This window comes from Arachis ipaensis, chromosome B10 (genome assembly GCF_059453495.1).
Source record: "Arachis ipaensis isolate K30076 ecotype BB chromosome B10, ASM5945349v1, whole genome shotgun sequence".
NCBI lineage: Eukaryota > Viridiplantae > Streptophyta > Magnoliopsida > Fabales > Fabaceae > Arachis > Arachis ipaensis.
Genome location: NC_142435.1, coordinates 9,884,080 through 9,952,870, shown reverse-complemented (window position 1 = coordinate 9,952,870; position 68,791 = coordinate 9,884,080). Strand labels below are relative to the sequence as shown.

Below are 68,791 nucleotides of genomic sequence, written 5' to 3'. Positions count from 1 at the left end.
CCCAGTGATCATGGAACTAACAAGAGTAACAGGGCCCCCTAGACTATTCAGAAGTTTAGACGCCTGGTTTACGCATGAGGGATTTCTGAGAATGGTGAAGGATGAGTGGCGAAGCCTCGAAGAAGCACAGTTCCCGTGCAAGCTGAGGGCTCTAGCAATACAACTGCGGCAATGGCACAAGGATAACTTCCGGGACATGGATAAGAGACTCATGAGGTTTGAGGAGGAGCTCACCAAGCTAGACAATTCAGTCAGTGATGGAGTTTATGATGGTACAACGGAGGCTAGAAGGAAGGCGCTTGTGAGCTTTTGTTCAAAATGGTATATTAGAAAGGAAATGCACTGGAAACAGATGTCTCGGTCTAAGCATGCTGCAAACATGGATAGGAATACCAGATACTTTCATAACATTGCTTCGGCCAGAAGACGGAATAACAGGATTGATGCTCTGATGTTACATGGAAGACTTGTGCGGAATCAGGCGAGAATAAAAGGTACGATTAGAGGGTTCTACAAGGATTTATATCGACAGGAATATGTTCCGAGGATTGGAATCAGAGATGGGTTAGTAAAGTGTATCCATAGGGATGAGGCTAAAGCTTTAGAAGTGATGCCGACGGATGAGGAAATTAAGGAGGCTGTGTGGGACTGCGAATCTTCCAAGGCCCCAGGGAGTGATGGGTTTAACATGAACTTCATAAAGAAATGCTGGGATGACATTGGGCCGGAATTCACTGCTGCGGTAATGGGGTTCTTTCAAAGTGCGAAATTGCCAAAGGATGTCAATGTAACGTGGGTGACACTAGCTCCAAAGTTTGAAGGTGCAAAGGAGGTGAAGGATTTTAGGCCGATTAGTATGGTGGGGTGTGTGTACAAAGTGATTTCGAAAGTGTTGGTGCACAGGATGCGATCTGTGATGTCGGGACTGGTTGGAGAGACTCAGACTGCGTTTATAAAGGGAAGGAAAATTCATAATGGTGCACTCATAGCCTGCGAGACGGTTCATTGGCTGAAGACTCGGAAAAAGTCAGCAGTCATTATCAAACTGGATTTTCAGAAGGCCTATGACAGAGTGAGATGGGATTTTGTTGACATTGTGCTACAGAAAATGGGCTTCGGCCAAAAATGGAGGAGCTGGGTGAAGGAGTGTGTTACTACGGCCACCATGGCAGTCTTGGTAAACGGGGCACCTTCCAAGCCATTCAAGATGGAGAGGGGACTAAGACAAGGGGACCCACTTTCTCCATTGCTATTCGTATTAGTTGTAGATGTGTTGCATAGGATGTTGGGGGAGGCTGTGAGGAATGGCTGCATTGCTCCACTGCTGGTAGGGGGAGATCTTATTGAACTGTCGCACCTACAATTTGCAGATGACACTATTTTATTCTGCCCGCCGGAGACTGAAACAATTGTAAACTATAAGAGACTGTTACGGTGCTTTGAGTTGATGTCTGGGCTGAGCATTAACTTTGATAAATCGAATCTGATATCGGTGAACTGTGAGCAAGGATGGATTGATCAGGCATGTGGACTGCTGGGATGCCAACAAGCTTCTCTACCGGTTAGATACTTGGGAGTTTCTCTAGGTGCGAATCCGCGCTTGGTGAAGACTTGGAAACCAATCATTGATAAGGTGGAACAGAAGCTGAGTTTGTGGAAAGCCAAGGTTTTGAATAAATCAGGTAAGCTGGTCCTTATCAAATCGGTGCTGAATAGTCTCCCCATCTACTACCTTAGTCTATACAAGATGCCAAAGGCGGTAGCGGACAAGCTGATTGCTTTACAACGGAACTTTATGTGGTGCAAGGAGAACAGGAACTATGGTATACCTATGGTAAAGTGGGAGATAGTTCAGGCTCCAAAAAAGGTTGGGGGATTGGGGGTTGGTGATGCAGTGCTGAGAAACACAGCGCTTCTGTTTAAGTGGTGGTGGAGGTTTTCAAAGGAGGATTGCCCGCTGTGGAAGAAGATTGTGTGTTCGTGTAATAAGTTGAACCCGGATGTCATGTTAGCAACTCAGCCTTTACCAGTAAAGGGTGGCCCTTGGAAGGACATATATCAGCTGAATATAAAAGAACTGCGGATTCGTGATAAAGTGGTAAGTGGACTGGCAATGGAAGTAGGCAATGGTATGCAAACTCGATTTTGGGAAGATAACTGGGTTCAAGGTGGTACTCTGAAAGGAAGTTATCCGAGACTCTACTCTATTTCCAGTCAGCAAGGACTTGTCATCGGGGAGTGTGGTTTTTGGGATGGGCTTGATTGGATTTGGAATTTTCAATGGAGGAGGGCGCTGTTCCAATGGGAGCTGGAGCTTGTCAATCAACTGCATGAGAGGTTAAGGCCAGTGAGGTTGTCATCAGGTAGGGAGGACAATGTGGTGTGGAAGTTTGAAAATAAAGGTATTTTCTCTACTAGTTCTGTGATCCAGGCTATACAAGCGGAGACATTATCAGCTGATATAACGAGTTATAGCTTCACGAGTTCCATTTGGAAAGGTTTCGTCCCTCCGAGAATTGAGCTCTTTGGGTGGTTTGTGCTTGTGGGTAGAGTTAACACCAAGGAGCGGCTGACTAAACTAGGAGTCAACATTCTGGGGGATAGTATGTGTGTACTGTGTACCAAGGAATTAGAATCTGTTGAGCATTTATTCCTTAGGTGTGAGGTAACATGGCAGGTGTGGTGCAAGTGGCTGAGGTTACTAGGAAGGGAGTGGGTGATTCCCGGAATTGTTAAAGAAATGTTTGAGAGTTGGCATGGAATGCATAATAGACAACAGGGGAAGAAGATGTAGATGTCAGTGTTCTTTGCAGTGATTTGGAACATCTGGTTGGAACGGAATGCACGAATCTTCAAGAATGCAAGAGCAAGCCTGGAGGTCATACACACAAGGACGTTGATGAGCTACACGGAATGGAGTGGTGGTGATCCTGGGGGAGGATGAGAGTACTGGGGATAGTAGGAGTTGGTTTATTTGTTGGTAGCTGGTTATGTGTCTTCTTCTTTCTTTTATTTGCTCCACTTTAATGTGTTGAGCTTCCTTTGTTTCAAAAAAAAACCATACTGGTTCGAATTATATAAATATAGCATCTGGCGCATTACTGAAACGATTTTCAGTTTGGCTTATATACGTCAATTCTAGATGGCATTGGCTTATAATGGTTTTTTACCCTTTTTTTAGTTGCTTTCCATAATCATTGCAATTTTATTTTCTTCTATTTTTTACCAAATTTTGATTAAGCTTTTTGTATATAATGGCGGTAAATAATTTTTATAAGTTGATTTAATTATCAACATTTAAATCATACAATTTTTCTTTATAAGCAGTCAAAATATATTACGTAAATGTACTAATCAATATAAAGAATTAAAATAGTAAAATAATTACTTTTTGTTAGAAATATAGTAGTTAAAATAGAGTTGGAAGTGACTCGATCAAATCAATTTGTTAATTAGTTTAAACAATAGTTTGATAAGATGAACTTATAAATTTGCAAGTCAAACTTAAGTTTAAGTATGAATTTATATATTAAATAAATAATTTGTTAGGTAAATAACAGAAATTGTGTATAACGTGAATAATGAGTTGTACTCTCGACTCACAGAAGGTAAAAAAAATTACCGTCTATTACAAATTATTCTCTCAAAAATTTTACTTTTACCTTTTACACTTTAATCATTCACATTCTAACTCTTTGACTGCCGCATACTCTCTTCCCAAACCTTCATTGTGCCGTTGGCCCTCCTTCACCAACCAACCTCAGTATCGCCGAGCTTCTTCTCCATCAAGTCGTCGGTTTAGAATGAAAATAACCATTTATATATCTAGTAAAATGAACATCCAACAAATTTCACTATATCTATTTAAATCCAATCCAAATTAAATAAACATCCACTTTAGAATAAAAATAACCATCTGCATATCTAATAAAATGAACAACAATTCGCCTAGTTAAACTAAAGAATAAAAGTCACACCCGGAAAAAGGGAAGAGGAAGAGGAGGAGGAGGAGGAGAACCACAGCGGCAGAAGGAGGATAGCAATGAGACAGCAGCAGCGCCGCTCAAGAATCGCGAGGCAGCAGCGGCGGCACTCGTGGAATGTGAGACAACTGCAGTGGCGCATGAAGAACGTGCGCGATGGCGTCACTCTCGCGGCAGCATCCGGTAGCGGCAACTTAGACGACGGGATGAATGGATTGATGGCTCCATCGATGGTTCACTCTCCAGCAGATTTTTACTGGAAATTACAACGCCTCAGAACGACAAACCGACACAATGCAACAGCAACTCCACGAGAGGGTAGCGCGACACCGCAACAATGCCGCCAGGGAAGAGTTGCGTGAAAATAACAGCAGCGGCACAAGAAAGCAGCAACAGCGCAATATAGCTTCAACAATTGGCGAGGGCGCACTGCCGGGGGGAGGGGGTGTCAAGCTAAACGGTGATGTGAGTGGCGGAAGAGAAAAATGGTTGAGATTGAATAGAAACGTGATATGACGGTATGTTGGGAAGAAGTTATGTTGCCAAATCCTAATAATTCAAAGATAAAGTCTTTGGGACCAGCAGTTTTATTAAAATCTGACCAGCACTTAACCAGTAAAAGGAAAGTAAACAATCCTATACTATTAGATATAATTTCACACAATTAAAAACACTAATAATAACTAATTAATAGCTACAAATTACAAAATTTGCTAGTCTCCTAGCACTTCTCTAATTCAAATTTAAGAATTAATTATTCTAATTAATTAAAAATCTGATTTTACAACTAATTTAAAATTAATTAATTTTTTAGGTGGTTTTTATGTTATTTAGTTTTTCTATCGTCTCTCTTTACTTTCTCTTAAACAAATTGAATTTAAGCTAAAATAAATTTAACTCATCATTAGCTCTTGAATTTATTTGATTATATATATATATATATATATATATATATATATATATATATATATATATATAATCAAATATATATATATATATATTAAATTTATAATAATAATATATAATTTATAAATATACGTATAATTTTATATATAATTTTAACGGAAGATATAAATTAGAATTGATAGAAAAATAAAAATATAATTGATAATTTTTTATATATAAATTATAATTTATTTATATAAAGTTGTAGATTATTTTTATGTAATCTAAGTCAATTCATGAGTTTTTAGTTAACCGAACTTTATCTTTACAAATGGACTTAGAATTTGAATTTATTTTAACTCAACTCGTCTCGACTCACTTTTAACATTAAGTCAAAATTGTAATATATTATTAGATAACCGTACAAATATTTTTTAATTATTGAGTCCTAGTAAAATTAAATATTTTAAGATTAATAATTAATAAGTGTTGAATAATAATTTAAGAGTAAATAGTAAAAATCGTTCCTGAAAGATACCGATCTCCATTTTAATTCTCGAAAGATAAAGTTAATCGAAATCGTCCCTGAAAGATACATGATTGGTCACGTTAGTCTTTCCGTCAGTTGAATGATGACGTGGGGGTTAATGTCACGTGTCACAAGATGATTGGTTGACGTGTCAGCTCAGTGACACCTGGCATGCCACGTGGCACTTGACATGTAAAAAAAGTATTTATAATCAAAATAGTCCTTGAAAGTTCAGACGTAAGTCATTTTTATCCCTAAAATTTTAAAAATTAATCAAATTAGTCCTTATATAATTTTTTTTATTTTTCTTGATATATTAAATTTAAAATATTTTTTGATACTACCAATTTTAATAGAAATGTAATTGACAATAAAAAAATTAATAATTGTATGTTTTCTTCTTAAAAATTTTTTCAATAAAATTATCTCTCTCCTTTAATTCTTGTCAAAATCTCTCTTATTCTTTTCTATTCTAAAACCTTTTTCTTACATTATTACATTTTGCTTGAGCATATAACTTTGTTTAGGTTAACAAATACCTACATTTCAATTTTGAGTATATATATATATATATATTCCAGCAAAATGTAATAATGTAAGAAAAATGTTTTAGAATAGAAAAGAATAAGAGAGATTTTGACAAGAATTAAAGGAGAGAGATAATTTTATTGAAAAATTTTTAAAAAGAAAAGATACAATTACCAATTTTTTATTGTCAATTACATTTCTACTAAAATTAGTAGTATCAAAAAATATTTTAAATTTAATATTATCAAGAAAAAATAAAAAAATTATATAAGGACTAATTTGATTAATTTTTAAAATTTTAGGAATGAAAATGACTTAGTCTGAACTTTCAAGGACTATTTTGATTATAAATAACTTTTTTACATGTCAAGTGCCACGTGGCATGCCACGTGTCACTGAGTTGACACGTCAACCAATCATCTTGTGACACGTGGCATTAGCCCCTCACGTCACCATTCAACTGACGGAAGGACTAATGTGACCAATCGTGTATCTTTCGAGGACGATTTCGATTAACTTTATCTTTCGATGACCAAAATGAAGATCGAGTATCTTTCAGGAACGATTTTGGCTATTTACTCAATAATTTAAACATAAAAAACGAATAATGACTTCTTTATGAATAAGCCAACGAACTATAACTCAAATGATATAGTCTTTTTATCTCATTTAAAAGTTTCATATTCGAATCTCACTCCTAAATCCTAACTTTTAAAAAAAAAAATTCTTTTATAAAAAATGAATATATTCTACTTTAGTTAAAATAAATAAATAAATAAAAGAAAATAAAATTGTTTCCACCCTTAAGCGAAACAGAATTGGAAGCATTTTATTACACGACGATGATTTTATAGTTACTTAGATGAAAATAACTTCTATTAGATTATAATTATAATTTTTACTTTTAGAATTGTCTATAAATAAAAATTTTAGGATTAGAAAAATAGGTTGAAACTATTTGATAAATAATTTAAATATTCTAATACTATACTAACAAACACAGATACACAGAAAAAACTAAATATTCATTCAACTTATATTTTCCTTTTTACTTTGATTTTAATCTCTAATTTCAAAATACAGTTAAATGTATATATTTATATTTCAATTTTTTTTCAAACGCTCCTTCTTCTATTTCTTATTCTTGAATTTCTATTGATATATCCATCCACAATATGTGATAGTCAATCATTGTCATGACAAATTAAAAAAAAAAATAGCAAAACACATGGAATTATTTGTCTTGAATTGTTTCTTGTATATATTTCTTATGCTTAAAATAAAATAATTATTTCTTATGTCGATTATGTGATGAATAATAATTTAAACAATAAAATTAATTAAATATATAGTTGCAAAATATTTTATAAATTCATCAAAATTAGACTCAACATTTTTGAGATGGATAATTTTAGAGAGAAACAAATACTATAAATGGATGCACATTTGCACAGTTTGTTGACCAAAATGGTGAAGAGAAAGAATTTAATGGGTCTTTGATGAAACCCCAACAAATTGGGCTCAATTGTGAATTAAACCCAAAAAGACTATACAAATCCAACTCCAAAATCAGTATAGAAATGAAGCATTTCGCCCCAAAAGAAAATCCAAGGCAAAATTTCTTAAATGTATAGCCATTTTCACCACAATAACTGATAAGTACATTAATACCAAAAAAAAAAAAAAAAAAAAAAACCTGATAAGTACACAACTAGGATTATACTTATAGGTTTGGTTTGTTAACATTTTTTTAAAAAGTGTTTTTACTTTTTAAAAGCACAAATAATATAATTTTTTTGTTAAATAAAAAAATCATGTATTTATGTTTGTAGTTTAAAAAAATTAGAAATACTTTTAAAAGTATTTAAAAAAGTATTTTTTAATGTAAATATGTATTTATAAAATTAAAAAGTCTAATATAATATCATTCTCATATATTAACAAATATTTAAATTTATTTTTTTATTTATGTCTATTGTAATCTTTTTAAATTTTAAAATTAATTTTACTAAATACATTTATTGTTGCTTATGTTTATTGAAAATAATTTTTTATTTGATTTACTAAATATAAGTACTACTATTTTTAAAAAAAAATAAGTTATAAATATCAGCTTTGATAAATTATTTTTGGAAAATAAAAAAATTTAACGAACCAACTCTAAATTTATATAAAGCCACTTATCAGTTTCAGTATCCCTTTTTAACTATGAGTATCTTATGTTCTAAGGAGTATATTGAGTTAAACTCTAAAATAGCTCTTGAGATTGGTTTGTACACTAAAATCGTTTTTAAGATTTCAATTGCACCAATTATATTTTTGAGATTGGCAAAAGTGCAACACGTTAGTCCCTGACCTATTTTTCATTAACGACGTAGGTTATTAGTGACACGTGTCACTCCATGATTTGGCAAAGTGTAATGGTATGATGATGTGTTGACAAGTGCCATGTGACATGCTAACGTGGATGGTTGTGCCACGTGTCACAATACTATTTGGCCATGTGTATATTTGTGCGATGTATCGCAACAGTATTCGTTCATATGTCATCAATTATGTCATCATTGTAGATGCACCAAATTAGTCATTCACTTTGCATTAAGTGACTCGTTTTAGTCTTTGAAATTGAATGTCAAGAACCAAACTAGTCCCTTCACCAGTTTTTTTCTCATTTTTTTTTAAATTTAAGATTTTCAACATCTTGGATGCACTAATTTCAATTCTATTTTTTTACATATCGTTTAAATACAAATGCTTTTATAAAAATTTTTAAGATTTTAGTTTTAATTATATAATTTTTTTCTATAATAATTTAACATTGGTAAATTTCGTAATATATAAGTATGTTATTATAAAAAAAGAATGATATGATTGATTAGACTCATTTTTTTTTATCAAAAAACATGTGTTTTTTAACAAGAAATCAAGAATTAAAATACACTTTTTTTTCAGTTTTATGAAATACACGTTTTCGTTGTGTGTAAATGAGCTAGACTGAAGGTATATTTCAAGCACTCTCACTACCATCTCCGACCTCTTCAATCTAGACGAAAGAGGTTGGAGATGATAGTGATGGTGCTTGAAATGTCTTCACGTTAACTCTAAGACGGCGGTTAGGGGTACCCGCAAGAGAAAAAATATTTTATAAAAGCACTTATATTTAAATAACATGTGAAAAAATAGAATTGAAATTAATGGATTCAAAGATATTGAAAATTTTGAATTTATAGAAAAAAAAAGGAGAAAACTCTAATGAAGAGACTAGTTTGGTACACGACATTCAATTTCAGGACTAAATTGAGTCACTTAATGCAAAGTGAGAGACTAATTTGGTGCATTTACAATGATGACATAATGGATGACACATGGACAAATACTGTTGTGACACGTGGCATAAACAAATGCGTGACTAAATAGCATTGTGACACGTGGCACAACTATCTACATCAGCATGCCACGTGTCATTAGTCAATACGTCATCACATCATTACATGTGGTCAAATCATAGAGTGACACGTATCACTAATAACCCACGTCATCAAGCCATGTCATCACGACGTTAATGAAAAATGGGTCAGGAACTAACGTGGTGTATTTTTGTCAATCTTAAGGACGTAATTGATATAATTGGAATTTCAAAGATAATTTTAATGCATGACACCAATTTTAAAAACTATTTTAGGTTTAACTCGGAAATATGCTCTAAGATATCACTAAAATATTAGAAATGAACAAAAATATTCAAATATTAATTTTGTTTATAACTAAATTTATAAATATTTAGTTTTTTTTATAAATATCGATAATAACTTATTCATAGTATAAAATTAATTTAACTCATTCAATAAGGAGACTAGGAGCTTGAAGAGCTACCAATCTTGTATGCTAATGTTGCGAGGATAAATCAATTAATGTGAATTTTAAATGTGTAATTTTTAAATTTTAAATTTTTTTATGTGCCAATTGTTGGTGCCAACCACTTTAAAATTTGTTATTTTGACGGATGCAATATACAATATAACTCAATTGGAACTCCTCCTATTAAAATTCTGAGACTAAATTAATTTGCCCAACTCCTAATAAAATTACTAACATTTGTAACGAACTAGTATACGGGTGTAAGAAAGTACATAGGATATATAATATGTTGAAAAAGAAAAGAAAAAGAGAAAAGAAAGGAAACCCCTATATAAAACATGTTTTTATTTTTTCTTTTGTATCTCTGCATATTTTGAATAAGTAGGAGAGTAATCACCTAGAATAAATGCTTAGGGTTTTGGTCTTTTGGTCTTTTGGATATCTAGAACCTTTAAAGCTGATGGGCGATGGCATAGCAACCTATCTAAAGTTTGAAGATATATATGCTTCTAGGTCCATATATGTCTTTTCTCCATTGTCTTTTTCTTGTTTTAGTAATTGGTATTATGCTTTTCCTTTTTATGTTTTGGTCGTGGTTTCCTTTTTTTTTTTGGTTTTCAAAAAAAAAAATCTCAACCCGCAGGTCATGACTAATTTGTAGTGGATTGTAACTGAATTCTATTTAAGAGTTTACCGCTAGACGATGAATTGCTGCATGCACAAGACAAGATTTAAATCCTTAAAACTTATTTAAACGGATTAATGAACTAACTACTATAATTATTAATAAAAAATGCTGGATCTGGCGCTTGATAAGCCCAAAATTTTTCATGGTTTAACCTAATTGATAAGAACGTTTTGTGCTCTTTTTTGTCTTGGACTAAAACGAAGTGGATCATAGTTGGAGACTTTACCTTATAACAAACACCACTTCTTAGTTGAAATCAAGGATTTAGTAATATTTATTTTTTCTCTTCTGATGAAAAAAATAAATTGAATGTCTTTGGAAAAAAAAAAAAAAAAACAAGGATTTATGTTCTTAGATAATCCTCCTACGAATTTAAACGGCCTGAAGAATCAAGATGTAAATAAAGATTTATATCCCTCTTCTTAGTTGTCTTTCTTTCTTTGGACCATGGCCCTGATGGCTTACCAAAAAAAAAATCACCACTTCTCTAAAAAAAAAACTAACTAACTTGAGTTAGTCGAATAATCAGTTTATTCGTCCGCTTAAATAAGTGTTAGGGTTGTTAATGAACTTTAACTCATATGACATATCTTCCCCTCCCCACCTCAAAGGTTTAGGGTTCAAATTCTAGAAATTGCAATTGAAGAAAAAATGTAGTAAAAATGTGAGGAGTGTGTGGGTGTGTTGTGTACCTAAGATTGATGGTTGTCCAATCCATTGGAGTATCTAGGATTGAGGGTTGTCCAATTCACTGACAAAAAAAAAATGTCAGGGTTCGAATTCTACAATCTTTAGCCTGTCGAGTTAAAGAATATCGTGGGCAACTAAAAAAAGAAATAATCTACTTAGTTGATAATGTTGAATTAAATTATTTATATATATTTTTTTACAAAAAAGTTATAATATGAATTACATATCTGATTCAGACTAAGTACAAATTTATATTATTCTAAAAAAATATTTATATGAATTACCACATAAACGAATAGTACGCAAATAGTGTCTTATTTTTTGGTGTCTAAACATGGAAAAAAACAAAGCAAACACTATCCTATATCCGAGCGGATGATTCACTGGAGATCAACACAAGGTTCAGAGCAAATAACATGATTAGAGTTGGTCTTGGCACCATATCTAGCCATCCAATCTGCAGCTCTATTTGCTTCTCGGGACACCCACTCAACGTGAACAAGCCAAAGACGAGATAAAAGCTCCTGAATCTTGTAAACCAAATCTGTTACTTCAGATAAATACCCACTTGTAAGCTCATGCATGATGTGCAGAATGTCAAGGTACTCCGTTTCACATATAATATCCCTCAAACCGCAATCCCAAGCTAAAATTAGCTCCCTCCAAGCAGCAAATAATTCACATATGAGGATAGACCAGGAAAAATGCTTCCAGAGCAGGCCAAGATCCAATCTCCCTTAGAATCTCTAATAATACACTCAAATTCCGCTAAATTTGAATCCAAATACAAGCTTGCATCACAATTAACTTTAAAAGTGTTGCCTCCCGGTGGTTTCCAACACAGACAATTTTGAAGAGACCTAAAAGCATTGTTTCAATTCTTGTAAACCTGTAAGTCCTTGGCGGTAATTCTAGCCAAGGCAACAACCTTGTGGTCTGTCCAAGGATTGTCAGTATTGAATATGTCATTGCACCTATGTCTCCATACCCACCAAAGCCCTGCACCAAAAGATGCCTCATTGTTAGCCAAGGCCTTTCGAAACCAGTCTTCAAGAGTAGTACCAGCCGTCGAGTCCAAGATACTAGGATCCAACATATGCCAAATTGCCTTTGATCATTCACAGTCTCTAAGGCAATGCTCCATAGTCTCCTGCGCCTTGTTACATCTCTTACACATATCTGAGGAAGCTAAATGCCACTTGAATCGAAAGGTCTCAGTTGGTAGAGTATCATGTAAGCCAAGCAACATAGTAAATTTGAATTTCTCCGGAATGTTTGTATTCCACAATCAGTTCCAGTTACTATTGGCATTCCAATTTAATGTTTTCTCTAATAACCATTTATAACCCTCCCTTGCACTATACTTTTTTGTTGCTGCAGGCCACCACTCCCACTGTGGCTCCAACTCAATCGAACTAGGATATCTCAAACCACAAATAAACTGTTTAATCTCATGCGGAATAGGCGTGGTAAGACTATCAACCTCCCAAGATACCCCTTTCCACAAGTCAGTCACTATGAAATTTGATTCAGAAATATGTACATAAGGAATAAAGTTGCAGAACTTACCAAAAAGAGTCCACTCATCACACCAAACTTATTTGTGGACATTCCTAATATTCCAATGAAATCCTTCCTTGAGATGCTCATAGGCACTAACAATGTTCTTCCAGGTAGCCGATGAAGAATTTCTACTATTTTCGTTCATACCAGATTGATTCCTGAGATATTTATGCTTCAGAACCTGCACCCATAACTTCTCACTATTATTTAGACAATCCCATACCAACTTTTCCAGAAGCTCCATGTTAGCATAGGAAGTATCCCTAATACCCAATCTTCCTGCCCTTTTTAGGAGTTATGGCGACCTCCCACCTGACTAGAGGTAGCCCTTTGCCGATCGCTTGGCCTTTCCACAAGAATTGTCTCATTAAGGAATCAATTTTATTACATGCATACTTCGGGAAAAGAGAAATTTGCATTTCATAAACCAGGATAGAGGCCATAATGGATTTAACAAGACAAAGCCTTCTGGCCTTATTTAGCAGGCATCCTTTCTAACTGGAGAGCTTCCTCGAAATTTTTTCAATAACCTCCTGAGCCGTCTTCCTGGAAGCTCTAACATGACCGATGTTAATTCCCAGGTATTTACCCAAATCATTGCAGAATCGGATGTGACTTATGAAGATTTACCTTCAAACTTGACGCTCTAGAAAACAAGTCTAGACAATGCATAACCTTTATTACTTGAGCTTTCGATGCCTTACAGAAAAGAAAAAGATCATCTGCAAACATCAAATGAGAAAGTCCTGGTCCGTTCCTAGAAACCACTACCGTGTTCCACAAACCTTGGAAAACTCTATGAGAGATAAAGCAAGCAAGCATTTCCATACATGGTACAAATAGATAAGGAGACATGGGATTTCCTTGCCTCAACCCTCTCTTTGGATTGAAATTTTGGAACCTGTTCCCATTTCACAAAACTGCCAACGAAGAGGTAGTCACACAATTCAATATAAGATTAATGGTAGCCTTTGAAAACCCAAACTGGACCAAAGTAGCTTCCAAAAAATGCCAGTCTACCCTGTCATAAGCTTTTTCCAAATCAATCTTGAACGCCATGGTCCCTTTTCGAGACTTCGTGTTCCTTATGAAGTGCATAATCTCCTGAGTAATGGTAATATTCTCTATGGTTCCTCTTCCTGAAATGAACCCTCCTTGCAAAAGACCAATGATCTCCAACAGAAAAGGTCTGAACCTGTTAACTAGAACCTTTGTGACAATTTTATAAATTACATTACATAAGCTAATAGACTGAAACTCCCGTAATAAATAGGGAACTTCCACTTTAGGAATTAGAACAATGAGAGTATCAAAAATAGCCGCATTCATTGGCTCACCCTCAAAGGCTCGCTTGACCAGTCCACACACATCATTGCTAAGAGAGTCCCAGAACTCTTTGTAGAAAATTGCTTGAAATCCATCTGGCCCTGGGGATTTAAATGAACTCATGGTCATCACAGCTCTTTTAACCTCTTCAGACGTCACTTGTTCCACTAGCTTTTGACAAGCCTAAGTACTAAGAGACGGGTAAGGAAAAGGCGCCATGGCGTCTAGGTCAATATCCTCCCTTGTAGAAAAGAGTTTTTGAAAGAAAGAATTTGCCGTCATTTCTAGAGTCGAAGTCTCCGTGGCCCAAGACCCATCCTCCAAAAACAACCTATGAATTTTGTTCCTCTTTCGCCTGATAACCGTCTGCAGATGAAAAAATTTTGTATTTCTGTCTCCACATCTCACCCATTGTTCTCTAGATTTTTGAACAAATAGTGTCTTATAATATTACTAATAAGTGGAAGTATATGGAGTCAATGAAATATCTGTACAATATATACAATAGAGGTTTAGGGATATCTGATTCAATATTAGAGATATAACCATTAGTGTTACCTTTTCCTATCAGCTTAAGCTTTTGGGATGAGTGGTTTCATGACACTGTATTAAAGTTCTAGATCCGAAAGGTTAAGAGTTCGATCCTTGGTGAATCCCGTAGTATGTTATTCTGGATACTATAAGTGATATTTATTTTTTAACTCATAGTCTATTGTACACATTGTACAAATATTTCATTGGCTCCCTAACGAGATTCTACTAAAAATATTGAAAAATTCAAGTACTATCTGATGGTTTCAGTGGCTAAGAGAAGGGGGGGTTGAATCTTAGCCCCTTTTTTGCTTGCTAACACTTGCTGGATTCAGAGGAGACTTTTCTGTTTTTAGCTCGTCCCTAGCCACGAGACATTTTCATTTTGTCTCGTCACTTGGCACGAGACATTTTTTGTTTTTGCTCCTGTGCAGTAGAAAACAGAAATGGAGTAGGAGAGGAAGAAAATTACACCAAGATATATCCTGGTTCGGCTGCTAAGTGCAGTGCAGCCTACATCCAGTCTCCATCACAACAATGATGGAATTTCACTATAATCAAACAGATTACAACTTGTAAAGTGCTAACCCAACTTACAAGGGGATTCCCACAGAATCATGAAACACAACATAGATGAACAAAGGAACTCTAAGACATCTATGGCTTTTTCTTTTAATTTTGCACTCTCTGCCTTTTTCCGCTCTATGGCTTTTTCATTACAAACCTCACTGTTTGCCTTTTACCATGAGACTCAAGACATGACAAAATTAAACAGAAAATTATAAAACTGAATACATTGAAGGAGAAGAGAAAACTGTTAGCTCAGGTAGCTCTGAGAACTCTGTGCCTTGCACTCTCAAATTTTCTCCCTTGCTTCAAACAGTGGCTGTCCACCCTTAATATAGAAGAGGGGAGCCTCCACTTATTGAAGCCAAAACTGAACCAACTTCTTCTTCCTTCAACAAAACCGGTTCGGCCACATAGAGAGAGAAGAGATAACCATGCATTAACCAACATGCAATTACCTCTAGTCCTTTCTTGATCATCACCCTTCATCAATCCGAGCTCTCCATCCTTGGCTTGCTTTCCAAGATGAAATTCTGGCCCTTGATGCTTCATGATGATGATGACTTCATCTGCTTCAATCTCTGCCTTCAACCATCACTTCGCCACTCTAGCTACTTCCTGTGGTGGTTGAGCAGAATCGAAGACAAGCCATGCTTCAAGAATCTCCTCCAGCTGGCCGAATCTTCTTCTTCCATTTTGAGCATGAAAGACTCAAGATAACCTCACCAAATCTAACCACATTTGGTGAATATCTTAGCCACAGCTCATTTTTATTTTAGTATGTTTTCTTGCCATCATTGTGATGGTCTTTAGGCTTGCTTTCTCTTCATCTCGGTAGCTTACTTTTGCTTCCATGGCTGCCAATATTTTCTGAGTAATGACCGAAGAGAGAAAGAGTTGTGAGAGAGAAGAAAGAGAATATGGACATTAACTAAAGTGGTTTGATAAAGCAAAGTAAATGTTTACTTCCCTTTACTGAGTAACGTGTAGCTTCAATAATGTCCATCAAATCAAAGTCACTCATGTTCTCTCTCATAGTTCCCATGCAACATATTGTAATTAAATGAATTTTGGAGTCCATCTAATGTTTGAATCCTTGGATCCGTTGAAAGCAATTTTGCTTTCTTCCTTCTTTGGTTTCGGATCATGCATGAGGAACTCTTATAAAATATGGGCTTGATTGCAACAATATTTGATCTTGGCCCATTAATAACATTTGCTTTCCTGATAAAATTTGAAGCATGCATAAAGCAAATGGAAAGCATGTAACCCACTTGGGCTTAGAGTAATCAAATTCATTTGGGCCCAAGTAACATTAAAACAGCCATTTTCATTATTTATTATCAAAATCAAGGCTGAATGTAAATTGGGCTAGCACCATTTTCTTTTTTTTTTTTTTTATTTCGGCCCAAGATTAAACCTGCAGCAAAATTATAACATCAATGTATTGAATAAAAATTCAGATTAGTTAATTTTGCAATTAATTAATTTTAATAATGTTTAGTCATCACAAATATTAATTTAGAGTTTTCCAAACTCATCAATCTCCCCCTTGATGACAAACATTATTAAAATTGAAATGGAAAGAAATTTGAAGATTGAGTAAAGTATATTCCCTTTGAATTTGAATTTCTCCCCCTTTCATATTGTCACATGGCTCCCCCTTAATATGTGCCATTTTTATCAAGGGATGCACTTAACCTGTAACAATTTAATCAAGCTTCAAGTAACAATGTTATTCAACATATTTTTATTTTGAAATGTTGAATGCTTGATTTATGAGCAGAGTGTGATGATAATCAAAACTCATTTGTTATCAATAAATTGATTATCTGCTCAAACTTACACATATCAACAGAACACAAACCAGTGTTGTTCAGAAAGTTTCCAAATATTTTCCAGTCCAGATATCAGAGCAATGTCATTCAAAATAAGGAAAATATTTTTGAAACACATATTAGCACATCAAAGCAGGGCAGATGTTAGATAACACAGTTTAAAGGAACTGCCAAAAATAAATTTTCAAACCAACAAGTTTGTCAAATATGAACCATCAGCCAGGCATCACAATAAAACATCATGCATCACAGTAAAACATTATTATAGACCGAATGCCAAATGCAGTTCATACAGCAGGAAATATAATAGAAACATGCATTCTTTGAATAAGGGTAATCATGAATTTTCAATTTGAAAATTTCAACCCTTATCCCCTATTTTTCCAGCCCCTGTTTCATTCCAATTTCAATTTTGGAATCTAAATCTCCTCCCCCTTTTGGCATCAAGGGGCATAAAGACCTGCAACAAGAGACATGAGCAATACATAATATTTATAACAAAGCAGTAATTGTTCAGAGTATCATACGGCAGGGAGTATCAAGTCATGCCTTTACAAAAAACAAAAGAAGGATTGAGCCTATTGTTGCCAATATCAAATAAAAGTAGAGAAATAGTCGCTAATCATCAGAAACATTGAACTCAGAACCAGAATCATCTTCATAATCTCCTGTTCCCATTTCATCATCAAAAGTTTGAATCATGAAACCGACCCTTTCATAGCACTTCTTCCAGGCTTTCTCATTTGCATATGCCAGTTTCCGGGCAGCCTTGTTTGACTTAAGCATCAATTTGGACATATTGCGGAATTCACTGAGAGCCTCCCTGATGGATGCCGTGACCTTTGAGGGTTCAGGGTGGCTTTCCAAATCGCTTAGAGAGGGTTCGGAGGCAACAGACTGCTTGCTTTTCTTGTTCGAAACTCCTCCTCCTTTAATCTGTGACACTTTGTTCTCAACAGATTCATTAGACAGATCAACCTTAAAATATTCAAATATACATGTAAGAAACATGCCATAAGGAAGATTAGCCTTTTTTGTGCTTCTTACTGCTTCCCACATATGACGTGTCATAATATAAGCAAATGAAATTGGAGTGGAAGTAATAAGAGCAAAGAGGATGATAGAATCAGAAACTGTTACTCTATGATGAGAACCACTTTGAGGAGTGATGATATGAGTGATGATACGGTGTAACAGAGAGTTCTCTGGGCCGAGGGATTTGTGAGTTGGGATTAATCCATAAAGCCCGGAGAAGTTGGCACAGATGTGTTGCATGACAGTTTGTTGAGTAACTCCCACTTGATCATCCCATTTATCAACCATATAAACCTTTGGTCCCTCATCTTCATACCCAAGAGCAGCACCAATGGTTTGAGGGGTGAGGGTTATGTAAACACGCTTGACGTAAGAGTGGATTGACTCACCAATCAAACGCATGTTTGCATAAAATTCTCGGACCAGCCCCGGGTATACCAATTTCTGAATGTGAGTCAGAGGAGTCCATTTCAGAGCATCAAACAGAGACGAAAAGTTTATTCCTTTGGTGGCAAGATTTGGAAGGTTCACCAAGTAAGAGGGGCAGAGATGGCGCTGCAGAAGAACTTCTTTGTGAAATTCATAGAATGCACATGAGTGGAAGCGAGAAGGATCAAAATGTGAATGAGTTTTGTGGAATTTGTTTTTGAACTCTAGAGATTCCAGATTGGGGGGTTCGCTTGTGTCATGCAGAGCAAAGGTTTTCTGTTTCTTTTGAGAGCTTTTTTGCATGAGGGGTAGATCTTTTTGGTGGTGATGGAGGTGGAGTAGTATGTGATTCTTCTTCATCTTCTTCAACACTTTGTTGCTTGTTCTTCCCTGTCTTGCCTCTCCCTGAAGTTTTCTGAGCAATAACCTTTCGGCGCATGGTTTCGGTTTTCTTGGAGGGAGGTGACTGAGTAGAGGATGAGGTAGAATGGAGATGGATATGTGTATGGGTTGGAGGTGATGAAAAAGGTGGGTTTTCTGGAATGGGGGTTCGGCTACTTCGCCTAACAGCGGTTTTCTTTTTCATGGTGGATGAATGATGGGTTGAATATGAAGGGGTGAGGGCCGAATGAGAGGAGGATGGAAGGAGGTTAGAGGTGCAATAAATGAGGATGGGAGAGAGAGAAGTTTAGGAAGTTAATGACCATAATGGCGCGGTTATTAACCAAAAGAAGGGAGTTTCAAAAGTTGAAAAAGGGAGTTTTCCTTGAATCAAGGGATTAGTTGGAAGGAAAAGATATGATTTGACAATATGTATCTTCCAACTAGATTTGAAAAGACAATCTAAGAGATTTTGTGATTTTATTTTTCAAGAAAGGAATAACTAACTAAACTGCCATGGTGGGGTCAGAATTTATTAGGTGGGGCCCAGAAGAATTTAAATCTGTGTTGCCTCTCCCTTGAACAGAGCTCCTTTATCAAGCTTGCGTTTTTATCTCGTCCAAACGTACGAGACAAAACTGAACAGAGTTAAAAAATTCACAAATTTTCAATGAAACTTAAATCAAACATTCCCAAACTTTTTCTCAAGGTACAGAATCTGTCTTCACAGAGTGGTTTTGTAAAAATATCAGCAATTTGGTCTTCAGATTTTACAAATTGAATATCAATAGTTTCCTTTTGCACATGTTCTCTAATGAAATGATATTTAATTTCAATGTGCTTTGTTCTTGAGTGCAGAACAGGATTTTTTGAAATATTTATTGCACTCATATTATCACAAAATAGGGGTATACTATTGATTTTTAATTTGTAATCTTCCAATTGTGTTTTTAACCAAATTAATTGAGTGCAACATGCAGATGCGGAAATATATTCTGCTTCAGCCGTGGATAAAGCCACTGTAGCTTGTTTCTTGCTTGACCACATGTTGAGTGAGCTTCCAAGGAAGCAACACATGCCGGACGTGCTTCTTCTATCCACTCTATCTCCCGCATAATCTGCATCACAAAACCCTACTGCACCAAATTCATCAGATTTAGGATACCACAAGCCATAATCACAAGTTCCCTTAATGTATCTAATGATGCGTTTAACAGCCGTAAGATGGGATTCTTTTGGGTGAGATTGAAATCTTGAACATACCCCCACACTTTGAACAATATCCGGTCTAGAGGAGGTAAGGTACATAAGTGAACCTATCATTCCTCTATACCTTGTTTCATCCACATCTTGGCCATCATCATCTTTTTCAAGTTTTGTATTAGGATGCATTGGAGTGCCCATTGCTTTGGAATTTTCTAGGCCAAATTTTTTAATAAGTTCTTTTGCATATTTTCCTTGGCAAATAAAAGTACCACTAGGAGTTTGTTTAATTTGGAGGCCAAGAAAGAAAGTAAGCTCTCCCATTAAACTCATTTCAAACTCACTAGTCATGAGTTTTCCAAACTCTTCACACAAGGAAATGTTGGCCGAACCAAATACAATGTCATCAACATAAACTTGAACAAGAAGTATATCATCATTAGATGCTTTAATGAATAAAGTAGTGTCGGTGGTACCCCTTTGAAATTCATTTTCCAACAAGAAGGCACTAAGCCTTTCATACCAAGCTCTTGGAGCTTGTCTAAGTCCATAAAGAGCCTTAGATAATTTAAAAACATGATTTGGAAACTCTTTATGTTCAAAACCGGGGGGTTGTGCTACATACACTTCTCTATCAATAAAGCCATTAAGGAAAGCACACTTAACATCCATTTGAAACATTTTGAAACCTTTATGGGCGGCATAGGCAAGAAGCAACCGAATTGCTTCCATTCTAGCTACCGGAGCAAAAGACTCATCAAAATCTATACCCTCTTCTTGATCGTAACCTTGGGCCACTAATCTAGCCTTGTTACGAACAACTTGTCCATCCTCACCAAGTTTATTTTTAAAGACCCACTTAGTACCCGTTACCTTCATACCATCCGAATAAGGTACTAATGTCCAAACCTCATTCTTGTCGAATTGAGCCAGCTCCTCTTGCATAGCCTTGACCCATGATGGATCTTCAAGAGCTTGTTTGACATTGTTGGGCTCCATTTGTGACAAGAGAGCAAAGTTGCTAGGTTTGGTTTGCCTTTTGGTGGATGATCTTGTTGTTACACCATGAGAGGGATCACCAATGATGAAATCATGAGGATAACCCCTCATAGATTTCCATTCTCTAGGCTTTCGGATGGTTGTAGTACTTTGATGATCTTCTGGTGGTCTCACTGTTTCAGTTGCTCGTGCCTGTTCAGGAGACAAAATGGAAATGTCTCCTCCAATCTGACGAGACAAAACCGGGCTGACAGATTCTTCACTTTGAACAGATTTGGGGTTTTCTTTACTTGTTTCAGCCTCTTCACAATCTGAATCAATATCCTTCACAATACTGGGAATTAAGTTAGAATCACAAAAAGTAACATGTATGGATTCCTCTATTGTCCTATGCTCCTTGAGATAAACTCTATAGGCCTTGCTTGTGGTGGAATATCCAACAAACATTCCTTCATAGGATTTTGGATCAAACTTTCCAAGGTTTTCTTTATTATTAAGCACAAAACATTTGCATCCAAAAACATGAAAATACTTAAGATTTGGAGGGGTTCCTTTCCATAACTCATAAGGTGTTTTCTTTAACCCTTTTCTAATGATTGTTCTATTCAAAATATAACATGCTGTGTTCACAGCTTCAGCCCATAAGAATTTAGGAATTTCACTTTCACATAACATAGCCCTAGTCATTTCTTGAAGGCTTCTATTCCTTCTTTCAACCACCCCATTTTGTTGGGGGGTTCTAGGGCATGAAAAATTATGAGAGATCCCTAAGTCATCACAGAATTTTTCAAAATCTTGATTTTCAAATTCTCTTCCATGATCGCTTCTTAAATGGGCAATTTTCAAATCCTTTTCATTTTGAATTTTCTTACAAAGGGTGGAAAAAGCATGAAAGGCATCATTCTTATGAGCAAGGAAAAGTACCCAACCAAATCTAGAGTAATCATCTACCACCACAAGACCATAATGTTTACCTCCTAAACTTTGAGTTCTAGTAGGACCAAAAAGATCAATATGTAACATTTCCAATGGCCGTTTGGTTGAGATTCCATCTTTTGATTTAAAAGAGGATTTTACTTGTTTGCCTAATTGACAAGCGTCACAAGTAAGATCCTTATCAAACTTGATGTTTGGGATTCCTCTAACCAAATTTCTTTTGACTAGCTTAGAAATTTGATACATGCTAGCATGTCCCAACTTTCTATGCCAAAGCCATTTTTCAGATTCAAAAGATGTGAAGCATGTTACATTTTGTTCCTTTAAATCCTCAAGAGTTAATCCCTACACATTGTTGCATCTTTTAGCTTCAAGAAGAACATTCCCAGTTTTTTCACACACAACTAAACAAACAGATTTCTTAAAAATAACTTCAAAATCCAAATCACAAAGTTGACTAACACTAAGCAAATTATGTTTCAAGCCATGTACAAGGAGAACATCATTTATACAAGAAGAAAAGTTTTTACCAACTTTCCCAACAGCCACAATTTTTCCTTTTGCATCATCACCGAAAGTGACAAGTCCTCCATCATAGTCATCAAGCTTTATGAAGAAGGTTGCCTTTCCGGTCATATGCCTAGAGCATCCGCTGTCCATATACCACACATTTTCCTTCCTTTTGGATGCTAGGCACACCTGATCTATGTGGTCTGCCATGAGACATGTTTGTGGCTTGGTCTCGGTTTCTTCATCATCATCATCAGAGTCATTCTCCAAGTCTTCCCATGTGGCCATCAATCCTTTCTTCTTTCCTCTTTTCGGCTTTTCCTCCTTTTTCAGCTTGGGACAATCAGATTTGAAATGCCCCATTTCCTTGCAATTATAGCAAGTTACCTTGCTAAGGTCTTTCTTTATTTTCCTTGTGCTGCTGCCTTTGCCTTTGAGCTTAGCCATTTTCCTGAATTTTTTTGCAAATAAAACAAACTCATTTTCAGAAGAGTTATCACTGGATTCATCATCCAGAGGGTTAGTCACAGAAGAAAATGCAATTCCTTTCTTTTTTGTATCTTTTTTCAAATAGGTATTTTCAAAAGTAAGAAGATTTCCTCTCAAATCATCAAGAGTCATAGAGTCTAAGCTACTGCTCTCAGAAATAATTAAGGCTTTAGTTTCCCACTCTTTTGTGAGACATCTCAACACTCTTCTCACTAGCACAGAATCAGAATGTGTAATTCCCAGAGCATCTAAGCCAACAATGATAGCATTGAACCGTTCGATCAGTTCATCAATGGACTCTCCTTCCTTCATTGCAAACATTTCATATTCTCTATTTAGCATATCTGTCCGAGTCTTCTTGACAATGGTGGTTCCTTCATGGGTGATTTGTAATTTGTCCCAGATTTCCTTTGCCGTTGTGCATCTTGATACCCGTCGGTACTCCTCAAAGCTGATAGCACAATTGAGCAGATTTATTGCCTTGGCATTTAACTCCACCTTCTTCCTATCTTCCTCGGTCCATCTTGCTTCTGGTTTGAGAGAAACAACTCTTTCTGCACTTGTGGTAGTTGGATATTGAGGCCCTTCGAGAATAATCTTCCAAAGTCTGTAATCCACTGCTTATACGAATATTTTCATCCTCTCCTTCCAATAGGTATAATTTTTCCCATTGAAAAGAGGGGGTCTGTTGCTTGATTATCCTTCAGTTAGATTATAAGACACCACATTTGCGCCACTGTTTTCTGCCATGAGGATCTTTACTCCAAGCTGCAAAGCTTGATCTCTTTGAGACCAAGCTCTGATACCAATTGATGGTTTCAGTGGCTAAGAGAAGGGGGGGTTGAATCTTAGCCCCTTTTTTGCTTGCTAACACTTGCTGGATTCAGAGGAGACTTTTCTGTTTTTAGCTCGTCCCTAGCCACGAGACATTTTCATTTTGTCTCGTCACTTGGCACGAGACATTTTTTGTTTTTGCTCCTGTGCAGTAGAAAACAGAAATGGAGTAGGAGAGGAAGAAAATTACACCAAGATATATCCTGGTTCGGCTGCTAAGTGCAGTGCAGCCTACATCCAGTCTCCATCACAACAATGATGGAATTTCACTATAATCAAACAGATTACAACTTGTAAAGTGCTAACCCAACTTACAAGGGGATTCCCACAGAATCATGAAACACAACATAGATGAACAAAGGAACTCTAAGACATCTATGGCTTTTTCTTTTAATTTTGCACTCTCTGCCTTTTTCCGCTCTATGGCTTTTTCATTACAAACCTCACTGTTTGCCTTTTACCATGAGACTCAAGACATGACAAAATTAAACAGAAAATTATAAAACTGAATACATTGAAGGAGAAGAGAAAACTGTTAGCTCAGGTAGCTCTGAGAACTCTGTGCCTTGCACTCTCAAATTTTCTCCCTTGCTTCAAACAGTGGCTGTCCACCCTTAATATAGAAGAGGGGAGCCTCCACTTATTGAAGCCAAAACTGAACCAACTTCTTCTTCCTTCAACAAAACCGGTTCGGCCACATAGAGAGAGAAGAGATAACCATGCATTAACCAACATGCAATTACCTCTAGTCCTTTCTTGATCATCACCCTTCATCAATCCGAGCTCTCCATCCTTGGCTTGCTTTCCAAGATGAAATTCTGGCCCTTGATGCTTCATGATGATGATGACTTCATCTGCTTCAATCTCTGCCTTCAACCATCACTTCGCCACTCTAGCTACTTCCTGTGGTGGTTGAGCAGAATCGAAGACAAGCCATGCTTCAAGAATCTCCTCCAGCTGGCCGAATCTTCTTCTTCCATTTTGAGCATGAAAGACTCAAGATAACCTCACCAAATCTAACCACATTTGGTGAATATCTTAGCCACAGCTCATTTTTATTTTAGTATGTTTTCTTGCCATCATTGTGATGGTCTTTAGGCTTGCTTTCTCTTCATCTCGGTAGCTTACTTTTGCTTCCATGGCTGCCAATATTTTCTGAGTAATGACCGAAGAGAGAAAGAGTTGTGAGAGAGAAGAAAGAGAATATGGACATTAACTAAAGTGGTTTGATAAAGCAAAGTAAATGTTTACTTCCTTTTACTGAGTAACGTGTAGCTTCAATAATGTCCATCAAATCAAAGTCACTCATGTTCTCTCTCATAGTTCCCATGCAACACATTGTAATTAAATGAATTTTGGAGTCCATCTAATGTTTGAATCCTTGGATCCGTTGAAAGCAATTTTGCTTTCTTCCTTCTTTGGTTTCGGATCATGCATGAGGAACTCTTATAAAATATGGGCTTGATTGCAACAATATTTGATCTTGACCCATTAATAACATTTGCTTTCCTGATAAAATTTGAAGCATGCATAAAGCAAATGGAAAGCATGTAACCCACTTGGGCTTAGAGTAATCAAATTCATTTGGGCCCAAGTAACATTAAAACAGCCATTTTCATTATTTATTATCAAAATCAAGGCTGAATGTAAATTGGGCTAGCACCATTTTCTTTTTTTTTTTTATTTCGGCCCAAGATTAAACCTGCAGCAAAATTATAACATCAATGTATTGAATAAAAATTCAGATTAGTTAATTTTACAATTAATTAATTTTAATAATGTTTAGTCATCACAAATATTAATTTAGAGTTTTCCAAACTCATCACTATCTTTGGTAAATAAAATTCAAAACAACAAAGTAGCAAACCTTATGCAATGTAATAGGCAGCATAAGAATCATCTTCTGGTCCAAAAACAATTATTTTCACAAAAATAATGACCAAGTATTATGTGTGACTATACTATACTCTAATATTTATTTATTTATTTTAATTTTTACTCTCTATTTTTTTTTTGTCAATACCAAAAGAATAATGGTGGTAAAGTGGGTCAGTTATTTATTTTAATTTCTGCCCATCTCATCCATTTACATAATATCTTGGTTTGGAATTGGCTGCTTTTTTGGTTGGATTTTAGGGATCTCTCTCTTTTTTCTTATTGCATTCTGCTTTCTTTACATCTAAGGGTTTAGGGTTGAAGATTCTTGTGGCAATGAACCACCTCCTCCCCTCCTCCTCCATTTTCTTTCTTTGGGATATTCTATATGCACCAACTTTAATTTCTTATCTCTTATTCTTTATGATTGAAAAAATTCTTCTTTTCTCTTCCAGTAACCACAACACTTTACACCCCTCCAAAAAAAAAAAAAAAAAAAAAAAACTTTTCTTCTCTATATATATATATATATATATATATATCTATAGGGTAGGTCATGCATATCACCACATATCCTAACTTGGGTGTTTCTTTATTGATTTCCTTTTTCGAATCATCTTCCATCTTCAAGGTCTCCCATTATATTATTATTATTGAGAGAGCTAATTATTTGGTTTTCTTTACTTGATATATGGAAAAAAATGTGTTGCATTGGATTAATGTTAATTTCATTAGATAAAAGTATATGATTTATTTATTTATTTTTCCCTTGTTGTTCTCGGATGAAACAAAAGTAATAATTAATTTTTGATTAAGAATGTCAAAACAGAAGATGGAAATAAAGAAGATAGAGAAGAATGCATCAAGGCAAGCAACCTTTAGTAAGAGGAAGAGAGGGATTTTCAAGAAGGCTAAGGAGCTTTCAACTCTTTGTGATGCTGACTTGGCTCTCATTGTCTTTTCTCCTTCCGGCAAGCTCTTCGATTTCGCTTCCTCAAGGTATTTATTTATTTATAATTTTATATATTATATCATTATGATTCATCATTAATAATATAATGTTTATCATATTTATTAGTAGATCTTCTCGTATTACTTTTCATGATGATAGTTTTCCTTTTCCCCTTTCTAGTAGTAATTTGATTTTTTTTCAATTTGTCAAGATTTTTTATATACACCATTACTAAGAGCTTCTAATTAACAAGAGTAATACACTTTCTAAATGTTTCTTAAGGAGAATAAAATGCTGTTGAGTTTGATTTTGATCATTTCTGTATTTGAAGGAGGAGTGTAGTGTGTGTTAAAATTCAAAATATGAGTATGAAAACACATTATTGTCATATTTTGAATCAAGTGAATAACAATAAAACTATTTTTATTGTTAAATTTATACGTTTAAATAGCCTTTTAAATAATTGGTTTAAAAATTATATTTTTTTACATCATGTTAGTATAAAACTCCAAACACATAGATATCCTCTATGTATGGTAATGGAAATATAGATACACACACATTCATTTTGACTTTTTTATTTGCTATTCATAACAATATTAAGTGACAAGTATCGATGATGAACATTCATTTTTCTTGGTCAATAAGCACCTCACATAAGGCTGCGTAGGATAATCTAAGACACTGAAAATAAAATATAAAAAATTTTATATTTTTATATTTTATTTGATAATAAATTAAAATAAATTATAAAAATTTAATTTATTTTTATTTTTTTATTTAAAAAATTTGAAACAAAAAATATAATAATAAAAAATTAATAAAAATAATAAAATTAATTTTATTTTTTATTAGTATCTCTATATTTTTTTTATTAAAATAAATACAAAATATACTAATTTAATATTTTTAAATATAATATTTTATTTATATTTTTTTTGTATTAAATATAATTTTGTGTCTATATTTCTGTTTCAATATCTGTAAACAAATATAGCCTAATAGACTTGGATTTAATTTACATATATAAGACTAGGAGGCTTAGTTAATGAAAATATATATAATAATACTTTAATTTAAACGTGAAATTAATTGATATGTATACCCTATATTATGTATTTAATTCCTAACTGTAATGAGTTGTGGAAAGAATTATATAAGGACGGAGTTGAGAAATGAATGCCTTTTGATGAGTTCAGACGAATCTTCAAACCGGAATCTGATACAAATACAAATAGTAGTAAGACTATCATATATAGAACGAACCATGGAAGCTCTTGATGATTAATTAATTGATTATATGTATATATGCATGGTTGGTTTAATTTGTGTGTGATAAAATTATTGGTGCTAGGTGTCAAAATTAGATAATACGTGTAAATTGTAGACCATGCTAGTTGTAATAATTCAATTGAGGATTGCATGTTCTTTGACAAGTGTCAACCCTCTTCATGCATAATGCATTACTCATTCACTCCCTCTTCTTCTCTCTGGTTATTGGTGGTGGGTGCGTCCCAACATTTCCATACATGCATGGTCTAGTTGTATATTATGACAATTTAAGTGCTATTATAATACTTTTATGAAATTTATTTATTAAAAATTAAAGAGTTTTTTCTTTTATATTTTCATAATAAGTTTAGTTATACACATATATACTTAATACATGTTGAATTCAGATAGATATTTTATTTGAATATAAAATAGAAAAAGTCTATGGATAAGTAATTTTTGTGTTTTGTGGCCAGCACTTAACCATAAAAAAAAAGTGAGTGATCTCCCACTATTAGATATAATCTCACACCATTAAAAACATTATTAATGACCAATTGATAGTTACAAAACACAAAAATTGCTGCCTCCTAACACTCCTCTATAAAATATTATGTTTACCAAAGTTTAGATAAGTACTACTGCATCATTTTTAGTCTTATAAAATTATAAAATTTGGGAAATACTTATATAATTTTAAATATAATATATTCAATGTGTTTTAAAGGTTTATTTTTATTTAAACTTTAGCAATGCATTAGATTATTTAAATATATAATTATGTCACGTTGCATTGAGGAGTTAATATTAATATATCAACGAATTTTAGGGGTCAGTATTTTTTATTAATTTTGACCAATATTTAATTAGCACAAGCGGCAAATTGTCTTCAACAAATAAATTATACTAATTTATGTATATAAATTTTAATAATGTATATAAATTTTAATAAGTATAAGTATAAATTATATTACCTTGTGTGTGTAAATTTTGGTATGTATATATATATATATATATATGCAAATTAAGCGTATGCTCATTGTAGTGTGCAGGAAGTAATTGAAAGATATCATATGCAAACAAGCATTTACAGATCACAAGACCAACAGTCTCATGAGTTTCAAGTAAGTAAGAGCATTTCTAATGAAGTGATTTTAATTTTTAGGGTATTATTTTTTGATATTTTTAAGAAATAAATTGATTTAAAATTAAAATTTATATTAAAATTGATTTATGAAATAAAATTAGTATCATTTTAGAGATACAATATTATTTTAATGAAAAACTAATAAAATTTTATTATTTGTATAATTATATTGATAAAATAATATAAAATTCTCTAATTGAACTAATACTAAGTATTAAAAAAAGTAAATTTTACTTTTAGTTTTAAATTTTTATTTATAATATATAGTTCTACAAATATTTTTATAAAATTCAAAATAAAATGAAATTAGAATTAGTATTAGAGATGATGCTCTAAGATTCTCCTTTTCCACTTTTCTCAAATGGAAACAACAGAACAAACTACAAAGGATTGGATTCCTATATGAAGTGATAAGGTTGATCAAATGAGAAATGAGATTTAATTATTTTGAAATTTAGTAGTATACTTTATACATAATGAAAGCTATAACTTATAACTGTTGTTATGATTATTATGTGTTTTATTTGAGAAGAAGATAAATAAATTTTTAATATTTTAATTCAAAGACAAAAAAAATTTTTACTAATAAAAATATAAAAATGTTATTCATTTATTTTTTAAAATACAAAATATTTAAGTTTTTTTTAAGGACTTATTTGTTTTTATGTATTTTAAACAAAAAGAGTTAGATTTTTCTAATGTTAAAATATAAGAGATATTTTTATATTTCTAATTGGTTAAAAATTTATTTGTCTTCAAATTAAAAGGTTAAAAATTTATTTATCATTTTTTTGTTTTATTTTCGCATGTTATAAATCTTTTCATTTTGAAGAAATTAAAACTAAAAAGAACAATTTATTTTTTTCTCTTATTTCGGTCATGTGTAATTAAATTTAAACTTTTAAGAGGTGTAATTTAATTCATTTTAAAAGTTTTGTATTCAATTATTTTATATCTTGTTAGAGAATGCATGTCTCACCAAATATTATATGCATATATATTTAGCTTGAGAAGGACACCTACTACCTGAAGTGCAAGGAACTAACAGATAAGACTATTGGACTCAGGTACAAACACATTGTGGCTATAGAATAAAGTTCTAAATTTAAGTAAAATATTTATCTAAGTCTATATAAATTATTATAACAATTTTTTAAATCACGTATTTCTTCTCTTTTTTCGTTTTTTTCAACTTCTCCTTCTCCTCTTTCTCATATTTTTTTTTCTAAATTTACGTAAGTTCTCCTCCTCCTTCTTCTCTTCCTCATCCTTTTTCTATTGTCATCATTAAATAATTTTGATTTATTTTTTAATTTATTTTATTTTATTTGTATGTTAATTTTGGTTCACTTAATACTATTGATAAGTATTATCAATTTTTTTATTCACAAATAAATTGAAATTAACACACAAATGAATCGAAATTAATTCACAAATAAACTAAAATAAACTAAAAAATAAACTGAAATTATTTAATGATAACACTAAAAAAAATTAAAATCAATAAAAATATTAATAAAATATTATTATTATTAGTGATTACAATAATAAAAGAGAAAAAGAAAAAGAAGAAGTAGAATCTGCGTACGACAAGGATTGTGATAAGATAAAAGGAAAGACAATTGGCTATATGATTGCATTATCCAAAATGAGGCCAAAAATGATAAAATACAATGTTGTAAAAGATTAATTAATTCCTCGTTTCACTTTAATTTTTTGCACTTTATTATATTTTTCAAATTTACTCCAATTATTATGTGCTCTATCGTAGCTCTTGTACCTTAATCTTTTTTATCTGAGCAACACTTATCTATTTTTTTTTTTTCAATTATAAATTCTTGACAGGCACTTGAATGGAGAGGAGCTGCAAGGAATGAAAATTCATGAACTACAGAAACTAGAGAAAGTGTTAGGAAAGGGTTTGGCTCGTGTTTCAAAAGAAAAGGTTTTTTCTCTGATCAATTTTGGATATCCATTTTTGCTTTAGATTTGGATTATATGCCTATATGTTACGTAACATTTAATCTTCATATTTTTTTTTTTCAGGATGAAAGAAATCTAAAAGATATTATTGAGATGAAGAAAAGGGTAAGGCTATATATATGTGTCTGAGTTTAATTAGTGACTTAACTTTTATCGTTAATATCAATCAATATTTTTTCAATATTTTTATTTTAAATTTTAAATAATAAATTTTAAATTATAAATACAAAATCTTATTATTTTAAACTCTATATCCTAACTCTAAATTCTCTAAAAAATATGATTAAACAAATAATTTTATAATAAAAAATTTATTAATATTACCCAAATAAAAATTGGTTCTACTATATTTATTCATAAAAAAAATTATGGAATTTAAGACCAATGCTTCTATATACATTGTGGTAGAAATTCACAAGTAATTGTTTTTATGTGAAATTGATAGATGAGAATTGTTAGTCTAACTATTTTCATTTATCAACTTCATATTATTACAAGAGTAAAGTATCGTTTTGTCCCCAATGTTTGGAGTAAGTCTCAAAGTTGTACCTAACGTTTTAATCGTTTTATTTAAGTCTCTAACGTTTTAAAATTTGCTCAATGTTGTCCTGCCGTTAGGGATCCGTTAACAGAATTGACGGCGGGACAAAATTGAGACGATTTTGAAACGTTAGGGACTTAAATAGAACGAAAACGTTGGGAACAAAAGCGATACATAGAAATAAATTTTAATTTTATCTTTCAATAATATCAATTTTTTAGTGTACATAGTATTCAATTATTTTTTAATCACATTTAAGTAAATTACACTTAATTGCATTACTTTCATTTTAAATAGATTTATTTTTTTTATAATTTTACACTTAAAGTTATAAGTTAATATAAAAATATAAAAAAATTTATTTAGAATGAAAGTAGTGTGATTAAGTATAATTTAATTAGATGAGATTAAAAAATAATTGAATATTATATACACTAAAAAATTAATATTATTGAAAGATAAAATTAAAATTTATTTTTATGTATCGTTTTTGTTCCCAATGTTTTCGTTCTATTTAAGTCCCTAATATTTCAAAATCGTCTTAATTTTGTCTTATCGTCAATTATGTTAATAACGGACCTTAACGGCAGGATAATATTGAGTCAATTTTAAAATGTTAAAGACTTAAATAGGACGATTGAAATTTTAGGGACAAATTTAAAACTTACCCTAATCGTTGAGGACAAAAACGATACTTTACTCTTATTATAATTGCACGTGAGTGTTTGCCAAATTCTACCTGTAAATTATAGCAATTAGCAAAGCATCAATCACCCTCGTAATTGACTCCATCACCACTCTTATTATGATATCCAAAATTATTGTTCATGCAGGGACTTCAAATGGTGCAAGACAACCATAGACTGAAACAGGTAATAACTGGTTTAAAAAATGGTGTTATTTAAAAACTTTTAAACCCAAGTAGTAGTTCAGGCCACGTTAATTATGCAGATAAAAAACAATAAATAAATATTAAGGAATCAATCAGAATGTGTGTTTTGACTGTTTTCTTTTTGATGAATTGTGTGTGTTTTAGATGAGAAGTCAAACAAACAGTCAAGGGCAATCATCAAAGTCAAACTCTGCTGAAGAGTCAGATAATCGTGATCATGGTGCTCCTAATCTCAACTTGGGGTTAGTTATGTCCAATAATTAGTTTACTTATTTTAAAGTAATTTATTTAGTGTTAGTTTGGGTTGATTTTTTTAATAAAAAAAGCAATTTTTTTAATAAAATATTTTTATTTAATTTAAAATTTATTTGATAACGTCTTTAAAAAAAATATTTTTATTAAAAAAAATAAATTATTTATTTTTTCTAAAAGATAGTAATAATTTGCTTTTAAAAAAAATAAAAATAAAATACGTTTTTAATATTTAAAAACTTATTTTTTTTTAAAAAATCGATCTAAATATAAAATAATTTTTGTCTATTAAATTTAAAAAATAAAAATAAAAAAATAAATATTTTTTTCAAAAGCCAATCTAACATATGTTAATTCCACCTTTACTTGAAAAGCAAAAGTAACTTCTTATTGTCATGGTTTGTTATTCTGTAGAGTGTATTTAAGCACGTGTATTTTACTTCACAATAAGTAGTTAGTTAGATAACAGTTTAGCACGTATATCTTATTATACAGTTAGTTTAATCAATGAGTGATGAATCGTTTTTCATTGTTCACTTTAGTAGTATATAAAATAGGGGTAGTGGTAGGTAACCAAAAAATAATGTATAATATAGATAGATAAGGTTAAGGAGACAATAATTTAAAATTATTTTATTTAATTTAATATTTATATAATTTTGTTTATGAAATACTCATAATTACACATTTATTATACCTAATATTAGGTACTTATTTTAGTATTAATTACTGAATGCAAACAAAAGTTAAAAAAAAAAAAGTTATGACTACATAGTAATATTTTTGCGAGTTAAAGAAGCTCATCCATAATTTCAACTATAATTTGTTGCAGGCTTCCGATGTTCAAATGAAATGAAACCGTAAAAAGTTAATTTTGGAGAAGCGCAGTTGTGTTCTCTTTCATTATTAGCTCAAATAATATCCTTATTAGTATTAAGTAGTAGTATGTATAATTGTAATTGTATATAATAATGGTGAATGATGATATACATGGTTATGATATTATCGATGATCACCAAAGATACTATTACGTAGCATAACAGGTTAATAATAAATTAATAACCATCTGACATGAGATGTCGACGCCAAAACAATACAATCGAATATTATTTAGATTTCTGTACTTATAAGCTTCTGTAATTGATATTTTGCGTAATAAATGGTGCATATAATTATCATGTCACAGTTGCATTAACCTTGATTCCTTTGGTGTAATTCCTCTGTTTTTGCTTCGTAATATATATTCTTAGCACTTGAATAATTTACAAGAATGATATAAGACCGCACACCAAAGGACATGCAACATGCATGGTTAGTGGTTACAGGCTTAAGAGTCAAAAGGTAACCATAAACCATTACAAGGTGCGTGTTATCCACTTCATAATACACCGTATTAACTAATATTTTGATTGTTCTATAAATTAAGGAGTAAAGTATCGTTTTTGTCCCAATGTGTGGGATAAATTCTATTTGTGTCTCTAACGTTTAAATCGTTCTATTTGTATCCTTAATTGTATTTAATGTGTTTTCTCAACCTACTCTCCTTTAGCTTAAATGATTCTATATGCATTATACAACATTTAAAAAATAACGATAAATAATATTATACATCCAAATTTTTTTATTAATAAAGTTTAATCAAGTTGGTTGTCTAACATAACAAAAATTAGTATTTAGATAATATTATTTTAAATTTTTTGTTTAATTTAGTTGGATCTAAATAAAAAAACTTAAATATATAATATTGTACTCAATAATGATCAGACATACTAATTACTAGTCCAAAATGTTAGTACTATTCCCTGTGATATAGCAAAAAATGACATAGCAAAAAATGATATACCAATTGTTACGATGGGTAACCGGAGATTAATGGGCTGGACTCGTTAGGTTGGTCCAATCGTCTGAGAAAAGAAGCCTCCGAGTGGATCTACATCTTCGGGCCTCCATCCGACTTGTAAGTGAGAGAGAATGGGGGTGGTACCTGCAAAGACACTCCGATACCTAAGTTAGCAAGGGTGTAAGCAGGTCTAGAGAGTATTGGGACTTAGTGATACCTGAGGGGTGTCAGTGTATTTATAGTGGTGAGCCAATAACCACCGTTGGAGTAGTTCCACCTTTTAAGGGGGATAACCGTCCCTTTATCTTAGGGAAGTTGGGATATGACTCCTAGAAGTGGGTTGAGAGATTTTAGGGGCAGTTACTTATTTGAATGAGTGTTATCTGCCAGCTAATATTTGTCCCCGACTTCTTTAGAGCAAGTCGTGGTAATAACCGACCTCTTGAGGGAAGGTCGGTGCAGAGTGAGGGTCAATCTTTTGGATTGGGCATCTCATTTGTTCCTGGATCTTGGCGTTGGGCCAGAGTATGAACAGTGTCCCTACTCGAGCCCAATCTCTTTTTAAGAGTTGGAGTCGAGTATCTCAACTCGGGTTTGTAACCGACCTGGTGAGGAACCGACGTGATTGTTTAGAACTAACGTGTTTTTAAATTTCTCAATAGTCGTGTCTAATCAAAACGTCGCGTTCGTTAGGAATTTGCATATTCATACGCGGAGATCAGTTACATTAGTAACGGTGCACCTCTTTAGTGACGGCCTCCGTTTTTACCATTATGCCCCTAACGTATTTATAAATACTTTCCCTCTCTTTCTTTATTTCGTTTATGAAAACCTTCGTATTTGTCTTCCTCATTCAAAAAGAAAAACTCTGTTCGCGAGGATTCATCCTTTTTCTAAGCCTTCACTGCCCCTATCCCTATTTCAAGCAAAGGTTAGTTCTTTTCTCTGCTCTCTTTTTTACAAAATGCTTTTGTTTGCATGTTTTCGTTTTGAGAGGAGGGTTGACTATAGGCTTAGTGACTCTGTTTTGTTTGAGGATTTGATCCCAGGCCCTTTAGAGTCCCTGCTTTTGATCCTTTTTCCTTTGTAGGTTTCGCTATTTTTTATATAGGGAGAAAATGTCTTCTCTAGAATTCCTTGCTCAGTGGGTGGATGTCACGGTTCTTGGGGAAGAACCTTTGATAGATACCGACTACATCACTGATCTTTGCACGCATCATAGGATCTGTGCACTTGATGAGGACGAGCCAAAATATGAACTGATTGCTGACAAATGAATTTTTGCCGGTATAGAAATTATCAAATGATCAATCGTAGTATAGTCTAAACCGACGCAAAATCCTTCATCAAACAAATCTACAATCTATATCCGAGAGTACTAGTCTCCCGAGTCGTTCTCCCTTGGAATTGCCAAAGTGTGCATCTTATTGATTTAGTAAGCCTTGTTGGAATTCCTTGAAGGTTTTAGCAAAGTAATGAGAAACAAACAATCAATTATCAAAAGACTTGGCTTAGGGTTGGCATTAGAAATTCTATCCTTATAGTCCATTCAATGTTGACAACAATTAGGCCTTGCTTCATTTAGTTATCCCCTAGGTATAGAGGGAGGTCAAATGAAAGCAATCAACTTGAGTCACAAGTCCTAGCTTCACCTTATGGGAATCTAGCTTTAGTGCACTCCAAGCCAAATAGCAATCCCTAATTCCAAATCAACTATTGATACAACTATTCAACTTCTTCCAAGGACCAAACCCTATGCCAAGTGTGAAAATTCTACTCCATAGCTAGTGTTGTCATTTTATCAAACATGTGATGAGCAAGAAGGAAAGTCATAGTAAAATGAGAAGAAAAGTCGAATTGAAAGTATTGCAACACAAAGATCTAACAACAAGTCTCAAAGAGTAGCAATGAAAATTGAATTCTCAAAATAGAGACGAAATCCAAAATTACAAAGTTGAATTCTAGATCTATGAGAATTGATCAATTGCATCTACTACTTGAAATTGGAGAAGAAAATCTATGACATAAACAAAGTGGAGTGAGAATTGTAATGGATCTCACCAAAAAGTCATTGAAAATTCAGAAATTAGATGAGGATGAACCCTAGTGAAGCTTGGAATCTCCCCCTTCTTCTCCCAAAAAGTATAACTAACTCTCCTCTCCCCAAAATATCTAGATCTAGAAAATAAACTAAAAATTTTTCTTAACCCTTGCTCCTTTGGTCTTCTTAAGCTTTTCCCGCCAAGGTGTTTCCCCAAAAGTGGGATCCTTAACTGCCTCCACGCCTAAGTCACGTGACTTCTTAAAAAAATCATATTCGCAAATCGGCGCGCACGCGCAAGGTACGCGCACGCGCCGTCGAGACGTCTTGTAATGTGCGCGGAGGCGTGATGTACGCGTGCGCACCCATGAAGATCCTGACTTAGCCGCTTCTTAAGCCGGCTCTTGGCTTTGGCTTCACGTTGCCCTATCCGCGCGGGCGCGCCAAGTGCGCGCACGCGCCCATGCGGAAATTTCCAAAGCTTAATCCTCATGCTTCCTTCCTTTGTACCCGTCTTTCTTCTCTCTTTCGGTCCATTCCTACTCTATATCCTGAAACCACTTAACACACAAGTCACGGCATCGAATGGCATCAAGAGAAGATTAGAAATGTATCTATTTTAGTGCAAAGTAAGCATGTTTTCATTCATGAGGCGAAACTAGGAAAGGGATGCAAAATCTTGTATTTTCATATAGAAAGTGTGTGGAATCATTGATAAAACCCCTGAAATCAGCACAAGATAAACCCTCAAATTGGGGTTTGTCAACCTCCCCACACTTAGATTCTAGCATGTCCTCATGCTTAGAGAAATGCAAAGAAACACAGAAGACCGAGGGATTGCAAAAGTATAAGACTCATGAAGTGCAACCTACTTATATGCATGCAACTATGACTAGTGCCACTATCCACTTGGTTGGGAGCAAATTAGCCTTCTTAGGACATATGCGAGCACATGGGATACGATGGTGGTCAAAGCATAGGACTTGCCACTTTCTAAGCATCAAATGCAATATGCGCAACCTTGCATGAGGAATGCTCGCGAGAGCCGGGAATCAAAGGATTGAGCATCGAACCCTCGTCGGAAGTGTTTGCACTCTAATCACTCGGTGTCTGGGGTTTATTCTCTCAATTCTCCCCTAATCATGCTTTCCAAGATTTGTTTTTCATCTAACAATCAACAATTATTCAATGCATGCATACAATTATCATGAGGTCTTTTCCTAGGTCGTAATGGGGTTAGGGTCAAGGTAGGGTCATATATGGCTAGTGGACTTAGGATTTGAATCTTTGATTAACTTAAACTTTTCCCACCTAACCTATATAATGACCTATACAATTAAGTGCTAACCTAACTACCCATTCCTCACTTTTCCACATACTTATGCATTTTCTTTTCGTTTCACTATACTTATGCATTGATTCCTCTTGAGCTTCACTTTGGGGCATTTTGTCCCCTTTTTATTATTTTTCCTCTTTCTCTTTTTTTTTTCTTTCTTTTTCTATTTTTTTCTTTTCTTTTCCATATTGTTTTTTCTTTTTTCTTTTGTTCTTTTGTTTTTCTCATTTTTTTTTCTATATACAAGAGCGTCAATGCATAAGGTTTTACATTTGATCAATACATGAGTATATACCAAATTCCCAATATTTTCAATAATAATACAAAATACTCTCTTATTCACCCAATGTCCCAAGGTTCCCACACTTGAATGATACTCACACACACTAGCCTGAGCTAATCAAAGATCCAAATAAGGACTTTTATTGTTTTCCGCTTTAAGGCTTGTAATGTGCTAAATTAAGAACAAAGTGGGTTAATCGTAGGCTCAAATTTGGCTAACAAAGGAAGATAGAAGGTAAGGCCATTTGGGTGAGTGAGCTAATGAAATGATGGCCTCAATCATATAAATGCATGAATACACCAAATAATGGACATAAAGAATCAAACAAATCAAGGATCACAATCATAGAAAGAGAATAATGCACACAAGAAGGAAAAATAAGTGGTTATAAGATGTAACCACACCATTAGGCTCAAATCTCACAAGCTTGTGTTCTTAACTTCAAACCCATGTTCCAAAATATAATTCTTCATGCAATTTTGGCATCAAAGCATTTAAAATTTGCAATGCCATGGTCGCCCCAAAGTGTTGGTTTCCTAAGAGAGAATTTCATTGTTCCAACCAAGCAGACTTATCATGCGAATGGTGCCAACTAAAACCTAATCATGCAACCTATCCTAATTTATTCAGATTTATTCAGATGTTACCTACGGAGATCGGTCGGCCGACCTCCCCACACTTAAAACTTAGCACGGTCCTCCGTGCTAGAGGTTAGGCGCACTCGGCCGAGTGTGCCACATCTCCAATGCCATTGCTATCTCCGCTTGAAGTTGCGGTGGAGGTGGAGATATCGGGTTCCTCCATAGGTGGGGTGATTATGCTTAGAAACCTCTTCACATGAGCATAGCGGCGTTGATTACGCCTCTCATAACGGTCTAATTTGTTGTGAAGGTCCTCAAGGCGTTGGGCGGCCGATTTTTGTGATGTAGATGAAGTGGTAGCGTGGCCAGTTGGTGTGGGCAGTTCAATGTCCTTGGTGACTTCCGGAGGCTTGAGGCATCTCTTGGTCGGAATGATATCACCATCGACCGGTATTGAGGTTCGCCTATCTTTAGTCTCCCGGTTGACGCCGGCTTTCGCAACTAATGCCGTCACTAAAGCGGGGAATGGTAGATTTTCCTTGGCATGAATGCGCCCCATGGATTGACGGATGGCACGCGGAACGTCGACCGGTTTCTCGGTCAAGATGCACCATATCAATAAGGCAAGCTCGACGGTGATGGATGACCCATGTGTGCTTGGGAGCACGTAGTGAGCTAGAATTTGGGACCATGCCGTGGCTTCTTGAGTGAGGTGTCGGACATCTAAACCCTTGGGTCTTCGCTTTATGGTCCCCCGAATCCAATATGCGTCGGGTAAAGCAATGACGCGGAGGATCGCGCTCCAATCGAATGCGCGGTCAACGCATGTAGCCAAGACTTCTTGGTAGGCGTCATATGCATCCGTTGACGGTTCAATCCCAAGGACTTCTCGGATGGTTTCCACGGTGACCGACACTTGTTTTTGGCGCACAAATATTGATGTGAGATGAGGTGAGTGGAAGTTGGAGTAGAATTCCACCACCCATGAGAGATTGGCCTCCTTCGGTTGCCTCAAGAGGAACCTCCATTGCCTCCGGTCAATGTGTGGCATCACAATCGGACTGAGGTGAGCCGGTAAGACTAGGAGGGGTTCCGGATGGTAATTCCTTTCAATCATTCTGGCGTAAACAAGTTCGCAGTAACGGTTGGAAAACTTGTTTGAATCCTTAGGAGGGTTGTCCTTCTCTAGAACGTCAACGGGGCCCTTGGTCTTCTTCAGGAGGGGCCTGGCCGTTAGTTCTTGGCGCACTTTATTGGAAGCTGGCTTCTTGGGCCTTTCCCGTTGTCCTTTTTGATGACCATCCTGTGGAAGCAAGAAAGGGAAAATATCAAACTCAAAGAAGTGGAGGTACATGAGCACTATGTAATGAAAAGTTATGCCATAAAATATGGGTATCTTTGTTACATGACAGCTGCAACATGTAACTAGGATAATGTGTGAAGAGCAAGGCAAATTATTTTCATGTGGTGCAAGGGTAGTTTAAGCATGCAAGGAAGAGGCATGAGAAGCGCACACCCTTGGGGACCATAATTGGAAGGCAAGCTAAGAAAATGGGAATGAATGGTTTGTGGAAAGTGGGGATGCACTCAAAAGTGATTGGTTGAGAGGCAAGGTAGTCACAATGAGTCCAAAATTCAAGTGTGCCTTTCATCGAACACTTGGCGTGCATCCTTGAAGTAGTATGTGATTATGTGAAAATGAGAGCAATGTAACATTCCACAATCCATTATTAATGATTATAATGCATATTGATTGCAAGAAAAGTAAGCAACACCATTCATCTATTCATGTAAGTGAGTTTGAGACCCAAATGCCCATGAAGAATTGGATTGAAAGAGAGGGGAGAGCAAAGACATCCCAAGGGAGTAACTAGAGAAAGAAGGAAGAGAGAAGAAAAAAGAAGAAAGAAGCTACCTAAAAGATGGTGCAACTAAATGAATAAGAACTACAAGAGATTAATGGACTAAGAGGGAGCCTAGTATAATACCTTGTGAGATGGAGAAGGATATGGGAGAAGAAGAGAAGTGAAGAGAAGTGGAATGAGAATGAAGGGATGAGTGTGCCCTTTTTTTTTTTTTTAAAGAAGGCGTCGATCACCGGCGCGTGCGCGCGCGGTGCGCGCTCGCGCAGGGAGTGAGGTGGACTAGGGGCGCGCGCGCGCACATTTCGCGTGCGCGTCCATGCGCTTGGGCTGGCGGCACAGGAGAGGCACAGGGGTGGCATAACTCTCTGGACGAAGTACCAGAGATGGCTTCAGCGCTTTTTGGCGCGCGCGCGCACAGTGCGCGCGCGCGTCCTCGTGGTTGTGCCCCAGGCATGAGAAGGGCCTGGAGGGGGCTCAACTCTCTGTGAAGTGGCCCAGAGAGGAGTGCAGAATAAAAGGGCGCGTGCGCGGTTGCGGCGCGCGCGCGCATTTCGTGCTCGCCTTGTATGGACGCGTGCGCGCCAGGTGCGCGCACGCGGCAAAGGTGCTGGGCCGGTGGCTTAGTGTAAGCTTGAGAGTGGCTTAACTCTCTGTAGGATGTACTAGGAGGGCAGCAAGGCAATCGGCGCGGACGCGCCATGTGCGCGCATGCGCAGAGGGGTGGTTTTTCTAAATTTGCAAGTGTTTACACCATTTTTTTTTCTTTTTTTTTGACATTTCAAAACCCCCCCCCCATACAGCCACATAAGCACTATAGCAGGGCATTTTACTTGGTAAACTATCAATGAAGTCAACAAATGAAGGGGGGTTGTCATTAAAATCTAGCTAACAAACATGAAGTCAAGTGTCTATGTACAAATCTTAAAGGAAGATCTTACCATGGTGGGGTGTCTCCCACCTAGCACTTTTGTTTAACGTCCTTAAGTTGGACTTTCAGTAGCTTATAGTGCTTGTTCAAGAGTTGCATCCCTCAAGAGGAACACTTCAAATTCCTTGGCGTTCTTTCTTTGCTCACCATGATACAATTTGAGACGGTGCCCGTTTACCTTGAAGATGTCCGGGTTTGATGGGTGGCGCAGGTGGTAGACTCCATAAGGTTCTACTTTCTCCACTTGGTAGGGCCCATCCCACCTTGATCTAAGCTTTCCGGGTAGTAATCTTAACCTTGAATTGTAGAGAAGGACTAGGTCACCGGGTCGGAATTCTCTTCTCCTAATGTTCTTGTCATGGATGGCTTTCAACTTTTCCTTATAAAGTCTAGAGTTGTCGTAAGCTTCCAATCTCAAACATTCTAATTCTGCCAATTGAAGCTTTCTCTCTACTCCGGCCCCACCCAAGCTCATATTACACTCCTTTACGGCCCAATAAGCTTTGTGTTCAATCTCCACCGGTAAGTGACATGCTTTATCATATACAAGCCGGAAGGGGCTCATGCCAATGGGTGTCTTGTAAGCCGTTCGATAGGCCCACAGTGCATCGGAGAGTTTAATGCTCCAATCTTTCCTATTCGGCTTTACAATCCTTTCTAACACATGCTTGATTTCCCGGTTAGAAACTTCGGCTTGGCCGTTTGTCTGAGGGTGGTAAGCCGTGGCGACTTTGTGGATGATGCCATATTTTCTCATGAGGCCGTCTATTCTTTTGTTGTAAAAGTGGGATCCTTGGTCACTTATGATTGCTCTTGGGGCGCCAAAGCGACAAATGATATTGTTCCTCACAAAAGAATACACAACATTAGCGTCATCCGTTCGGGTGGGGATTGCCTCCACCCATTTTGACACATAATCGACGGCTAACAAGATGTAGAGAAAGCCATTGGAACTTGGAAATGGTCCCATGAAGTCGATTCCCCATACGTCAAAGATTTCGCAAAAAAGCATATTTTGTTGGGGAATTTCGTCCTTCTTGGAAATATCTCCAAACCTAATACATTGGGGACAAGATTTGCAATAGAGAGAAGCATCTTTGAGAAGAGTTGGCCACCAAAATCCGCAATCAAGGATTTTTCTTGCCGTTCTTTGGGGCCCGTAGTGACCACCTCCTTCGGAAGCATGGTAAGCGTCCAAGATTGCTTGAAATTCGGTTTGAGGTATGCACCGTCGCATTATTTGGTCCGCTCCACACCTCCACAAATAGGGATCATCCCAAATATAGTATTTGGATTCGCTTTTCAGCTTATCCTTTTTGTTTTTGTCGAGATTAGGAGGGAAAGTGCGTGAAACCAAATAGTTTGCTATTGGGGCATACCAAGGAACCACTTCCGAGATTGCATGCAAAGCATCTAAAGGAAAGGAATCATTGATAGGAGTGGTGTCGCCTTTTATGTGTTCGAGGCGGCTTAAATGGTCCGCCACTAGGTTTTGGGAACCGCTCCTATCTTTGATTTCCAAGTCAAATTCTTGTAATAAGAGCACCCAACGAATTAATCTCGGTTTTGATTCCTTTTTTGCCAACAAGTACTTTAGTGCCGCGTGATCCGAGTACACTACTACCTTGGAACCAAGAAGATAGGCTCGGAACTTGTCCAAAGCAAAAACAATAGCTAGGAGTTCCTTTTCGGTAGTAGTGTAGTTGGATTGGGCTCCGTCTAATGTTTTGGAAGCATAAGCTATGACATAGGGAATCTTACCCTCGCGTTGTGCTAACGCGGCTCCTATCGCATAATTCGAAGCATCACACATGATTTCAAAGGGTTGAATCCAATTGGGTCCTCGTACAATAGGGGCTTGTGTCAATGCTACCTTGAGTTTGTCATATGCTTCCATACATTCCTTGCTCATCTCAAATTCGGTGTCTTTTTGTAGTAATCGAGAGAGAGGTAAGGCTACCTTGCTAAAGTCCTTGATGAATCTCCGGTAGAATTCTGCATGTCCAAGGAAAGAACGGACTTCCCTCTCGGAGGAGGGGTAAGGTAAACTGGATATGACATTTATCTTTGCCGGATCTACGGAGATGCCTTCCTTTGATACTATGTGTCCCAAAACAATGCCTTGTTTGACCATGAAATGACATTTTTCAAAATTTAAGACAAGGTTTGTTTTGGTGCATCTTTCTAAGACTTTTTCAAGGTTACCTAAGCAATGCTCAAATGACTCACCATACACGCTAAAATCATCCATGAAAACTTCCATCGATTGCTCTAGAAAGTCCGCAAATAGGCTCATCATGCATCTTTGAAACGTTGCCGGTGCATTGCATAGGCCAAATGGCATACGCTTGTAAGCATACGTTCCAAAGGGGCAAGTAAATGTGGTTTTTTCTTGGTCTTCTAGAGCAATATGAATTTGGAAGTATCCGGAGTAGCCATCAAGAAAACAATAGTATGATTTACCGGCTAACCGATCAAGCATTTGATCGATAAACGGTAGTGGAAAGTGATCTTTTCTTGTGGCCGCATTCAATCTTCGGTAGTCTATGCATACTCTCCAAGAATTCTGCACTCTTGTTGCTATAAGTTCACCACTTTCGTTTTTGATTGTTGTCACTCCGGACTTCTTTGGCACTACTTGGACCGGGCTTACCCATTCGCTATCCGAGATAGGATAGATGATGTCCGCTTCAAGTAGCTTAGTGACTTCTTTCTTTACCACCTCAAGAATGGTTGGGTTAAGTCTCCTTTGAGGTTGTCGGACCGGTCTTGCTCCTTCTTCAAGAAATATGCGGTGCTCGCATACTTGGGGGCTTATTCCCACTAGATCCGCCAAACTCCACCCAATTGCCCTTTTGTTTTTCCTCAATACATTCAGCAATTTTTCTTCTTGTTGAGGAGTTAACTCTTGTGCAATTATCACGGGTAGCTTTTGGGCTTCATCAAGGTATGAATACCTTAAGTGAGGTGGTAGTGGCTTCAATTCCATCCTCTTGTCATTCCTTGAAGTTTGAGTTTCCGGATGGTTTGTATGATGTGTGGTATTTAGTTCGCTTGACTTTTCATTTGCTTCGTCGACCATGCACTTCTCATCTAGTCTTGCAAGATGCACTTCGGCTACTATGTTATCGATTGGGTCACACCGAAATAGAGAGTGGTTCTCTGGTGGATGCTTCATTGCTTCCTCTAGGCTAAAGCTTACAATTCTCCCATCTATTTCAAATGAGTAGTTCCCCGAGTAAGCATCAAGCTTAAATCTAGAAGTTCTCAAGAATGGCCTTCCAAGTAGGATAGATGATGCTCTCTCAATTTCGCTTGACGGCATTTCAAGGACATAGAAGTCAATCGGAAACACCAACCCCTTTATATTCACCAATACATCTTCCGCAACACCTGCTACGGTTATTATGCTTTTATCCGCTAGGACAAATCTTGCCGTCGACCTTTTTAGTGGTGGCAACTTCAATACCCGGTAAACGGAGAGCGGCATGATGCTAACACATGCTCCGAGGTCACACATACAATCTCTAAATTGAACTCCATTGACGGTGCAAGTGACCATACAAGGGCCCGGGTCATCACACTTCTCCGGCAATGTTCCCATTAAAGAGGAAATAGAACTTCCCAATGGGATGGTTTCCAATTCAAGAATTCTATCCTTGTTTATGCATAAATCTTTGAGGAATTTGGCATATCTAGGAACTTGGTGGATGGCATCAAAGAGGGGGATGGTTACCTCAACTTTCTTGAACATTTCTACCATTTTGGGGTCGAGTTCTATGCGCTTTTTAGCTTTCTTTGCAAGTGTTGGAAATGGAAGTGGTTGAGCAATTTCTTCTTCCAAGGTTCTTTTGGCCTTGGTTGTCTCCCTTGTTGGTTGGGCTTCATCCTCAACTATGGCTTGTGGTGTCTCCTCTTCCACTACCTCTTCTATATCTATTCTCTCTTCCTCTTGGGCGGTTGTGATAGGACTTGGGTCCTTTGCTTCCTTCTCTTTTAGTTGTGTACCGGATCTAAGGGTGATGGCATTGATGCCCCCTTTTGGATTTGGTTGAGGTTGAGAGGGAATGACACTTTGGATTGGGGGTTGAGGAGTGGGGGTCGATGGTGTGTCTATGCGTGCAAGAAGAGCTTGTAGTGTAGAGGTGAGGCCGGTGAGGCCGGAAGCAAGTGTGTTTTGTAATTCCTTTTGGCCTTGGATAATGGTCTGGAGTGTTTCGTCTTGGTTGGAGGGGGTGGTTGCATATGTGAGTTGAGGAGTTTGTGATTGGTTGGGTGGTGGTCTTTGATGTGGTGGTTGATATGTTTGGTAGTTTCTTTGTGGGTTTTGTTGATTGTATGGTTGATTTTGTAAGTTGTATGGTCGGTTTTGTGAGAAATTTTGCGGGTTGTTATTCCATCTTTGACCTCCTCCATTGTTGTTGTTGTCCCTATTCCCTTGTTGATGATTGTCTTTCCAATTTTGATTATTGTGTCCACTTCCTTGGTTGTAGCCTCCTCCTTGATAAGGGTGTCCTTGGTTAGGATTACCTCCTTGGTAGTACCCTTGATTAGGGCGGTCATAGAAATTATGGGTAGCCGCCAAGGTGTTGTCTTCTTGAAGGCTTGGGCACTCATCCGTGTGGTGAGAGTAGCAAGAGCAAATGTCACATACTCTTTGAGGGACCAATTGTTGGTTGTGTTGTTGAGGTGGTGGAGGGTGTTGTTGATATGATTGAGGTTGTTGTGGTTGTTGTTGGTTCAATTGGAGTTGCCTCAAGACGGATGTCATCTCATTCAAGGATTGAGTTAGAGCGGTGGCTTCACTACTAGTTGATACCTCGTTCACGGTCCTTGGACGGTTGACTCTTCGCCTCATATGTTGATTGGATTCGGCTAAGTCAATAATAAGTTGCCATGCCTCCTCCGCGGTTTTATATTTGGACAAAGAACCATTGCTAGAAGTGTCCAAGAGGGTTCTATCTTGCTCTCCCATCCCTTGACATATGTATCCAAGCAATACTTGAGTGTCGATCATGTGATTAGGGCATGCATCTAGTAATTTGCGAAACCGTTCCCAATACTCATAGAGTGGTTCCGTCTCACCTTGTACAATACAAGACATTTCCTTCCTTAGCCTATCCATCTTTTCCGGGGGCAAGAATTTATCCAAGAACCCCCTTCTAAGTAGGTCCCAATCGGAGGTAACTTCACTAGAGAGGGTGTAGAACCATTCTTTGGCCTTGTCCTCAAGAGAGAAAGGGAAAGCAAACAACCATATAGCAACTTCATCGGACCCTTCCCGTCTAGTAGTCGAGCATATGCGATGGAAGTCCTTGAGATGTCGAATAGGGTCTTGTGCGGGAAGCCCGTGAAACTTGGGTAGGAGGTTGATCAAAGCGGTCTTCAATTCAAAGTTCGCATTCAAATTGGGGTGAGTTACATGAAGGGGTTGAAGGACATAATCCGGTGCACCCGCTTCCTTGATGGTAACTCTCCTTGGAGCGTCCATGGTATTAGTACCTAAAACAAAAGAAGAATTGTTAGTGAGATTGATGGGAGTATGATTAATGCCTTCTTTGAGTGACGGTTCAATGTTCACTTCTAGTAAGGTGGTTGAGGTGGTGAAAACCTCTTCACCTTTTCCAAATCTTAGCCGCCTCCGAGCTTGTCTAATATGAAACAAAGTTCGTTCTATTTCCGGATCAAAAGGGGCTAAGCTCGGATTCGGTTGTGAACGCGTCATGCAATGAAAGGGAAATGGAATTCATTGTAACGATGAGGAGTTAGTCAATTGAGCAGTTTACAATGAAGTGCAACTATGTACATATATACACGCTTAATCCAAAACAATAACATGGCACACTAAGCAAATCTCCGGCAACGGCGCCATTTTGACAAATGAATTTTTGCCGGTATAGAAATTATCAAATGATCAATCGTAGTATAGTCTAAACCGACGCAAAATCCTTCATCAAACAAATCTACAATCTATATCCGAGAGTACTAGTCTCCCGAGTCGTTCTCCCTTGGAATTGCCAAAGTGTGCATCTTATTGATTTAGTAAGCCTTGTTGGAATTCCTTGAAGGTTTTAGCAAAGTAATGAAAAACAAACAATCAATTATCAAAAGACTTGGCTTAGGGTTGGCATTAGAAATTCTATCCTTATAGTCCATTCAATGTTGACAACAATTAGGCCTTGCTTCATTTAGTTATCCCCTAGGTATAGAGGGAGGTCAAATGAAAGCAATCAACTTGAGTCACAAGTCCTAGCTTCACCTTATGGGAATCTAGCTTTAGTGCACTCCAAGCCAACTAGCAATCCCTAATTCCAAATCAACTATTGATACAACTATTCAACTTCTTCCAAGGACCAAACCCTATGCCAAGTGTGAAAATTCTACTCCATAGCTAGTGTTGTCATTTTATCAAACATGTGATGAGCAAGAAGGAAAGTCATAGTAAAATGAGAAGAAAAGTCGAATTGAAAGTATTGCAACACAAAGATCTAACAACAAGTCTCAAAGAGTAGCAATGAAAATCGAATTCTCAAAATAGAGACGAAATCCAAAATTACAAAGTTGAATTCTAGATCTATGAGAATTGATCAATTGCATCTACTACTTGAAATTGGAGAAGAAAATCTATGACATGAACAAAGTTGAGTGAGAATTGTAATGGATCTCACCAAAAAGTCATTGAAAATTCAGAAATTAGATGAGGATGAACCCTAGTGAAGCTTGGAATCTCCCCCTTCTTCTCCCAAAAAGTATAACTAACTCTCCTCTCCCCAAAATATCTAGATCTAGAAAATGAACTAAAAATTTTTCTTAACCCTTGCTCCTTTGGTCTTCTTAAGCTTTTCCCGCCAAGGTGTTTCCCCAAAAGTGGGATCCTTAACTGCCTCCACGCCTAAGTCACGTGACTTCTTAAAAAAATCATATTCGCAAACCGGCGCGCACGCGCAAGGTACGCGCACGCGCCGTCGAGACGTCTTGTAATGTGCGCGGAGGCGTGATGTACGCGTGCGCACCCATGAAGATCCTGGCTTAGCCGCTTCTTAAGCCGGCTCTTGGCTTTGGCTTCACGTTGCCCTATCCGCGCGGGCGCGCCAAGTGCGCGCACGCGCCCATGCGGAAATTTCCAAAGCTTAATCCTCATGCTTCCTTCCTTTGTACCCGTCTTTCTTCTCTCTTTCGGTCCATTCCTACTCTATATCCTGAAACCACTTAACACACAAGTCACGGCATCGAATGGCATCAAGAGAAGATTAGAAATGTATCTATTTTAGTGCGAAATAAGCATGTTTTCATTCATGAGGCGAAACTAGGAAAGGGATGCAAAATCTTGTATTTTCATATAGAAAGTGTGTGGAATCATTGATAAAACCCCTGAAATCAGCACAAGATAAACCCTCAAATTGGGGTTTGTCAATTGCCCCGGGTCCGGAAGATCGGGTTTGCTTTGGGAGGGATTCTGATGAGGACCCCCATTTATTTTTTATGTATGAGAGTCTTTTCACTCGACTGGGAGTGTTTCTACCCTTTTCTGCCTTTGAGGTTTCTGTTCTGCATCACTGTCGTGTCCCTCCTACTCAACTTCAACCCAACTCTTGGAGTTTTTTGAAAGTTTACCAACTTATCAGTCAGGCCTTACATTTTCCGATTTCTTTGAGGATTTTTTTTTTTATCTTTTTCATATGACCAAGCCCTTTAGTGGGCAAAACAATAAACAACAGTTAGTGTCTTTCCGGGCTATTCAAGGTCGGAAAGTTTTCAACCTTTTTTATGAGTCCATCCATGACTTTAAAAATTTCTTTTTTAAAGTTCAAGCTGTAGAGGGTCACCACCCCTTTTTCTTGGATGAGAATTTTGTTCCTCGTTTCCCTTTATACTGGTCGGAGGCTTCTCCTATGGAGAAGTATGGTTTGGATGATTTAGACAAAGTCGAAGAGGCTGTTGTGGGGTTCCTCCGAAAAGTTTGGGGGAGGCCCCTTATCTTGATACAAAGAAGTTCCTTCAGGGGTCTCCGACCTTTGTACAGACACAACTAGGTAGATGTGGTTATTTTGTTCCGACTTGTTTGATTTTTCTCCGACTTGTTTTAATTCTGATTCTGGGATTCTGACTTCCTTGTACCTTATCTTTTTCAGAAATGGTAAAGAAAACTTCTGCCTCCTCCTATCAGAAGGTTCAAGATGCGAAGAAAAGATCTCGGGCGAGGGCCACTGGCAATCTTCCTCCTTCTCCTCCTCCTCCTCCTCCTCCTCATACTTTGGGGACTTCCTCTCGTCTCCTTGTGGTATCCTCTTCCTCTACTTCTTCTCTTCCTTCTCGTCTTCCTCTGCCCCGATCTTCTCCTGAACCCGAGAAGAAGAAGCGAAAGACTTCTGGCTCTTCCTTCGGAGCTACATTCGATGGTCCCCAATTTGTCCGAAACTATATTTTCCCTCATTCCTCCATTAATATGGAGGATGCTATGGTTCGGAACCATCTGAATGTCATAGTTCAGGGGAGCATAAGGGTGGCTGGGGTGTTTATGAGACTCTTGGACGTTTTTGAACATACTCCCCTTAGCTCTTTGGGCTCGACCCGAAAGGTTGAGGAGCTCGAAGGGACGATCTCTTTATACCAGGAGGAGGAGAAGAAGCTAAAGGAGGAGGTTGCCAAGTTGAAGGAGGAGAAGGAACGTGGCCGAGAGAGGAAGAAAAAGTTGATGGGCTAGTGTGCCATGGCGGAGGGCCTTAAGGAGAAGGCAGAGCAAAATTATGTTAGGCTCTTTGGGGAGAATTTGGATCTTAAAAAGGAGCTTTCTGGGTGTCGGGACGCTTTCCAAGACTTGGAGGATTCCATTGCTGAGGGAGTGGAGGAGGCGTGGAGGATCTTTAAGGAACAAGTCGGGTTGATTGCTCCCGACCTAGACCTTTCTCCCTTAGATCCTGACAAAATCGTAGTGAATGGCGCAATTGTCTCCCCTCCCTAACCTGAAACTAACTCCGAGTTAAAAACTCGGAGTCTCCTCCTCAGGGAGACGTTCCGAGTTCTTCGGGGGCTCCTTCTGAAGTTCCTGACCAGCCTGCTCCGACTTCTTCTGATGCCGCTCCGACTCATGCTGTTCCGACTCCTGGTGGTGACCTTCCTTCTTCCAATTAAGTTATGTTGGCTATATAGGGGCCGGCCTGTGGGTCCCCTGTTTTTTGAACAATTTTTCTTTATGTTTTTTATTTGCGGTGGTAACTTGCTGACAATTTTGTAGCCTTTTTTGGCTATAAACAAAATTAAAAATACCCTTTTTTGGATAAGGGTTTTAGGTTATCTTTTATGTTGGCCTGTATGCTTTCTGCTTAGGTTTTTTGGAAATCTCTTTTGATCTTTCTTGTTTTTTTTTTCGAAAACCTTTTGTCATTTTGAAAAGGCTTTTATTAGGGCTGACCATCTTTGTTAGCTTGAACTTTTTCCAAAGTTTTGGGACAGTTTCTGCCTATGGTTTTCGATGTAATTTCTTATCTCTTTTTGGGTCGTTCCTTATACTCAATTTTGGATTTTATTGAGTTTTCGTAACTTAGGTTATTTTTGCGATGCATTTCATTTGTCCTCGGTTTCTCGACTTGTAGGTCGACCAATTTCCGAGTTCTTTTATGATCGGCTTATATAACCTCTTTACACCGACTTGTAACTCGTCGTTTTATCCTGACGACCATCTAGGTCGGTTCATGGAATTTTCACGCTTTGTCGAGCTTAAGTCGGCGCATTTCGTAGAAAAAATGAAAAGGAATTTATAAGAGATATTGTAAAAGATCTTTATTCATTTGCAAAGGTACTTTATTGCTACTAAGGGTTTTTGATAATTTGTAGCCCCTTAGCCTCTACTTTGATGCCTCATTAAAAATCCCCCTCTAGGAAAAACCCTTTCTTTTGGGAGAAAACCATGAAGTTGGAAAAAGAGTACATCAGAGAGTAGAGTTCGCTTTTAACTGTAGTACCTTTTCATATTACAAGCATGCCATGACCTAGGTAGCTCGGTGCCGCTTAAGTCGGTCACCTTATAATAACATTTTCCTAAGACCTCACTAATTTTGTATAGTCCTTTCCAATTAGCAGCGAGCTTTCCCTCCCCAGATTTGTTGACTCCAATATCATTTCTAATTAAAACCAGGTCATCTGGGGTGAAACTCCTTCGAATGAATTTTTTGTTGTATCTAGTAGTCATTCTTTGTTTCAATACTGCTTCTCTTATCTGGGCTTGCTCTCGGATCTCAGGGAGCAGCTCAAGTTCCTCTTTGTGCCCCTGTATGTTTCCGACCTCATCATAGAAGATCACCTTTGGACTTTGCTCGCCGATTTCTACTGGTATCATGGCTTCCGCACCATAGGCAAGTCGGAAGGGTGTTTCCCCTGTGGCAGACTGTGGCTTCGTCCGATACGCCCATAATACTTGGGGGAGCTCTTCAGCCCAAGCTCTTTTTGCATCTTGCAACCTTTTCTTCAATCCTGCCAGTATGACTTTGTTGGCTGCTTCGTCTTGTCTATTTGCATGTGGATGTTCTACCCAGGTAAACTGGTGTTTGATCTTTATACTGGCTACCAGGCTTCTGAAGGTTGAGTCGGTGAACTGAGTGCCATTATCCGTGGTGATGGAATGAGGTATCCCATACTTTGTGTTAATGTTTTTGTAGAGGAACTTCTGACTTCTCTGGGTAGTGATGGTAGCTAATGGTTCTGCTTCTATCCACTTTCTGAAGTAGTCTATTCCCACTATTAAGTATTTTACTTGTCCTGGGGCTTGGGGAAAAGGTCCTAACAGATCCATCCCCCATTTTGCGAAAGGCCATGGAGAAGTTATACTTATGAGTTCCTCGGGGGGAGCCACGTGGAAGTTTGCATGCATTTGGCATGGCTGGCACTTCTTCACAAATTATGTGGCATCCTTCTCCAAGGTCGGCCAGTAGAACCCAACTCGGATTACTTTTCTGGCTAGCGACCTAGCACCGAGATTATTTCCGCAGATTTCATTATGAACCTCCTCTAACACTTCGGTTGTCTTTGAGGTCGGGACGCACTTTAGCAGTGGTGTGGATATTCCTCTTTTATAGAGGATATTTTTCACTAGAGTGTAGTGTTGTGCTTCCCTCCGAATCTTCTTGGCCTCTTTTTCCTCTTTGGGGAGGATGTCGAATTTTAGATATTCGACTAAGGGATTCATCCATCCGAGGTTTAATTCGGTGACTTCGAGGACATCTTGTTTGGCCTCTGCTTTAACTATAGAGGGTTCTTGGAGAGTTTCCTGGATCAAGCTTCTATTATTCCCGCCTGGTTTGGTACTTGCTAGCTTGGAGAGGGCGTCTGCTCTGCTGTTAAGATCCCGAGTTATATGTCTGATCTCTGTTTCTGCAAAGCGCCTGAGGTGTTCCAAGGTTTTGTCCAAGTATCTTTTCATATTTGGCTCTTTGGCTTGATACTCTCCATTTATTTGGGAGGTCACTACTTAAGAGTCGCTGAATATCATCACTTTTGTTGCACCGACTTCTTCTGCCAACTTCAATCCTGCGATCAGAACTTCATATTCTGCCTGATTATTGGAAGTTGGGAATTCAAATTTGAGGAAAACCTCTATTTGTGTTCCCCTTCATTGACCAGTATTATGCCTGCACCGCTTCTCGTCTTGTTTGAGGATCCATCCACGTATAGCTCCCATGTGGTGGATTTTTCCTCTTGATCTCCTGCATATTCTGCTATGAAGTCGGTGAGGCATTGAGCTTTAATTGCTGTCCGGGTTTTGTACTTCAGGTCGAACTCGGAGAGCTCTATTGCCCATTGAACCATTCTCCCTGCAACATCCGTCTTTTGGAGGATTTGCTTCATGGATTGGTTCGTTCGAACTTTTATTATGTGAGCTTAGAAGTAAGGCCGTAGTCTTCATGAGGCTATTACTAAGGAGTAGGCGAACTTCTCCAGTTTGTGGTACTTTAGTTTAGGGCCTTGTAGAACTTTGCTGGTGAAGTACACAGGATGCTGCCCGACCTCATCTTCCCGTATTAGAGCTGATGCTACAGCTTTGTTTGCTACGGACAAATATAGGACGAGTTCTTCCCCAACTAAAGGTCGGGTCAGGATTGGAGGTTGGCTTAAAAACCTTTTGAACTCCTGGAATGCTTCTTCGCACTCTGGAGTCCATTCGAACTGGCATCCTTTTCTTAGTAGAGAGAACAGTGGAAGGGATCTTAATGCTGATCCTGCCAGAAATCTGGATAGGGCGGCAAGTCGGCCATTCAATTGTTGGACCTCTCTTAGGCAAGTTGGGCTTTTCATTTCTAGGATGGCTTTGCACTTATCGGGATTTGCTTCGATCCCCCTTTGCGTTAACATAAACCCTAGAAATTTTCCAGCCTCCACCGCGAAAGTGCATTTTGCGGAATTTAGCCTCATCCCATGTAACCTTATGGTGTTGAAAACTTGCGAGAGGTCTGTCAAGAGGCAGGTCTCTTCCTTGGTTTTCACCAGCATGTCGTCTATGTAGACTTCCATTAAGTTCCCGAGATGGGGAGCGAACACCTTATTCATCAGCCTTTGGTATGTGGCCCCAGCATCTTTTTAATCCAAAAGGCATGACCACGTAGCAGTAGTTTGCTCTAGGTGTGATGAATGATGTTTTTTCTTGGTCCGCCTTGTACATTGGGATTTGGTTGTATCCCGAGTAAGCGTCCATAAACGACAAGTATTGATACCCCGAGCTGGAGTCTACTAGAGTATCAATGCTTAGAAGTGGATATGGGTCTTTGGGACACGCCTTATTCAGGTCGGCGTAGTCAACGCACATCCTCCACTCGCCGTTTTGTTTTTTTACTAGTACTACGTTTGTTAGCCATGTCGGATACTTGACCTCCCTGATGAAGCCGGCTTCTAAGAGCGCTTGTACCTGCTCCTCCACCGCTTGAACTCGTTCCATACCGAGCTTGTGCCTTCGCTGCTGTACAGGTCGCGACCCAGGATATACTGAGAGCCTGTGGGACATGAGCTCGCGGTCTATCCTTGGCATGTCGGAGTCTTTCTAGGCAAAGAGGTCGGAATTATCTTGCAAGAGCTTTGTCAACCTCTGCTTTAGGTTTTCCTCTAGGTCGGCTCCTATGTTGGAATTTTTTCCTTCCTCCTCGCCGACCTGTATTTCTTCAGTTTTTTCCACCGGTTGCGGCCGCAACTCTTCTTTGGCTCTGGCTCCGCCGAGCTCTATGGTGTGAACTTCCTTGCCCTTCCCTCTCAAGTTCAGGCTTTTATTGTAGTATTTTCTTGCCAATTTCTGGTCTCCCCGTACTGTTGCTATCCTTGCATATGTTGGAAATTTCATGCAAAGGTGAGGGGTGGACACCACCGCTCTGAGCCGATTTAGGGTAGTTCTACCAATCAAGGCATTATATGCTAACCCGACGTCGATGACTATAAAGTCTATGCTCAGAATTTTGGATTTTTCCCCTTTCCAAAAATCGTGTGGAGGGGTTGGAATCCTAGTGGTTTTATTGGCGTGTCGCCTAACCCGTACAGGGTATCAGGGTAAGCTCTTAACTCCTTTTCGTCCAACCCTAGTTTGTCGAACGCGGGCTTGAAAAGGATGTCGGCTGAACTCCCCTGGTCTACTAGAGTTCTATGGAGATAGGCGTTTGCCAGGATCATGGTTATCACCACTAGATCATCGTGTCCAGAGACTACCCCCTGCCCATCCTCTTTGGTGAATGAGATAGCTGGGAGGTCAGGTGCTTCACTCCCGACCTGGTAAACTTGCTTTAGGTGTCTCTTGCGAGATGACTTGGTGAGTCCCCCTCCCGCAAATCCTCCCGAGATCATATGTATGTGTCTTTCTGGGGTTTGTGGTGGTGGGTCTCTTCTGTCCCCGTCATCTCATTTTCTTTTCCCATGATTGTCTAACCTTTCCATGAGATATCTGTCAAGTCGACCCTCCCTGGCCAACTTTTCTATCACATTTTTAAGGTCGTAGCAATCATTTGTTGAGTGACCATACATCTTATGGTACTCACAGTAATCGCTGCGGTTCCCTCCCTTTTTATTTTTGATGGGCCTAGGGGACGGTAGTCTTTCAGCATTGCAGATTTCTCTGTATATATCCACTATGGAAACTTTTAGAGGAGTATAAGAGTGATATCTCCTCGGTCTATCGAAGCCGACTTCCTCTTTTTTCTTGGGCTCCTTTTCCTTCTCTTTTGATGAGTGAGGGTGCCAGATCGCCAACTCGATTCTCGTAATCTGGCATTCTCCTCCATGTTGATGTATTTTTCGGCTCTCTCTTGTACATCGCTCAAGGAGGCGGGGTGCCTTTTTGATATGGACTAGGAGAAAGGACATTCTCTAAGTCTATTTACTAGTCCCATGATAACTGCCTCTGTGGGCAGGTCTTGAATCTCCAAGCACGCTTTATTGAACCTTTCCATGTAGTCGCGTAAAGGTTCTCCGACCTCCTGTTTTACTCCCAAGAGGCTTGGTGCGTGCTTTACTTTATCCTTCTAGAAGGAGAACCGCATTAAGAACTTCCGCGATAGGTCCTCGAAACTAGTGACCGATCTTGGAGGGAGGCTTTCGAACCACTTCATTGCTGCTTTTGACAAGGTGGTCGGGAAAGCTTTGCAACGAGTAGCATCAGAAGCATCAGCCAGATACATCCGACTTTTGAAGTTGCTTAGGTGATGCTTCGGGTCTGTGGTTCCATCATAGAGGTTCATATCAGGGCTTTTGAAGTTTCTCGGAACTTTTGCCCTCAATATGTGCTCACTGAACGGATCCTCTCCTCCCAAGGGCGACTCTTCACGGTCGCCACGGGAGTTCCGACTTCTAAGGGAGGATTCTAATTTCAAGAGTTTTTCCTCTAACTCTTTTCGTCGCTCTATCTCATTTCTTAGGTTCCTCTCCTCCTCTCGTTGTCTCTCTAATTCCTGTTCCAGCTGTTCCAAACGACCTTGGTGGCCGTGGACCAATCCCATTAGCTCGGCTGCATGGGGTGATCCTTCTTTTCCTGATTCGCGTACCTCCGAAGAGTTTACCTTGGGAATTTTTAACCCTGAGGTACCTTCTCTGTGCTGGTCGTTCGCTCCTTGGTGGAGGGTCATGTCCGCGTCATTATATCTGGTGTTCAGATTTTCTTGTTCTAAATCGGACACCGTATGACCATCCTCTGGTGAATTGTCCGCCATTACTGGTTGATCTCTCGGGTCCCGGCAACGGCGCCAATGTTACGATGGGTAACCGGAGATTAATGGGCTGAACTCGTTAGGTTGGCCCAATCGTTTGAGGAAGGAAGCCTCTGAGTGGATCTACGTCTTCGGGCCTCCGTCCGACTTGTAAGTGAGAGAGAATGGGGGGTGGTACCTGCAAAGACACTCCGATGCCTAAGTTAGCAAGGGTGTAAGCAGGTCTAGAGAGTATTGGGACTTAGTGATACCTGAGGGGTGTCAGTGTATTTATAGTGGTGAGCCAATAACCACCGTTGGAGTAGTTCCACCTTTTAAGGGGGATAACCGTCCCTTTATCTTAGGGAAGTTGGGATATGGCTCCTGGAAGTGGGTTGAGAGATTTTAGGGGCAGTTACTTATTTGAATCAGTGTTATCTGCCAGCTAATCTTCGTCCCCGACTTCTTTAGAGCAAGTCGTGGTAATAACCGACCTCTTGAGGGAAGGTCGGTGCAGAGTGTGGGTCAATCCTTTGGATTGGGCATCTTATTTGTTCCTGGGCCTTGGCGTTGGGTTAGGGTATGAACACCAATATTTAGGAGTGTAGATGCCTCGGACTGGCGCGGACTCGAAGCATTTTGGGACATGTTAGCTCAGACCCAAAGTAGCCCGAGTTTGACTTGGAAAGAGAGAATGAAACTTGGAAGGATACTTAAACCGGGATCGGCCCATAGTTTGGGTCACCTGAATCCTGCTTGGTAAGCATACACTTCTCGAAATTAGGACATGCATTCATGAAGCGCACAATTAAGATCGAAGGCAGCCAGTGAGACTGAGGCACAACCCTAAAGCCTGAACCCTGTCTTCTCTCCTCAGCACGTAGCCACTGAGCCACGCACCCTCGTCCCCTCACGCATGGCGGCAACAGCGCACCCTTTCCCTCTCAACCTTCTCTATGACTCTCACCAGCCACCGTCACCACTCATCAGCCTCAGAATCACCTTGGCCTGCGGAGAAGCTCCTCTATTCGACTGTTTCTCAGTGATGACTAACGACGACTCTCAGTGAAGTGCGACGTTGTTCTACTGCCCTCGATCGGCTTCTTCTTCTCTGCCACCATCAGTCACCCATTAGAAGCCACCATTTATGCTCTGTTAGTCCCGCTATCTCTGCTATGCTCTTTTTTTCAGTCGTCTTTTTCTCTTTTCTTACCTCTGTTCTCTAATTAGGGTTTTGATTATTGAAACTTCTGATTAGAAGTGTTGATTATAATTCTGATTTCTGATTACCAGTGATGGTAGTTTCTTTTTTTTTCTTAAAAAAAATTAATGATGGTATTTTGGTATTCTGATTCTTGTGCTGATTACCAAAAAAATAAACATTGTTGATTATTGTTGAATCTGATGTATTGCCGATTATAATCTAAATTAGAATCTGAAAATATCTGGTGCTGAATATACAAAAAATTAATTAGTTTTGATGGGTCAGCAGTTTTTTATCTGGTATAATTATGGTCCAAATATATATAGGTTTCATCGGATTTAGAGTCGGGCTAGAGTTTAAAAAATATATCCGGTATATATTTAGGGTTGGGTTTGGGCTAACGATGAACCAGGTTCTATTCGATCCATATACACCCCTACCAGTATTCTTGAATAAAAATGTTATTTATATATTAAAAGCAGTCATATTTATGTATAACTATATGTGTTGTTTATTTTTTTTTTTGTATTTTAATATATATTTTATACTAGTGGAGTAGTAGTTAATTTTAGTATATGTGCTTGTTTGGACGCCATTATTTTGATAAAAAAAGATCTTTTTTCAATGAAAAAAGATCTTTTTTTATTTTTTAGCGTGTTTGGCAAATTTCGAATAATAAAAGTAAAAGCACTATAAAAATCAGAAAAATATTTTTTTGAGAAGCTATAATTTACATCTTTTTTTAAAAGATCTTTTTTCATTAAAAAAAGATGTTTTTCATGTAATAAATAAATAAAAAAGTACTTTTATATTGTTATATCCAAATATAATTAATAGATAAAAAAAATCTTTTTGCATGAGATACCCAAACATAAAGTTATTTTTACTTTTCCATAAGATCTTTTAAAAAAAATAACTCAAAAAAAGATTTTTTTTAGAAACTCAAACAAGCGCGTACTAATATGATTGATACTTGACATAGTAAATTAACATAAGTGATAAAATAGATAATAATTAAATTTTATTAAATTAAAATGAGTTTTCTTTTATTTATAAAAACCAATAACTCATAATTTGACTTGCGAAATTTTAACTATCACTGTTACTATTATGACGGATTTTTATTTTATTTTCCATCCTAATTTTTCTTTTAATTTCTTTCGTCTTTACCTAAAATTTGAATTCAATACCACAAGAAAAATGACAGAAAAGAAAATGACTTTTAAATAAAAGGCTTAAAGAAAAGAAAAGAAAAGAAAAGAAAAGAAGAAGAAGGAAAGAAGGCTTTCAGGGGAAGGAGAGAAGAAAAAAAAAAAAGAAGAGAAAAAAAAAATGGAAAAATTAAAAGACAGATGACTGAAATGAGAAATGCTTCCCCAAATTCAAACACAGCGCAAAACCCTCCTATAGTTTTCATTTTCTCTCTCCTCAACTCGGTCCCACTCAGTGAACTCGCTCCATGACTCGTCGCCCGCGATCATCGTCTTCTTCCGCAGCTTCAAGCAGCAAATTCGATGTGTTCGAGTTCGGCGGAGATGACGAGCACGTCGAGAATGCTTCTAGCCGCATCCTCAGCAAGTTCTCGAACCCTAGAGACACTCGTTCTCGCGATCGCACTTCCCCCCTTACCAAATACAATTTCCTCCAAGCCTGTGAGTCTCACTCACTCTTCCTCGTTTCACTGTCCAGTGTTATTCTTAACCTTCTTGTTATGTGATTTCCGGTTCCATGCAGTTGCGCGTGGTTCCAAATTTCCGCCATCCAGAGACGTCGCCGTTGATCCCATTGTGTTGTCTGAATCCGACGATGAAGCCAAATGCTCCACGGAGAAGCCTCGCTTCAAGCCGTTACAGGAGGTTGATGATGATGGTGATGATGATCGACGCACGTGCGCTAATTCGTGTTCAAGTGACGTGGCGCTGCGAGACTCTGCAGATGATGAAGTTATCCCTGGCTTTGCTAGCGTTGTGGATTGCTGCACTGACTCGAAAGTAATCACTTAAATTGTTCGTATCCCTTTTCATGAGAATCGTTTATGTGTGTTTTGTGATGGTTTATTTGATCGTGTTTCAGAATCATTCACTTGGCGTCAATTTAGAGGAGGATGATGATGACGGCAGTCAAATAAGTTCTTCTTCTTCAAGTGGAAATTCTTCAGAAGATGAGGGTAACTTTTGCTTTCTTAGGGTCACTGGTTGTCGCAATTTTGGTTCTGGTTTGCTCCGTTTTCTGATTATTTGACTTTATTCTTGTGATTTCAGTTTCCTTAGAGGACAAGGTAGTGGGGTATGGTGCTGCCGATTGTGAAATTGTAAGTGTGTTCTTCACTTGTGTAATTGATTGCTTCATTAATCAAAATGTCAGGTTCAGAAGGAGAAATAAAGATTAAAATTTGCTCTCATTTCTTCACCTCTCTTCCTTTAGAGGATAAAAATGAAACAATGGGAGTATGTTAGTAACTAGTAGTCTTAAGCCTTAAACAATAGGAGTTGGGAAAACAACACTTTAGTTTTCTAGAAGAATTGAAGGGTTAAAAAAAGGATATGGGATTGATGTTAGGAATGATATCGTTGGTCTTAATATTAATGGAAGTGAATTCTCTCAATTGCAAAATCCTCTGGACCTTGTCAAGTATGGATTATTACCCTTGAAGATAGTATTTCCTGAAATTATATTGAAAGCCAGAATCTCTTGGTTTTTACCCTTTAGGAGCGCTAACACTACAATACCTATGGTTAGCTTACTTATGCTAATTTAGCCAACTCAGACTTCCTGGCAAAAGTAATGTGTCCTGAACTGGAAATATTTTTTATTTAATTGTATCTGCTTCAAAGTGAAATATTATATGCTTAATCTTGTTCTTCATGGTATTTTATGTTGATTTCTTGTTTTTGTTTAGTGTTTGTTAGAATTAGGTATCTCGGGTTAATGGTTGCATTTTATGTGCAGGATGGCATCAAAGAGGTGGTTAATGTCTCTCCTGATTTTATTCTTTATGAAGATTTATACTCCACCGGTTCCCAGATAATATTCTCGAGTAGCTACATAAAACTTAGATGCTCTACAATCAATGGAACTGGGGGAACTTTTAAAATGGAGTGGGCAACAGAGGATATTATGAAAATTGAATCATGTTGGGTTGGAAAGGTAAGTTACATACTTACATTGATTATTTTTCGCTTAATCTCTGGCAAATTGATCATGTTGTATTCTGTGTAGGTTGAAACAGTCATGATCAAGCTTCTCCTTAAATCGAAAAATTCTAGTGAAGCTGGAAACACAGATCAAAATCCAGGTATCACTATTTTGTAATCAGTTATTTGGCTATTATTTGCAATAATGTCAACAAAAAATTGATGAACAGTATTTTCTGTATTCTTTAGTGAATATTGCTTTTTCTTAGGTTAAATCTTTGCTGATCTAACCTTTAAGCAAGTTATTAGATGATTTGGTCTTTCAGAAGTTTGTTATCTTTGAAGGTTTGGATTTTTTAGTGAATTTAGCCTTTGGTTCCAGGTTTTTCAAGGCCATAGTGCACACAGATGTTTCTTGGATACAAGCTTTTAGAGGTTAAATTCCTTGAGGTTGGATGATATTGTCGTCCAAAAATAGTCTACCCAGTTTTTGTTTTAAACTCCATCTTTTAAAAATGGCTGTAGTAGCTTGCTCCTACCAACCATATCATGGGGTGGTTTGACGCACTTGTCATTTAAAGTAATTTTTACGAGAAGGCGGGAAAACAAATAATGAGGACATGGGAGGGGAAGAAGCCACATGGAAAAAACAAATTGTATAATGTTTCACATTACACATGTACCACAACCCTCAAGAAATCCATGAAGAGAAACAAGAGATAGATCTGTTTTATTTGGTTATGTAAGCCATAAAGCATCCTTATTTGAAAAGAATATGTAACTTTACTGAGGATGTTTACTCCATATATCTCTTTGACTTAATGACTTCAAAACCTTAAGCTGCTAATTGCAATTGCCTTGGTGACTAATGAGCAAAATATATGACCAGTCTCAGTGGATGCTTATTGTATTTGATGTTTTATTTTCTACTAGAACCTTTCATATTCAGGAAAAGAAAATTGATGGAATATTTGCTGATTTTAGGGAGTTTTTTGACATAATTATCTTTTAATAATGCAGACAGTCATACCTATATATATTATTCTTAACGTCCATGATCTTCCCTACAATTCATGCAGGGGTCAAACTGTTGAAATTTGCTGTTTATGATCCATCTTGGGCCAAGATAGAACAGTCTATCAAATTACTAGATACAAGATATATGGATTTATGGAGTACTACTTTTGAGTAAGTTTGTTGCGTTACCCTTGAGGAGAAGTTTGCTGTTCATTAGTGCAGTGTTGTTTGCTTTTACAGTCCTATCTATATATTTGTCTGGATAGAAGAAAGTATGCAAATTCTCCTGTTATCTCTAACGAAGGAAATGAAAATAAAATCTGCAAGTGTTGCTACATCATACTTTCTTCCCGTACCAATGTATGATTAAACAGGACAGTCATTTTCAAGTGAGGTGGATTTCATGGATTTTCATGCATGTCTCTTTCATGTGTCTCATACCATGGAGTTCTAATTTTTTGCCATGACAAGATGAATTTAGTTTTAGCTTTAGTTTTTTCTGTGTTTATGTTCTGACACCCCCCCCTCCCCTTCTTAACCTCCCCAACACACACACACACACATTCTTCTTTGAAAAATTTTATTATTTTTGTTTGTTTTGCCTTTGATACACAAGTTTGTATTATATTTTGTTTCCATGCAGCAATGATATAGATAACAATGAAAATACTTCATTGGGGCAGGATAGCTTTTTCCCCCAGAAGCATTATTTTCCCAAGTAAGTCAAATAGACATTTGCCCTACATCTTGTGATTTCAGTTGACGTATGCTTGATAGTATTTGAGTCTCTTCATTCACGTCTAAAGAGTTCAATCCTTGTTGCCATGTGCATGACCCCAATGGCTAATTATTTCCTTGAATGGGATTTGAGAGATATAGGCATATGGCTATTATGGAGCATGCATTAATTGTTAATCACTTTTAGGTTGCGTTCTAAGCCTGATTTAGCATATCACTACATGAAGCATGGTCTGAGATTTAAAATCTTGACTTGCATTTATTTTTGTTTGCTTTTTTCGGCAATGGTGATGATGATTTTTTAGAGCAATGACTTGACTTTTACTGTAATATCACTGCAGTTTTGAAGAGGCTTTTGATGAAGTTATTTTTCCAAAGGGGGAACCTGATGCTGTTTCTATTAGTAAGAGAGATGTCGAGCTTTTACAGCCAGAGACATTCATTAATGATACTATCATTGACTTTTATATTAAGTAAGCATGATAACAGATATTGTAACTGTTGCTATAATTTTAATGACTATGTACTGCTTGTATTATTCAGAAATTGGTTTTCTCCCCCTCTCTCTGTCATTTGTACATGCATATGTGTTATCTCTGTATCTCATAGGTTACCCAGGGAAGTAAGGAGGCCAAATCTTTGTAAGAGTGAGCAATATGTATGCCCATGTTGTAATTCTTACACCTTCAATAATAGATTTTCAGACAAGCAAAGTTTGGTTTGATAGGTTAAGACATTTGGCCTCTATTTCATGTGAAACTCATGTATAGTGACTCCTCTGTTTTACCACCTTCAATAATGATTTTTACATCTTATTATGAACAGTATTTCATCATAATTACCTGATGAACTGGCATTTGTTTAATATTCTTTAGGTATTTGAAAAATAAAATGCCTCCCGATGAACAAGACAGGTTTCACTTTTTCAATAGCTTCTTCTTTCGGAAGCTTGCTGATTTAGACAGAGATCCATCAAGTGCTTGTGATGGTAAAGCAGCATTTCAACGCGTTCGCAAATGGACAAGGAAACTGAACCTTTTTGAGAAGGATTATATCTTTATTCCTGTTAACTACAGGTGAGAGGCTTATAGATGTGCCTTGCTTGCCCTTTTGGAATTTGCTGCATCCTTATAAGAATTACTCGTGTCTTGATGACAGTCTTCACTGGAGTTTGATTGTCATTTGTCATCCTGGTGAAGTGATAAGCTTCAAAGGCAAGATATCTTATCTTTGAGTGTTTGTTCTTTGTTTTCTTTGGATATCATTCATTTTATTTACTTTCTTGCAGATGAAGATATAAAAGAATCTTCCAAAGTACCTTGTATTTTGCACATGGATTCCCTGAAAGGAAGTCATAAGGGTCTGAAGAATGTTTTCCAAAGGTAACATGTTGAGAACGGAATCAATGTATACTTCTGTTTTCTAATTTTTGGCTGCTTTCTGAAGTTGCTTTTAAAATTTTTCAAATTTCCGGTAGAAATCAATATATTGGGGGATGTGGTCAAGGAATGGATGCTCTTTTTTTTGGGATAAATCATGTAATGGACCCTTAAATATCAGTGAAAAATATACTTTTATGGAAATCAGACTGATCTAGAAATTAGGATAGCTTCAAGGTGAGTTACACCTTGGTATAAATCATTTCCAGTATATTTACACCAACTGTATGACAAAATTGTGGAAGACCTATCTAAGAGAAATTTCCATTAGTGGAAAGGAAACTAAATCAGTTCCAATTTTATTTTATTTCATTTCACAGAAGGAGAAAAAAATGCAGAAGTGGGGTCTGTATCAAACAATCACCAAATAGATTTAGTTGAAAGGAAATCAAGTGAAAACTTGCATAGTAGATATCTCATTCTTCTATTGCAGCCTAAATCCCTAATTCTGGCAGTGTTTTATTTGTTGTGTAATGGCAGTTACCTTGGTGAAGAATGGAAAGAAAGGCACCATGATGTGGAGGATGAAGTTTTCTCAAAATTTTTGCAGATGCGATTTGTCTCACTAGAGGTATTCTCTCTTCCTATCACTTGTATATGGAGTACAATGCAGCTCCAGTTTGACTTATGTTTTTCTTTTCAATTTAATTTCAGTTGCCTCAGCAGGAAAATTGTTATGACTGTGGTATCTTTCTCCTCCATTATGTGGAATGTTTTCTCTCAGAGGCTCCGGTCAACTTCAACCCATTTAAGACTACAAAGATCTCCAACTTTGTGAGTTACTTCCCATTTATGAGTTGCTAATTTTTAATGGTTTGGACATTCTGACTTGTACTCAGTTAAATTCTGCTTTCCATTTTCAGTTGACGAGTAATTGGTTCCCTCCAATGGAGGCATCTCTGAAACGATCTTATATACATAATTTGATTCATGATATTTTTTATGATAATTTGTTGAAATCGCCTCCTGATGATTGCCTTGACAAAGCTCTGCCTGAAGTTCCTGGCATTGCCGACCACAAAGAAGCAGGTTCCCCCCTGGGGAACTGTTGTCTACCTATTTGGCATGCAAGAAGTCCTTCAGTTTCCCGTCCCGGACCTGTGACTGAGATTCAGTCCCCAGAACCTGGACTTGGACTTGCTTTCGAGGACTCACGAGGGCGAGTTCTGAATTCAAATTTTCCTAGTTGTCTGCAGATGTCACCTTGTCGGGGAGGCTTCTTGTCACCAATAGAGGTAAAATATTATTTTTTGCTGAGTTGATTACAGCAATTATTTTATAGGCCAAATCTGTGGGCCTGCCTTAAATGCATATCTGGGATCTTGGTCTTGTTTAATATTTCTATATGCTTTCACATCGAGAAAAGCAAGTGGATAACTGGAAATCAAACTGCATCCTACAAGTATCTCACATTTCTTCTAATCAGTCTCGAAAATAGTGTCAGGAAACAAAAATTGCATTTTGTGTTACAAAGCTCTTAACTTTAGGAATTGCATTTATATGAAGATTTATATGAAGCTGTAGATGTTCATTAAATACCTTGATCATTTCCATACTGATAAATCCTTGAATTGTGTTATTCGCATAAAGAATTCAACAATACTTTTCAAAGCATCCTTCTGTAGAAAGTTGCTATTGGATTGGTTAGTCCAACTGCCTAGCATGAAACTGAAGAAAATAAAATACTAAATTAGGTGATAAAGAATTATAGATATAAAATAATCTGCTTGGGGTGGTAAAGTTATGAGGAAATCAATAAGCCACTTAAAGCAACTAGTGATGAGGCTTTCCTGTGTCACGTTTCTGGGCCTAATAAAGAACGTCACATGTCTTTCCTTGATGCAGGAAACTGGAGAATCTGTGGAGGAAACTACTACATTAGACGGAGAAGATTCTGTGGCTGCCATATTGACACCTGATCTCCCATCCACGTCATACATCAGCAAAGATAATAAAGTACTAGGAACAACATTGCAGGGGCTCTCTGTGGATTTGATGGAAGATGTTGGAGGTCATACATCTCATGCATTCTGCTGTAACACATTGGAGACGGGATCGTATGAAGACCAGCCTCGGAGGGAAATTGAAGGGCATAATGTTCCATGCAACACCGATGCAATCGAGTACTTATCAACCTCTAGTGAGGAAATGGAAGATCTTTTTGTCCAGGATTCTCAAGAAGAAAATGAAGGGGATGATGCCAATGAGAGAGTGAAATATTGTACAAAATTACGGGGGAATATGAATTCAGTAATTCGTCAAATTTTACTTCCAGGGAAGAGAACGAGTCTTGCAGATGATACTCTGGGTAGTGAAAAATTGGTGCTTGACGCTGATTCCGATGAACAAGATGCCAAAAGGCAGAAGGTAGTCATGAATGTGCGTGATCAAAGACGAAGGTTCACAAGAAGCATGTCAAAAAAAGCACGTGTGATATCCTGTGAATAGTGATAGTAGCATCAGGATGGTTATGGGCAAGCATTCATATTTGAAAGCAGTAGAGAAATGGGGTAGAGCTTTTGTCGTATATAAATTACATTATGGAAAAGTAAGTTTATTTCCATAAACTCCCCCAGGTCGCCTCATGTTTTCGTGCAGGTTGCTTCTCTATTTTGGGAGGGTTAGCTTTGAGTCTGTGACAGTCCAGCCACTCAGAAGAAACTGTAAATAATAGTAGTATTGTTGTTTTTGGGTGACTAATAATAGTATTCTATGTGTAAATATCGATCTCCTTATATAGAACATAAAAATAACTTTGGGCAAGTCTTGATTTAAGGCTAAGTAATTAGAGTTTCAAGTGTTCTGATATATTTTTTTTTGAACAAGCGAGCTTAATACAATAAAGGGGAACGATAGAGTTTTAAACAAAGTCGGAAACACTAATATCCAACTAAATAAAATCTGAAAACAAACCTTAGTGTTATCTCCGACATTGTCATCAATAACAAAAGAGATCCAAAATACACCATTTTTTATAATTGGTCAAAGATTTGTGAAATACCTTTTCTACTCTGGCCTTGTTATTATCAAAGATATGTCCGTTCCTCTCTAGCCAAACATTCCAAATAACTGCAAAGAAACATATGAACCATTTGTTTTGTTCATCTTTCCTGTTGACGACTCCTGTCCAATTCTCAAACTGTTCTTTCAGTGAACTCGGAATAGACCAGAGTCTTTCAAAGTCGGATAGCCATTTACACTACACCTGCAAAGTAAACTCACAACCAAGAAACAAGTGGAAGATATGTTCAATATCTTTTTTACACAATACACACGTTATCACCGTGGCTAATAATTCCTAACCTATGCAATCTTTCTTTGGTATTTACCCTTCCTATCAAAACAAACCAGACAAATAACTCCACCCGTGGCGGAACCAAACCTTTTCATAATGTTTTGGTAAAACTATAGCTGGTAATATCCTCCGGAAGTGTTTCTAACTGCATCACCTGCACAAAAGAGTTAGTTGAAAAAATATCTTCTTTGTCAAAGTTCCATATAACTCTATCTTGCGTATCACATGCTATCTTTACAGGTCTTAAAGTCTCATGCAATTGATCGACTAATTCCAACTCCTATTGGAATAAATTCTGTCTCCACTGGAAGTTCAAAATCCACTCTAACTCGTCCCAAAACCCACAATCCTTTATGACAGATCCTCTTTGGTTTGAAATAGAGAAAAGCCTTGGAAAACTCATCTTTAGCGAACCACTTTGTAGCCAAATATCTTCCTAGAACCGGGTCCTCCTTCTATCGCCCACCTCCATAGACAACCCAGCAATCATTTTATCTCTCACATTACGATCTTTGAACTGCAACTGACATATATCCTTCCATGGAATAGCATCACATTGGGGTTCAAGTTATGACAAGACCATACAACCTTCTTCCATAATGGACACTCCTCTTTTGAGAAACGCCACCACCACTTGAAGAGGAGGGCTGTGTTCCTAACCACGGCATCACCCACCCCTAATCCACCTAACTTTTTAGGAGCCTGATCACTTCCCATTTAACCAATGCCAAACCATTCCTACCTTCCTCCTTGCTCCATAGAAATTTTCTTTGCAACGAAATCAACTGTTCTGCCACTGCCTTTGCCATCTTATACAGGCTCAAATAGTATACCAGCAAGCTATTCAGTATAGATTTAATAAGGACTAACTTATCCGCTTTATTGAGTACTTTTGCCTTCCACAAGCTAAGCTTCTCCTCCACTTTATCAATTATCGGTCTCCAAGTGCTGACCCGCCTTGGGTTTGCTCCTAAAGAACTACCAAGATATCCGACTGAAAGGTTAGCCTCCTTATATCCCAATAAGCTGCACATACTGTAGGTCCACGGCTGTTCACAATTGATTGGGACCAAACTAGACTTATCGAAGTTGATACTTAACCCCGACATCACCTCAAAACACCTTAGAAACCTGGCATAGTTTCTGATGGTCTCATCCTTTGGTGGGCAGAACAATATAGTGTCATCTGCAAACTGGAGATGTGATAACTCTATATTATCCTTAC

General features: G+C 37.2%; 2 protein-coding genes across 2 annotated transcripts; both read left to right on the top strand.

Moving 5' to 3' along the window:
* Positions 1-26,215: 26,215 nt before the first annotated feature.
* On the top strand, positions 26,216-33,891 carry LOC107621758 (MADS-box transcription factor 22-like). Its single transcript, XM_088504387.1, has 9 exons — positions 26,216-26,308; positions 26,507-26,676; positions 28,947-29,025; positions 30,054-30,115; positions 30,894-30,993; positions 31,095-31,136; positions 32,406-32,444; positions 32,609-32,706; positions 33,549-33,891. Exons 1-9 carry the CDS (start codon positions 26,234-26,236, stop codon positions 33,565-33,567), a joined length of 684 nt encoding a protein of 227 aa, XP_088360513.1. The 5' UTR covers positions 26,216-26,233; the 3' UTR covers positions 33,568-33,891.
* A 25,292-nt stretch (positions 33,892-59,183) lies between these two features.
* On the top strand, positions 59,184-67,034 carry LOC107623129 (putative ubiquitin-like-specific protease 2A). The gene is made up of 16 exons (XM_088505406.1): positions 59,184-59,595; positions 59,678-59,934; positions 60,017-60,110; positions 60,205-60,254; positions 60,893-61,090; positions 61,163-61,238; positions 62,157-62,265; positions 62,738-62,812; positions 63,174-63,305; positions 63,708-63,908; positions 63,991-64,046; positions 64,121-64,214; positions 64,752-64,842; positions 64,926-65,045; positions 65,135-65,506; positions 66,117-67,034. Exons 1-16 carry the CDS (start codon positions 59,403-59,405, stop codon positions 66,717-66,719), a joined length of 2,721 nt encoding a protein of 906 aa, XP_088361532.1. The 5' UTR covers positions 59,184-59,402; the 3' UTR covers positions 66,720-67,034.
* The last annotated feature ends 1,757 nt before the right edge of the window (positions 67,035-68,791 follow it).

Bases quoted from the DNA above. Each gene is read 5' to 3' on its own strand.
- LOC107623129 (XM_088505406.1), top strand. From the start codon at position 59,403: ATGACTCGTCGCCCGCGATCATCGTCTTCTTCCGCAGCTTCAAGCAGC. The intron at 61,239-62,156 runs GTATCACTATTT...CAATTCATGCAG, and splicing joins AAACACAGATCAAAATCCAG to GGGTCAAACTGTTGAAATTT. The intron at 64,215-64,751 runs GTAACATGTTGA...GTGTAATGGCAG, and splicing joins CTGAAGAATGTTTTCCAAAG to TTACCTTGGTGAAGAATGGA.
- LOC107621758 (XM_088504387.1), top strand. From the start codon at position 26,234: ATGCATATCACCACATATCCTAACTTGGGTGTTTCTTTATTGATTTCC. The intron at 29,026-30,053 runs GTAAGTAAGAGC...ATATATATTTAG, and splicing joins AACAGTCTCATGAGTTTCAA to CTTGAGAAGGACACCTACTA. The intron at 30,994-31,094 runs GTTTTTTCTCTG...TTTTTTTTTCAG, and splicing joins CTCGTGTTTCAAAAGAAAAG to GATGAAAGAAATCTAAAAGA.